General features: G+C 45.8%; 6 non-coding genes and 3 pseudogenes across 6 annotated transcripts; all 9 read left to right on the top strand.

The window, feature by feature from the left end:
• Positions 1-5,902: 5,902 nt before the first annotated feature.
• Positions 5,903-6,052, top strand: LOC122929789 (annotated as a pseudogene).
• A 754-nt stretch (positions 6,053-6,806) lies between these two features.
• On the top strand, positions 6,807-6,879 carry TRNAK-UUU. Its single transcript has one exon. It is a non-coding gene; the product is annotated as a tRNA-Lys (tRNA).
• Positions 6,880-7,631: 752 nt separating this feature from the next.
• Positions 7,632-7,816, top strand: LOC122929790 (annotated as a pseudogene).
• Positions 7,817-37,240: 29,424 nt separating this feature from the next.
• LOC122929792 lies at positions 37,241-37,375 on the top strand. The gene has a single exon (XR_006388013.1). It is a non-coding gene; the product is annotated as a U4 spliceosomal RNA (small nuclear RNA).
• A 756-nt stretch (positions 37,376-38,131) lies between these two features.
• TRNAK-UUU lies at positions 38,132-38,209 on the top strand. Its single transcript has one exon. It is a non-coding gene; the product is annotated as a tRNA-Lys (tRNA).
• A 7,237-nt stretch (positions 38,210-45,446) lies between these two features.
• On the top strand, positions 45,447-45,587 carry LOC122929768. Its single transcript, XR_006387997.1, has one exon. It is a non-coding gene; the product is annotated as a U4 spliceosomal RNA (small nuclear RNA).
• Positions 45,588-47,177: 1,590 nt separating this feature from the next.
• LOC122929775 lies at positions 47,178-47,318 on the top strand. The gene has a single exon (XR_006388003.1). It is a non-coding gene; the product is annotated as a U4 spliceosomal RNA (small nuclear RNA).
• An 11,010-nt stretch (positions 47,319-58,328) lies between these two features.
• On the top strand, positions 58,329-58,401 carry TRNAK-UUU. Its single transcript has one exon. It is a non-coding gene; the product is annotated as a tRNA-Lys (tRNA).
• A 5,458-nt stretch (positions 58,402-63,859) lies between these two features.
• LOC122929791 lies at positions 63,860-63,971 on the top strand (annotated as a pseudogene).
• The last annotated feature ends 8,118 nt before the right edge of the window (positions 63,972-72,089 follow it).

The following is a 72,089-nucleotide window of genomic DNA, read 5'->3' as shown; positions in this document are numbered from 1 at the left end:
CTTGTTGATTGGCTGCTTTGCAGCCTTTCAAAAAGCGCCAAGAAAGCGTCACAAAAGCGCGAAGAAAGCGACGAACACCGAACCCGAACCCGGACTTTTACGAAAATGTCCGGGTTCGGGTCCGTGTCACGGACACCCCAAAATTCGGTACGAACCCGAACTATACAGTTCGAGTTCGCTCATCCCTACTGGTGAGTGGTCCGAAACTGTTCTTATTCCATATCGTATTTTCCAGATGTTACTCAGATTACTCTCATTAGTGAATGCTAAGTCAATCCTAGACATTGCTCTACCTCCCCTGCTAACGCAGGAGTATATTCTCTTTCCTCCGCCAAGATGTTCCCATATATCCACCACTCCAACCTCCAAGCAGAACTGAGACAGCGGGGAGTTACAGAGATTCCTCCCCGATTCTGCATCTAATGTAAATCTATCTTTTTTGGGGTCCATGACCGCATTAAAATCCCCCATCAGAACTAGACGACAATCTGGTCTCTTTTACAAAAAAAGCAATAGCTGGGTTAGTGGATACATTGAGAATGGCCGAGGTATATAGAAGAAAGCAAGGATATAGCTATAACCGTGCAGCTTGCCATACAAAAAAATAAATCTGCCCTGATCATCTATATAAGATTCTATCAGGATAAAGTCTACAGAGTTATGAATCAGAACTGAAACACCCCTAGAAGATCCACTAAAGGTGGAGTGGTAAGCTTGAGAATACCATCCCGTTGTCAGGCGGGACACGGTTTCTTTAGTAAGATGGGTTTCTACTAGACAAATGATTGCTGGAAGATATCTTTTTAATGCATACATAATAGCTTGCCTTTTGGCCCTTTCCCCGAGCCCTCTAACATTCCAAGATACAATTCTAGTAGACATCAATCACAATACAAAAAAAAAAAAAAAAAAAAACCCTGCAAGGTGGACTCCCTCTCCCCGCTCCCTCCCATCCCCCCTCTCCATTGATCCGCCCGAAATAGTCAGCGAACCTCTTACCTCCGGCCGTTCTCCCCTACCCCAACCCCACCTCACCTCCATCCCCTCCATCATAATATTGCACAGTATCATATGCCCACTTACTCCATCCAGTCTACCACTTGTTGTGGTTTTTCAAAAAATTGGGAAGTCCCGTTATAGATCACTCTTAGTTTCGCTGGATACTGTAGAGAGTATTTAAAATCCTTAGACGCCAGGCGTTTCTTTATCTCTATGAAGTTTCTTCTTTTTTCCTGGGTCTGCCGAGCAAAGTCAGGAAAAAAGAGCAGTTTGGTGCCCTGATATTCGATAGGTGTACATTCTCTTGCTCTTCGCAATAGCATGTCTCTGTCAGCGGACAATAGTAATTTCATTAAAATTACACGCGGCGGCCTCCCTGGGATAGGTTTCCCTCCCGGGATTCGATGGGCCCTTTCTATCTGAAACATAGAGGAGAAATAGTCGCTACCAAGGTTGTTTAAGACCACATCTTTAAGTTGTTCCTCTAGATGTCGACCTTCATCTCCTTCTGGGAAACCAATTGACCTGTTTTCAAGATCCTCCATCTTATTTTGTAATAATTGGTTTTCTGAGGCGAGAAGCACAGTTTTAGACTTTAACGTGTTTATATCGGTTTGCAAAGAGTCAACTATTTTTTCGACGTTGAGGACTCGGTCGCGGATCTTTGCCAAATCTTCTCTTATTAAAGTAATATCACTCTGCACTGAGCCTAATTGAGTAGACATCCCTTGAACTAAGATGCCGTTATTTTCCACGGCGCAAAGAATTTTGTTCAAAAGTGCAGGGTCATATTCAACTCTCGATTGAGCGGAGAGGCTTTCCTCTCCTGCCTCCTGACCTGCCTCTGCTGATCCGTCATCAGATAGTTCGTCAGTTTGGGGATTTTTAGCAGGTTTTTTCACATTAGCAGAGAGTTTTGTTTTGACTAAGTTCTTTTCACTTAGAAGGGGCGATTTTAAAAACTTGTCAATTTTGTTCTCTGGAGTCTTGGACCCGTGCTTTATTGCAGAAGAATCCACTGACCGTCGCTTTGGGGCCATTTCCTCACCTTATTTCTTCCCCTTTTTTTTTTTTCTTTTTTTTTTCTTCCTTTCTCTTCCCTTCCTTTCCTCTCTCCTTTTTTTTTTTCTTTTTTTTTTATATATATTTTTTTTTTACTTTTTCCCCTTTCCTTCCTTTCTCCCTTGACCCTTTCCTTTCCTCTCCTGCTCCTTTAGCACCCCTCTATCTCCTCCTCTCCAGATACCACCTGGGGGAAGGGACAGAACCAGAGATTTCACTTCGGTATAGCAGGGAAGTTAGCAAGGTAACAAAAAACAGCAAAAATAGTCACAAATAGCAATATTCTCACGTATCCGGAGCAGCCACGATCCCGGTGTACGTCGCCAGCCAAGCAGGCATTTTCAGAGCCGGCAAAATGGAGGGGCAAATGGTCCTCTCTGGTTGCCCAAACAGAGATAACCCAGATGGTGAATAGTCCAGAGAATCCGGAAAATAGCTATCCAAATGCCCACTTCAAGCCGGGAAGAGGAAAATACAGGTCAGTGGAAAAAGGCAGCAGACATGGAATCCCACGAGTCACCAGCAGAGGGCAGGCTACAAGCAGACCAACAGGGCAGCCAGTTCCACGCGGGCACCACGTACCAGGATCAGGAAGCCGAAGACAGCGGAGGAAGGAGGCAGAGAATCCCCGCGACCGCAAGCAGAGAGGGAGCGCCCAGGTAGCGGCACCCGCCAGAATCAGCGGAACAGCCAGCAGCCGAGAGCCAGAAAAGCCACGCACCCCACACACACAGGGCAACCGGAGGAGATGACCGCAGCGCCGCAGCACCCAGCGCCCAGGACATCAGCTGTTCGGGCGAAGCCAGGTGCATGGAAGGAGAAGGCTAGCGGGGGGAGGTCGGGAGAGCGAGACGCGACCTGTTCACGTCATCACACAGTGCTCTCTGCACTATTATACTGATGTGGGGCTGATGGTGGACACTGAGGAAAAATTCACATATTTTGCAGATAGTGGGCGCTACAAATCTCGTTTAGATTATGTGTTGGTGTCAGAAGGCGTTAAAGCTTCTCGTTGTTCTCTAATGATGACTTCCTTTTCCGATCATAAGATTGTTTGTGCTGAAATCAGTGTCAATGAATCCATCATCTTTGGCAAAGGAAATTGGAAATTAAATGTTGAATTGTTGAAGGAAGAGGACGTATTAATGGGTTTTAAGCAAGTTTTTGATTCCTGTGTGTACTGTCAGCCAGATTTTAAGAGTTTGCTTGTATGGTGGGATTGAGCAAAAGAAGGGTTTGCTAAATATTTTAGGAGGGTTGGTTTTAGGAAGGCACAGGAAAAATAAGGAAGGATGCTGTTCTTGTATCCAAGCTGGAAGCATTATATAAATTTAGACAGATAGGATTAGAAGTGGAACAAGAAATTTTGCAGATTAAAGAAGAAATAAAGGCAAATCTGAAAAACAGAGGGAAGAATATAGTGTATCAGGCAAAAATACAGCATATGGAAGAAAATGAACAGTGATCCTGATATTTTTTTAAAAAGTGTTTTAGACCCAAAGGTTGTTGTAAGTCTGTTTTAACATCAACAGGTGAAGCAACCGGATCTGATATGGTGAATGAGATTACCGGCTTTTATAAAAAATCTTTTTAGTAATGAAAGTAAAGCTAGCAAAAAAGAAATAGATGACAATTGTATGATTTTAGAAAATAATATCCCTGATGAGAAGATTTGTGTTTTAAATAATGAGGTGCAGGAGGAGGAGGTCAAAAGAGCTGTGGAGAAGATGGCAAGAGGGAAAACTCCAGGCTCGGACGGCCTCCCCGCTGAGTTTTATAAGGTGTGCTGGGATTTTATTGGTAAGGAGGTAATTTGGGTTGTACAATATGTTTTTAACACAGGTATTTTATCAAATTCTATGAAGAAAGGTGTTATTACGTTGGTGCATAAGAAGGGGGATAAAAGAGATATCAAAAACTGGCGCCCGATATCCTTGTTAAATAGTGACTACAAAATTGTTACCAAAATCATAGCGGATAGGATGTCAGAAATGATTGGCTTGATGGTAGGGGAGTATCAGATCTGTGCAGTTCCGGGTAGGAGAATTTCTGATAATTTGATGCTTTTAAGGGATATTGTGTATCATACAAATTTTAATAATGGGGTTTTATTGGCTGAATCTATTGATTTTGAGAAGGCATACGACAAGGTTTCTCATAGGTTCATGTTTGCGGTACTTGCACGCTTGGGGATTCCTGAGAAGTTGTTGTTAATTATAAAGGGGCTTTACCAAGGTGTTACCAGTCAGATTTTGATTAATGGTCATGTTGGGGAGAATATTAGGATATTATCTGGTGTGAGGCAGGGATGCCCGCTGTCTCCAATACTTTTTATTTGTATTATGGAAGCTCTACTGAAAAATGTGCAGAGGGACAAGTGTGTGGATGGTTTTCTGATCCCTAGTAATGGAGGAACTGTGAAGTCCCTGGGCTACATGGATGATGTGGTTTTTATTTGTAGTTCACAAGCAGATTTAAATAGGGTTAATTTGCATACAAGAATATTTTGTTGTATAGCAGGGATGTCAATTAATTGGAGTAAAACTCAGCTATGTAATTTTGGTAGGAAGCTGGATGTGGAAGGTGTGATCCAAAAGAATGAACTGAAAGTACTGGGATTGGTTTTAGTAAAGATCTTAAAGGAGAGAGTAGTTACAAAGAGTTGGAGAAAAAAGTGACTATGAAGATAAATTTTTGGAAATTGAGAAATTTGTCGCTGAAAGGGAAGATTTTAATTATAAAGACTGTGATTCTCCCGTTACTACTGTATACAGCAGTGATCTTTCCACCTACACAATTATGGACTAAAAGGATGACAAGAAAGCTTTTTGTGTTTTTTTGGGGATCAAACATTGAGAAAGTGAAGAGGACAATTGTAATGAGCAGTAGCAGAATGGGAGGATATGATTTTCCGAACATTGACTTATTTCTAAAAATGCATTATTTTTTAAATGTTTTCAAGACTTTTAAGCGTTTTTTTACAACGTCTCAAATGTGCAGATATTTAGCAGGATGGCTTTTTATCAAGTGGGGCTGGTGTGAAAAGGATTTGAGGAGACCAGTGTCATTTGTACTGCCTTCCTTCTATGTGGTCCTCAAGTTCTTTAATGATCAGTATGAACTAAGCTCTTTGGGTAACCCTGAGAAAGATAAAATTATGCAACATTTCAAAAGTAAAGAGGTTTTATGGGATGTGCCATTCTGTAATATCGTACAAGCAAGTAAGACGTGGAAACTTTTTAATGTTTTTGGTCTAACAAATAGACAAAGAGACATTGTTTGGTTGTCATTACATGGCCGTCTCCCAACCAGAGCATTGTTAAATGGTAGAGGGATTCCAGTGACAGATAAATGTCCAAGAGTGGGTTGTGGAGGAATTGAGGACATTCAGCGTGTTTTTTGGAGCTGTCCTTTTGCGAGACAATAATTTAAGATGTTAGAAATAATTTTTATAGCGCTTTTAGGTCTTTCCAATTTTTCGTTTGACTGTGTTTTAGTTGGTCAAGATCTAAAAACCCCAAAAGACTCACGTATTGGATTATTTTTTGTATTTTTTAAGAAGTTTTATGGGATATAAGAAATCTTCTAGTTTTTAAGCATTTGTCTCTTTCTCCTGAAGATTGCAGAAGTATTTTTTTATCAAGATTGTTTACAGTTTATCTGGTTGACAAGAAAAGAAATGGAGAAGATAAAGCAGAGGATATTTGGAAGATTACACAATGGAAAAGACTTCTTTGAGGTATCTTGACTAACAGTTTTGGTTTAGGAATTTCCCAATGATGTTTTTTAAGGCCTCGATTATGTGATTCATTTTGCTTGTAATGATGTGTGATTATCGAGAGTCTTTGAACTGAGGAAAAAAACAAAACAAAAAAATCAAACAAAAAATTCCGAGGCGTGATTATTGCTAGTTGAAAACTTTTCCCAATACCCCGCCATGATGACTTGAAATACAGTCAGCACTGGCAATTTTTGATAGTCTCTGAGGAGACTGGATTATGCTGTGAAAACTAGAGAACTTGCTTGAGAAGCCTTACCTAAGTAATTTATGCCTGTCATTGTGTATGATTAATTGATGGTATTTTCGTCCATTTGGGTGTTGAATTTCCCGTTGCATTGTTATAGGCATCCCAACGTCTCTACCAACTATACTATCAGCGCGTTAAATGGTTATAAGGGTGCACTCACAGGTGGCATCTTTAGACTCCGGGTTTTGCCCTCAGATCTGCCATGAACTTGCTGCTGATAGGGTGTCATGGCCAGAGAGGGTGATTACAAGCTCAAAAGTTCACGTAAATCCAGCTTAGTAATTTGCCTTAGAAAGCGACGTCGTCTATATATCGTCTCCGTGACTTCAACAGCAGATTGATACAGGTTTTACTGAGCTATAGTTACCTGCTTTTTACAAAACTTCATAAGATCTGGAAAAAGTGGTGCTGGAGGGCTAGAACCACTATGCTGCCCAACATGTTCTGACAGGTCAGTCACAGTTTGTATATCAAACTGGGGGCAGTGTTCTGTTCTAGATCTCAAACCCCTATTTGTAATTGACATGCTCCTCAGCTGATTTCCTGGTGCTATCACCAGAAAGTCACTGGTAATGTAATCCCCTAATACATATGTGAAAGTTCCCTTTATAATTCTAGGAAGCAGGTACTAGTGCACGGTATGGTAAAAGGTGGAACTATAAAAAGAAGGGAAACGCAGTCGGTCAGAAAGTTATGACTTCAATCACTCTGCAGAGAGCCTGGATAGCTCAGTTGGTAGAGCATCAGACTTTTAATCTGAGGGTCCAGGGTTCAAGTCCCTGTTCGGGCGTTAGCTTTTAGGATAAGAAATCAAACACGTTAAACAAAACTCCAACACGTTATTGCCATGAAAGTTAGGCAACTGAGGCAAAGGATCAAAAGTGATGAGAAAAATGAAGACTGCGAAAGTGACTAGGAAACTAGGTTGCATCGACCCACTCGGAGTACACCACAAAAGCTAATTTAGGAGCTAAATACTTGCCCCTTTGACCATTTTTCTTATGGGATTATTTACAAAGAACCGATTACATCTTACAGATGATATGTACAATGATAACAATGGAGATTAATGTTTTAGATAGATAGAGGGTGGTGGGCCTAACCTGACTTAGGCAGTGGTGTCGCTAGAAGTAGGTACCACTGGCTCCCCAGGGAACGGCGACATTTAACTGTATCCATATCTACACTTTTTAGGGGCCGTTATGTATGTGGCGCTATTACTGTCAGGGGCACTATTTCCTTCTCATAATTAGTTTTGGCCACACTATGTGTGGCACTACCCACCGTGTGGTTCTAGTATTTTCAGGAAGGCTATCTAGGGAAACTACTGACACAGAGCTAAAGTGGACAAAAGAGTCAGTATTTTATGTCAATCTTCAGCTCCCTATAGCCCGGGGCAACAGCCCACCCACAATGTATGCATGAACTATTAGCATATCCATTCCCAGAATTCCCAGCTCTGCATTTACTGACTGCTGGGTGTCTCCACAGGTTTAATCACTACACTGTATTAGCTCTTCTATGCCTCACTAATAGATTCTCAGCTTTGCGCAGTGGCAGTATCATAGCCCATGAGGTTTATCCGAGGCCTGATTATTGCTGATTGAAAAGCTGTTATTTTCTGACTCAGAACTAGTTGAGGAAACTCTACTCGTGCTTGGGTTAGAGAGATCTTACAGGGTTCTCCTTGCGGGGGACCCTGGGGTCTTTGAGTTTGTTTGTGACCTGCAGGATGGCTTAAGGATTGGAAGATACCGTGTGACTTCTTGTTGCGACTGAACATCGGAAGGAGGTTGGTTTGGACCAGATCGTGCATGATGTCTTGAAGAAACTGGATTACCTTAAGGTAGATCAGGTATTGGGGTTACAGGATTTTCCTCGCCAAGGCATTTATGATATTACCTATGTCTCTGCAAGCTTATGTGAACGTGTATTCATGGATCTGAAGAAGATGAAAGAAGAAGAAGAGAATGAAACTTTGAGGAAAGTATCAGTGCAACCGCTTTTTGAGAAGAAAAAAGTGACTGTTATTGTTCATATGTACAACCTCAAGGTACCTGATGAGGTTGTGAGTATGTTCTTGGCAAGATGTTGATCAGCTTTGGAATTTGTGGAGAGATTGAGGAATAAGCATGGTTATCTGAACTGTAAAAGGAAGTACTTGGTTCGTTTGAAACCGGATGTGTCACGGCTGAGGATGGGGAAAACCCTCAGCCGTGCGATGCCAGAAGATGTTATCGGCTGCTCAGCCAGGACGAGAGAATTAGGGAGCAGGTCACCTCCTAACGCATCCCTAATCCGACCCTAACTCCTAGCTGCATGAGCCGACCTTGAAGGTAGGAGGGCCCATGCTCAGAAACCTCGGATCCCTACTCACCCTCTGCCAATCCCTGAACTAGAAATAGGGTAAGACGACCTGTTCCTTCTGGACACGGAGGAACAGGAGTCTCACTGGCCAAACTGCAGGGAAAAAGGGAACACAAACAGTCCTATGGATATGGCAGGTGAACTGCACTAGTTCCAGCCACCTGCCACAGCACTTGCTGACTGGATCCCTGTGCTGGCAAGCTGACGTCCACACAAAACAAAATGAACTCAGCACACACACATCCACACACAGGAACCCAGGAAAACATCAACTGAACATCATATAAACTTATGACCACAAGGGTAGCCCCCACTGGCAGATGGAATACACAGGAGGATGCTCCAGCTAACCATGGCTGAAGTACCCCTCTGAACTGCACTATTCACTGAGGCTTTATAGGCCCAAGTAGTCACGCCCACACAGACACACCGAGTGTACACACACACAGAAAGGAATTAACCCTTCAAACACAAGGCAAGGGAAGACGGCCACTTAAAGGGGCATACACATAAACAAACACACTTCACCTGTTGCCGCGGGCAACGGCATGTGTGGCAATCATGTCCTGGGGATCAGCCATAGGGCTGAGACACTGCCACCACATGCAGTCAACACCACACGTTGCCACGGACAACCAAGTGAAGGAAAGTGTCACACAACATACCATAGGCCGTGACAGGAGGTTAATATGTCACATGGTGTTAAAAGTATACCCAACACATTTTCTATTAAAGGAGAGAGAGGTTTTTGCTTTTACGACGGTCAGATTAGTTTCTGCAGACAATGTAAAGCATATAGGCATATCCAAGCAAATTGTCCTGTAAATGGTCAGTGTTGCAGAAATTGTGGCCAGACTGGGCATGTCGCTAAAGATTGTAAGACTCCTAAGGCATGTGATGTATGTGGGATTGTTGGACATTTAGCAAAACAATGCTTTGTCTGGAAGAAAGCAAAGCAAACATATGCTGATATTGTTGGAGGTTCTAAGGTTGCTGAAGCAGGAAGAGAGCTTCCTAATGAAAGCAATCAGGAAAATAAGAGTAATAAAAAGGTTTCAGGAGTTTCTGTTATTGTCTCTGGTGGGGGTAAAGCAAAAGTGGAGGGAAAAGGTAAGGCGTCGGCTGGTAAAAAGGGGAGCCTTGAAACTGCTAATGAATCTAAAATGGAGACTCAGGTTGTTGCTCAAAATGGTGGACAAAAGGTGGAGACAGGGTTTGTGTCTTTGAAGGAGGCATTTCTAATGAGGCAGCAGGTAAGGAAGATATATGTCTAGACCCTGTTATTGGAGAAGGTGAAAACATGGAGTGTCAGGAGGAAGGAAGTGAGGAGGATGGGATTACGCCAGGGCATTAGGAATTGCAGAGTGAAGAAGAGGTGGGGGAATTGGATAGCAAATAAGAAGAGATTGATATTGATGAAGATGTGGTGATTGGTTCCCAAAGAAAGCGTTATAAGACAGGTGGTAGTTGGTCAGGACGGCAGGAAGATACTGTTGATCCTGGAATTTATCATAGTGACAGGGACTCCTCTGAGGGGTCGCCTGATGTTGAGCACAGCTTGAGTAGAAAGATTGGTGGGTATGACAGCAAATCAGAGTCATGATGGATAGGTTTCAGAAAATAATATTTTTGGTGATGATGAGTATTGTTGTAGCCACACTGAACGTGAGGGGCATCTGCTCCAGTGTCAGGAGGGCAGCAGTATTAGATTTTTTTGGAGGATGTGCAAGCTGATATTATATGTTTGCAGGAATGTGCAATAAGATCATGTCCTCATGAGAGTGAATGGAAGAAAGGACAGTCCTTTTGGTCAACTGGTCTGGATAATAAAAGTGCAGGAGTTGGTATTTTATTTAGAAGTAGTCATGTTGTTGTTTTAGACTGTAAAATTGTTTTATCTGGGCGTTTTATAATTTTAAACTTGGAGTTTTTAGGACAAAGGATCCGTGTTTTCAACATATATGCTCCTGCTGAGAAACAAGCACGGTTGCCTTTTTTTGAGACTCTAAAGTTTTACTTGCCTGGCAGAGATTTTACAGTGGTAGCTGGTGATCTTAATTGCATTAGATCTGTCAAAGATAGAGAAGGCGTTGTTGAAGCTAGGGTGGATGTTACCTCAACTGTGCTAAATGATATAATACAAGATTTGCATTACACTGATGTGGGGCTGATGGTGGACACTGAGGAAAAATTCACATATTTTGCAGATAGTGGGCGCTGCAAATCTCGTTTAGATTATGTGTTGGTGTCAGAAGGTGTTAAAGCTTCTCGTTGTTCTCTAATGATGACTTCCTTTTCCGATCATAAGATTGTTTGTGCTGAAATCAGAGTCAATGAATCCATCATCTTTGGCAAAGGAAATTGGAAATTAAATGTTGAATTGTTGAAGGAAGAGGACGTATTAATGGGTTTTAAGCAAGTTTTTGATTCCTGTGTGTACTGTCAGCCAGATTTTAAGAGTTTGCTTGTATGGTGGGATTGGGCAAAAGAAGAGTTTGCTAAATATTTTAAGAGGGTTGGTTTTAGGAAGGCACAGGAAAAAAAAGGAAGGATGCTGTTCTTGTATCCAAGCTGGAAGCATTATATAAATTTAGACAGATAGGATTAGAAGTGGATCAAGAAATTTAGCAGATTAAGGAAGAAATAAAGGCAAATCTGAAAAACAGAGGGAAGAATATAGTGTATCAGGCAAAAATACAACATATGGAAGAAAATGAACAGTGTTCCCGATATTTAAAAAAAAAGTGTTTTAGACCCAAAGGTTGTTTTAAGTCTGTTTTAACATCAACAGGTGAAGCAACCGTATCTAATATGGTGAATGAGATTACCGGCTTTTATAAAAATCTTTTTAGTAATGAAAGTAAAGCTAGCAAAAAAGAAATAGATGACTATTGTATGATTTTAGAAAATAATATCCCTGATGAGAAGATTGGTGTTTTAAATAATGAGGTGCAGGAGGAGGAGGTCAAAAGAGCTGTGGAGAAGATGGCAAGAGGGAAAACTCCAGGATCGGACGGCCTCCCCGCTGAGTTTTATAAGGTGTGCTGGGATTTTATTGGTAAGGAGGTAATTCGGGTTGTGCAATATGTTTTTAACACAGGTATTTTATCAAATTCTATGAAAAAAGGTGTTATTACGTTGGTGCATAAGAAGGGGGATAAAAGAGATATAAAAAACTGGCGCCCGATATCCTTGTTAAATAGTGACTACAAAATTGTTACCAAAATCATAGCGGATAGGATGTCAGAAATGATTGGCTTGATGGTAGGGGAGTATCAGACCTGTGTAGTACCAGGTAGGAGAATTTCTGATAATTTGATGCTTTTAAGAGATATTGTGTATCATACAAATTTTAATAATGGGGTTTTACTGGCTGAATCTATTGATTTTGAGAAGGCATACAACAAGGTTTCTCATAGGTTCATGTTTGCGGTACTTGCACGCTTAGGGATTCCTCTTAAGTTGTTGTTAATTATAAAGGGGCTTTACCAAGGTGTTACCAGTCAGATTTTAATTAATGGTCATGTTGGGGAGAATATTAGGATATTATCTGGTGTGAGGCAGGGATGCCCGCTGTCTCCAATACTCTTTATTTGCATTATGGAAGCTCTACTGAAAAATGTGCAGAGGGACAAGTGTGTGGATGGTTTTCTGAACCCTGGTAGTAATGGAGGAACTGTGAAGTACCTGGGCTATATGGATGATGTGTTTTTTATTTGTAGTTCACAAGCAGATTTAAATAGGGTTAATTTGAATACAAGAATATTTTGTTGTATAGCAGGGATGTCAATTAATTGGAGTAAAACTCAGCTATGTAATTTTGGTAGGAAGGTGGATCTGGAGGTGGAAGGTGTGATCTAAAAGAATTTACTGTAAGTACTGGGGATTGGTTTTAGAAAAGATCTTATAGGTGAGAGTAGTTACAAACAGTTGGAAAAGAAAGTGGATATGAAGATAAATTTTTGGAAATTGAGAAATTTGTCGCTGAAAGGGAAGATTTTAATTATAAAGACTGTGATTCTCCCGTTACTACTGTATACAGCAGTGATCTTTCCACCTACACAGTTATGGACTAAAAGGATGACAAGAAAGCTTTTTGTGTTTTTTTGGGGATCAACTATTGAGAAAGTGAAGAGGACAGTTGTAATGAGCAGTAGCAGAATGGGAGGATATGATTTTCCGAACATTCTTATTTCTAAAAATGCATTATTTTTAAAATGTTTTCAAGACTTTTAAGCGCTCTTTTAGAACGTTTCAAATGTGCAGATATTTAGCAGGATGGCTTTTTATCAAGTGGGGCTGGTGTGAAAAGGATTTGAGAAGACCAATGTCATTTGTACTGCCTTCCTTCTATGTGGTCCTCAAGTTCTTTAATGATTAGTATGAGCTAAGCTCTTTGGGTAACCCTGAGAAAGATAAAATTATGCAACATTTTAAAAGTAAAGAGGTTTTATGTGATGTGCCATTCTGTTATAATGTACAAGCAAGTAAGACGTGGAAACTTTTTAATGTTTTTGGTCTAACAAATAGACAAAAAGACATTGTTTGGTTGTCATTACATGGCCGTCTCCCAACCAGAGCATTGTTATATGGTAGAGGGATTCCAGTGACAGATAAATGTCCAAGAGTGGGTTGTGGAGGAATTGAGGACATTCAGCATGTTTTTTGGAGCTGTCCTTTTGCCAGACAATGTTTTAAGATGTTAGAAAGGATTTTTATAGCGCTTTTTGGTCTTTGTTGGTCAAGATCTTAAAACCCTAAAAGACTCACGTATTTATTGTATTATTTTTTGTATTTTTAAAGAAGTTTTATGGGATATGAGAAATCTTCTAGTTTTTAAACATTTGTCTCTATCTCCTGAAGATTGCAGAAGGATTTTTTTTATCAAGATTGTTTACAGTTTATCTGGTTGACAAGAAAAGAAATGGAGAAGATAAGGCAGAGGATATTTGGAAGATTACGCAAAGGAAAAGACTTCTTTGAGGTATCTTGACTAACAATTTTGGTTTAGGAATTTCCCAATGATGTTTTTTAAGGCTTCGATTTTGTGATTCATTTTGCTTGAAATGATATGTGATTATCGAGAGTCTTTGAACTGAGGTAAAAAAAAAAATCTGAGGCGTGATTATTGCTGATTGAAAAGCTATTCGTTTATCTGTTGCTATTTTCTGACTCAGGACTAGTTGAGGAGACTCTGCTGGTGCTTGGGTTAGAGAGATCTTACAGGGTCCTCCTTGCGGGGGGGGCCCTGGGGTCTTCGAGTTTGATTGTGGGTTGGCGTGTTTTTGACCTGCAGGATGGCTCAAGGATTGGAAGATACAGTGCGACTTCTTGTTGCGACTGAACATCGGAAGGAGGTTGGTTTGGACCAAATCGTACATGATGTCGAGAAGAAGAAATTGGATTACCTTAAGGTAGATCAGGTATTGGGGTTACAGGTTTTTCCTCACCAAGGCATTTATGATATTACTTTTGTCTCTGCAAGCTTATGTGAACGTGTATTCATGGATCTGAAGAAGATGAAAGAAGGACAGAATGAAACTTTGAGGAAAGTATCAGTGCAGCCACTTTTTGAGAAGAAAAAAGTGACTGTTATTGTTCATATGTACAACCCCAAGGTACCTGATGAGGTTGTGAGTATGTTATTGGCAAGATATTTTGCAGCTTTGGAATTTGTGGAGAGATTGAGGAATAAGCATGGTTATCTGAACTGTAAAAGGAAGTACTTGGTTTGTTTGAAACCGGATGTTAATATGCCACATGGTGTTCAAAGTATACCCAACATGTTTTCTATTGGAGGAGAGAGAGGTTTTTGCTTTTACGATGGTCAGATTAGTTTCTGCAGACAATGTAAAGCATATGGGCATATCCAAGCAAATTGTCCTGTAAATGGTCAGTGTTGCAGAAATTGTGGCCAGACTGGGCATGTCGCTAAAGATTGTAAGACTCCTAAGGCATGTGATGTATGTGGGAGTGGTGGACATTTAGCAAAACAATGTTTTGTCTGGAAGAAAGCGAAGCAAACATATGCTAATATTGTTGGAGGTTCTAAGGTTGAAGAAGCAGGAAGAGAGCTTCCTAATGAAAGCAATCAGGAAAACAAGAGTAATGAAAAGGTTTCAGGAGTTTCTGTTATTGTCTCTGGTGTTGGTAAAGGAAAAGTGGAGGGAAAAGGTAAGGCGTTGGCTGGTAAAAAGGGGAGCCTTGAAACTGCTAATGAATCTAAAATGGAGACTCAGGTTGTTGCTCAAAATGGTGGACAAAAGGTGGATACAGGGTTTGTGTCTTTGTTTGAAGGAGGCATTTCTAGTGAGGCAGCAGGTAAGGAAGATATATGTCTAGACCCTGTTATTAGAGAAGGTGAAAACATGGAGTGTCAGGAGGAAGGAAGTGAGGATGATGGGATTACACCAGGCCAGCATGAATTGCAGAGTGAAGAAGAGGTGGGTGAACTGGATAGCAAAGAAGAAGAGATTGATATTGATGAAGATGTGGTGATTGGTTCCCAAAGAAAGCGTTATAAGACAGGTGGTAGTTGGTCAGGACGGCAGGAAGATACTGTTGATCCTGGAACTTATCATAGTGACAGGGACTCCTCTGAGGGGTCGCCTGATGTTGAGCACAGCTTGAGTAGAAAGATTGGTGGGTATGACAGCAAATCAGAGTCATGATGGATAAGTTTCAGAAATTAATATTTTTTGTGACGATGAGTATTGTTGTATAGAGGTGTCGCGAACATAACATTTTCCGTTCGCGAATGGCGAATGCTAATTTTTTCAAATGTTCGCGAATGGGCGAACCGGGCAAACCGCAATTGACTTCAATAGGCAGGCAAATTTTAAAACCCACAGGGACTCTTTCTAGCCACAGTAGGGATGGAAAAGTTGTTTCAAGGGGACTAACACCTGGACTGTGGCATGCCGGAGGGGGATCCATGGCAAAACTCCCATGGAAAATTACATAGTTGATGCAGAGTTGGGTTTTTATCCATAAAGGGCATAAATGATCTAACAATCCAATTTTTTTTTTTTTTAACAACGTGGTTTAAAACATCCAGTGTGTGTATACAATCAGGTATGATGTTGTATCGATCAGGTAGTGTAAGGGTTACGCCCGCTTTACAGACATTGACAGACCAAACTCCCCTTTTAATGCACCGCAAACAACCGCAAACAGTCCATTTGCCCAACCGCAAACTCCCCATTTGCACAAGGTTGGATACCAAGCTAGCCATGTCCCGTTGATGTCATTGAAGGTTTCTTCCTCCACCCAGCCACTTACAACACCAAGGGTCCTCGAAAGGTGAATTGAATTGATTTTTCGAACGGGGAGATGGTTAAAAAATTGCTGGCTCCCTCCCCTTTGTTTTAATCCACGGTCACTGCGTCTGCGCCGTGCAATTTACTGTCACACCCGATATGAGTGGTATTTTCTGTATTTCTCTTCTCATCAGTTTAATCCCTGTTACGTCCCCAATCTGGGGTCCATTTATTGAATTGATTTTTTGAACGGGGAGATGGTTAAAAAAATGCTGACTCCCTCCCCTTTGTTTTAATCCACGGTCACTGCGTCTGAGCCGTGCAATTTACTGTCACACCCGATATGAGTGGTATTTTCTGTAGTTCTCTTCTCATCAGTTTAATCCCTGTTACGTCCCATATCAAGGATTGCCTTTTGTGAAAAAAAATTTAGGCCGGGTACCTTCGACTGCCTTCACAGTGACAGACCAAACTCTGATACACCAAACTGAACAGATTTTAGGAACCGGGAGATGGAAAAAGCAGCTTGGTCAGTCCTCTAACTCCCAAGTTGGGGCACTGCGCGTGCACGGAGCAATGTGATGTGACACCCTATATGAGTGGTGTCTTAACTAGTACTATTCCTATCAGTTTAATCCCTGTTACATCCCCTATCCGGGGACGTGTGTCGAATTGATTAACCATTGTCGAATTAACGAACCATTACGACATCCTGAAATAATTTAATTCTGAGCTCTGTACTTGCTTTGTATTGGAATTGATGGGGATTTTTTAAACTGTCTGCATTATTTCTAATAAACTATTAAGAGACTTTATTATGATTTTTTTATTTTATGTATTAAAAACCCATACAACTTAAAAAATATATTTTTTTTTCTATGAAAAATTATCCAGCCGATCGCTTTTAGTCTGATCATAATGAAGCAACAGCCTTATCATCTGGGGTGTGGCAACATTGCCAACACACTCAGAGAGGTGATGATCGCTTCATTGTGATACGCAAGCCCCTTCACCACAACAAGGTACTGATCACGAAGGGGAATTGACACATGTATGTGCCTTTTTTTTGTTTTGTTTTTGCAGCCACAGTGCAGCACCAGAGGCCAGAAAAATTAGGCATGTACACATGCCTGAAAAACTAGGTATTGTTGCAGCCGCTGCTGTAGCAGCGGCCGGAAAAATTGATGTTTTCCAGGCAGCTAGGTGACTAAAACATTGCAGCTTGAACCCTAGTTGGTGGCGGAGTATTTACGAAAGTCATACGGTATGCAGACATTAAATATAGCAGCGTGGGGACCATTTTGAGGCCAAGGCATGTCATCAGGCCTTTTATTAGTCAAACATATCCCCCACTGTCAGTCCCTTTGGGATCCATGCCTCATTCATCTTAATGAAGGTGAGGTAATCAACACTTTTTTGACCGAGGCGACTTCTTTTGTCAGTGACAATGCCTCCTGCTGCACTGAAGGTCCTTTCTGACAGGACACTTGAAGCGGGGCAGGCCAGAAGTTCTATCGCAAACTGGGATAGCACAGGCCACAGGTCAAGCCTGCACACCCAGTAGTCAAGGGGTTCATCGCTCCTCAGAGTGTCGATATCTGCAGTTAAGGCGAGGTAGTCTGCTACCTGTCGGTCGAGTCGTTCTCTAAGGCTGGATCCCGAAGGGCTGTGGCGATGTGTAGGACTGAAAAAGCTCCACATGTCCTCCATCAACAACACATCTGTAAAGCATCCTGTCCTTGCCGCCGTGGTTGTGGTAGGAGGAGGATTACTTTCACCTCTTCCCCAGTTAGATTCCCGTTGTGCTGTGACATCCCCCTTATAAGCTGTGTAAAGCATATTTTTTAGTTTGGTTTTGAACTGCTGAATCTTTTCTGACTTTCGGTAATTTGGTAACATTTCCGCCACTTTTTGCTTATACCGGGGGTCTAGTAACGTGGCCACCCAGTACAGGTCGTTCTCCTTCATCCTTTTTATACGAAGGTCCCTCAACAGACATGACAGCATTAAAGACCCCATTTGCACAAGGTTGGATGCTGAGCTACTCATTTCCCATTCCTCGTCCTCACTGATGTCATTGACGGTCTGTTCTTCCCCCCAGCCACGTACAATACCACGGGTCCCAGATAGGCGACAACAACAAGCACCCTGGGATGCATGCTGTGGTTGGTCTTCGTCCTCCTCAAAGCCACATTCCTCCTGTGACTCCTCTTCCTCATACTCCTCTTGCAGCGTTGCCGCAGGTCCGGCAAGCGATGATGACAAGGCTGTTTCTGGTGGTGATGGTGACCACAACTCTTCCTCTTTCTCTTCACGCTCATCTACAGCCTGATCCAGCACTCTTCGCAGGGCACGCTCCACGAAGAAAACAAATGGGATGAGGTCGCTGATGGTGCGTTCGGTGCGACTGACTAGGTTTGTCACCTCCTCAAAAGGACGCATGAGCCTACAGGCATTGCGCATGAGTGTCTAGTAACGTGGCAAAAAAATTCCCAGCTCCGCAGAAGCTGTCCTAGCACCCCGGTCATACAAATACTCGTTAATGGCTTTTTCTTGTTGGAGCAGGCGGTCAAACATTAGTAGTGTTGAATTCCAACGTGTCGGGCTGTCGCAAATCAAGCGCCTCACTGGCATGTTGTTTCGGCACTGAATGTCTGAAAAGTGAGCCATGGCCGTGTAGGAACGCCTGAAATGGCCACACACCTTCCTGGCCTGCTTGAGGACGTCCTGTAAGCCTGGGTACTTAGACACAAAGCGTTGTACGATGAGATTCAACACATGTGCCATGCACGGCACATGTGACAACTTGCCCAAATTCAATGCCACCAACAAATTGCTTCCATTGTCACACACCACTTTGCCGATCTCCAGTTGGTGCGGGGTCAGCCACTGATCCACCTGTGCGTTCAGGGCGGACAGGAGTGCTGGTCTGGCGTGGCTCTCTGCTGTCAGGCAAGTCAACCCCAAGACAGCGTGACACTGTGGTATCCGGGATGTGGAAAACCCCCTGGGGAGCTGGGGGGATATAGTTGATGTGCAGCCAGACGCCGCAGCAGAAGAGGACTTAGCCGAGGAGGTTATCGAAGAGGATGTAGTAGAGGAGGTGGCAGTAGGCCTGCCTGCAAGTCGTGGCGGTGTCACCAACTCCGCTGCAGAGCCACGCATTCCATGCTTGGCAGCCGTCAGCAGGTTGACCAAATGCGCAGTGTAGGTTATATACCTGCCCTGACCGTGCTTTGCAGACCAGGTATCAGTGGTCAGATGGACCCTTGCCCCAACACTGTATGCCAGAAATGCCATGACTTCATTTTCAATAACTGAGTAGAGGTTTGGGATTGCCTTTTTTGAAAAAAAATTTGTCCGGGTACCTTCCACTGTGGTGTCCCAATAGCGACAAATTTTTTGAAGGCCTAAGACTCCACCAGCTGGTATTGTAAAAGCTGGCGGGCTAAGAGTTCCGTCAAGCCAGCTGTCAGACGCCGGGCAAGGGGGTGACTCTGTGACATTTGCTTCTTACGCTAAAAACTTTTCCTTGACAGACACCTGACTGTGGGCAGATGAGATGGAACTGCTGAAGGTGAGAGGCGGAGTGGCGGGTGGTTAAGAGGGGGCAAGGAGGACATCAGTGGTTGACGTGGCTGAAGATGCTGGACCAGGAGGAGGATGGTGGCTTTGAGTTGGTGTGCTGTTTGTACTCATGTGTTGATCCCATTGGCGTTTGTGATGTGAGATCATGTGCCTTCCCAAAGCAGTTGTACCGAGGTGGGTGTTGGACTTCCCACGACTCAGTTTCTTTTGGCACAGGTTGCAAATGGCATTGCTGTTATCAGAGGCAGACACACAAAAAAAATGCCACACTGCTGAGCTTTGCAATGACGGCATTCTGGTGGTGGCAACAGCATGCATTGATTGGCGTGCTGTCTGGCTGACCCCTGGTGCCGATACATGCTGTCTGACTGTGCCACTAGCTCCTTGCGACGACCTCCCCCTGCTTCCAACTCGTCTCCTCCTTCTCTCTGTCTCCCCTTCTGAACTTTCCCCCTCTTCTTCTCTTCGAGCAGGCACCCACGTGGCATCCACGGACACATCGTCATCATCAACCGCTTCACTTGTATCTGACACCTCAGCAAAGGAAGCAGCAGCGGGTACATCATCATCATCATCATCACACTGTACGTCCATGTGTGTAATGCTGCCTGACTGAGACATATCCCTGTTATCTACATCCTCTGGCAATAATGGTTGCGCATCACTAATTTCATCCAAATGATGTGTAAATAGGGGGGCGGGCCTAGCAGCAGAGCCGGATGCACGCACCCGTGTGAGCTCTGCAGAGGATCGCTGGTGTGCAGGCATATTAAAGCCATTTTATAGCCCCAACATGGGTAAATCTTCAAAGGATAAAGCTAAAGAAACTCCTGGGACCGGCAAAACACTGCCATGCCAGGGAGATTTGGACCCATTCGTCAGAAAAGCAGGACAAGATGGCGCCGAGGGCAGAGACGCCGGAGGCTTCAGACTCTGACGACGGAGAAGGCAGTGAAGCGGCTGCTCCTGCTGTTAAAGAGGACTTGCCTGTATCTAGAGCTTTTATGAGACAGCTTCTAGCGGAGGTGCTGGATCCACTGGTCCTGGAACTTAAGGAGATGAAGCAGGATCTTAAGCAGCAAAACGAGCGAGTAGAAGTGCTGGAGAATGCACAAGCGTCCATAGTGGACTTTAGCACTGCCATCTCCCACAATATGGATCAGACACAGGCTCCCCTGAACTCTCTATATAGCTAGCTTGAAGATCAGGACAACCGGGGCAGGCGGAATAACCTCAGACTTAGAGGTTTCCCGGAGTCCATACAAGCGGACGCCATTATGTCCACATTGGCGGACTTTTTCAAAGGCTTACTACAGGGGGGAGAAAACCTGGACTTCACATTAGAGAGAGCCCACAGGTCCCTGCGTCCGCCACCGGGACCATCTGAACCCCCAAGAGATATAGTGTGCAAACTGAATAGCTTCCAGACTAAAGAATGCATACTTAAAGCAGCAAGATCTATGCCGCAGGTCTCTTTTGATGGCTCCACTATCCTGATATATCAGGACCTCTCACCGCTGACCCTGAGAAAGAGGAAGGCACTCAAGCCACTGCTAGATATATTGAGAGAGCGCAAGGTGACTTACCGTTGGCTGTACCCTTTTGGGTTACTGATAAATTTCCCAGATAGGAAGATCACAGTCAGATCGCCAGCAGACCTCAGGAGAATCTATGAGAAGCTGAATATCACAGACTTGCAGATAGAGGACTGGAACCCAGTTCAAGAACTCACCCAGCTCCCAGCACTACCGTTGGTTACCCCCTGGACACCGGTGAGCTCTGGACGACCGCAGCGACAGAGGAGAAGATTTGAGAAGCGTCGTTCCTGCAGTCCATCAATTGGGAAAGACTGAGTATAAAATGCACTAGTCTAAGTTTAATACTTATGTGCCTTATGTTGAATATATAATGCACTTAGGTTAGAATATTGCCTTTTAACCCATTTCCCATACCTGTGTTGCAATAGTTGCCCATTCAGATCCTCTAGGTGGCAGCCTACGCCCACGACTCTCATAACTACTCATGAGAACCACCAGTTGTTCCTGTTAGGAACCTTGTTGTTGCGGTTCTTGTTAGACAAAGTTTGTACCAATATGATACCGATTGCACATATGAAACCCACAAATGTTTATGAGAATGCTGTAACAGTCAGGATTTGTGCAACTTTTCAGATGCCAGTACCTTTTAGTTTTGTTATTAGCGACAGAATTGATTCAGTAATTTATATGCTAGATATGCCTTTTTATTTTTATTTTTATTTTATTAGCGAAAATGGGGACATACTGAGATATGAATGGCGGTAGTAAATGCATGTTCATTTAATGTAAGAGGGATGAACGCACCTACTAAAAGGAGTCAGATTTGTGCCTTAGTGAGGAGGCAGAAAGTTGAGATTCTGCTCCTTCAAGAGACCCATTTCAGAACGAAACATGTGCCCAAATTGAGTCACACGGCCTATAACCAATGGTTTCACAGCACCTCACCAGCTTCTGCCTCCAAGGGGGTCAGTATAGCTTTCCACAGACATGTTCCATTTGAGGTGCGGTCATCCCTTGTTGACTTAGAGGGAAGGTATATTTTTGTCAAAGGAGTAATAGGACAGCAGATCTATACATTTGGAAGTGTTTATGTACCAAATACAGCCCAGGCGGCCTGGTTGAACAGCACTCTGGCACTACTCCAGGGGTTTGCAGAAGGCCCAATGATTTTAGGTGGGGACTTAAATGTGGCTTTTTCTCCAGAAATAGATACTTCCCTCGGGAGATCATCGGTTCCACAAGCTGCGCTAAGATCTATCAGGAGAAATATCACCAACGTAGGACTAGTAGACAGCTGGAGGGCCCTTCATCCAGGACAAAAAGACTACACGTACTATTCACCGCCTCACAAATCCTACCAAAGGTTAGACTATGTTCTAGTGTCCACCTCACTACTGCCTTGCTGCACTAAGGCGTCAATAGGCTCCATTTTATTGTCAGACCATGCACCAGTTTTCATGAGTTTCCAGCTGCCCAATATCCCTAAAAGTGAAATGATCTGGAGACTAAATGAAACCCTCCTGCTGCACACTCCACAAAATGTGGAGCGCATAAGGGAGAAAATTGAAGAGTATTTTGTCCTCAATGATTCCCCAGACATATCACCTGGAACGGTGTGGGAAGCGCATAAGGCAGTGGTGAGAGGTAGAGTTGAGCGGACACCTGGATGTTCGGGTTCGAGAAGTTCAGCCGAACTTCCCGGAAATGTTCGGGTTCGGGATCCGAACCCGATCCGAACTTCGTCCCGAACCCGAACCCCATTGAAGTCAATGGGGACCCGAACTTTTGGGCACTAAAAAGGCTGTAAAACAGCCCAGGAAAAGGCTAGAGGGCTGGAAAAGGCAGCAACATGTAGGTAAATCCCCTGCAAACAAATGTGGATAGGGAAATGAATTAAAATAAAATAAATAAAAATTAACCAATATCAATTGGAGAGAGGTCCCATAGCAGAGAATCTGGCTTCACGTCACCCACCACTGGAACAGTCCATTCTCAGATATTTAGGCCCCGGCACCCAGGCAGAGGAGAGAGGTCCCGTAACAGAGAATCTGGCTTCATGTCAGCAGAGAATCAGTCTGCATGTCATAGCAGAGAATCAGGCTTCACGTCAGCCACCACTGCAACAGTCTATTGTCATATATTTAGGCCCAGCACCCAGGCAGAGGAGAGAGGTCCCGTAACAGAGGATCTGGCTTCATGTCAGCAGAGAATCAGTCTGCATGTCATAGCAGAGAATCAGGCTTCACGTCAGCCACCACTGCAACAGTCCATTGTCATATATTTAGGCCCCGGCACCCAGACAGAGGAGAGGTTCATTCAACTTTGGGTAGCCTCGCAATATAATGGTAAAATGAAAATAAAAATAGGATTGAATGAGGAAGTGCCCTGGAGTACAATAATATATGTTTAAGGGGAGGTAGTTAATGTCTAATCTGCACAAGGGATGGACAGGTCCTGTGGGATCCATGCCTGGTTCATTTTTATGAACGTCAGCTTGTCCACATTGGCTATAGACAGGCGGCTGCGTTTGTCTGTAATGACGCCCCCTGCCATGCTGAATACACGTTCAGACAAAACGCTGGCCGCCGGGCAGGCCAGCACCTCCAAGGCATAAAAGGCTAGCTCTTGCCACGTGGACAATTTAGAGACCCAGAAGTTGAATGGGGCCGAACCATCAGTCAGTACGTGGAGGGGTGTGCACACGTACTGTTCCACCATGTTAGTGAAATGTTGCCTCCTGCTAACACGTTGCGTATCAGGTGGTGGTGCAGTTAGCTGTGGCGTGTTGACAAAACTTTTCCACATCTCTGCCATGCTAACCCTGCCCTCAGAGGAGCTGGCCGTGACACAGCTGCCTTGGCGACCTCTTGCTCCTCCTCTGCCTTGGCCTTGGGCTTCCACTTGTTCCCCTGTGACATTTGGGAATGCTCTCAGTGTAGTGTACGGGAGAGTAATACCCCGTCACTACAGAAGGGTCACTTGGGTACTGTCGTTCCCCCTGTATTTATGGGGAGGTTGGTATGAAACATCTTGTTAATGTAATGCTATGTACTTCCTGTTACTGTGAAATGTGCATGTGCAGGCCGGCTAGGGTGTCATTCCAGCTCTGAGTCACTAGAGGGAGCTAGGGAACCCTAGTTTATATAAGGCCCAGTCAGGAAGTAGTAAGCAGGCAGACAGTGGGAGAAGGAGTCTGAGATAATCCTGTGTCTGAGTCAAGGCCAGGCCATGGGCCTGTGAGAGTAAAGCAGGCCTGAAGCCTGCCGACTAGGAGAGGGTAGTAAAGGCCCTGTAACCGGGTTCCGGATCCAAGGAAAAGGTTCCCCTCCTGAGTCAACAGCCGTTTTAGCTGAAACATCATAAGCAACCAGCCGGGACACAGAATACAACAGAGGCCAATCTGATAAAGCAAGAGGTACTCAAGATAACAGAGGAGGTACTAGATAAAGACAGCTTCAAGGATACGCCAGATATAGGGCATTAGACCTTGGAGAATAAGTCACATGTTTCAGGACCAGTCAGGAATAGAGTGCAAGCCGCCTGTACTGCAACTCCTGTGATTAACACTCTGTAAAGAACATTGCTATAACCGGCCAGTCTGTAGCTTCTAAGAACTACCTGTATTCAAATGCAAACCAACTGTCTTCCATGGAACTGCGCTTCCAACTGCGTCCATGTATGATTCTCACTGACATTCAGTAAAGTTCCAGTTTTGGTTGGCTATCCCGTGGTTGTTCCGTTATTCCACATTACTTTACACGGCGTGTCACCGTTTAATTGACACTGGCGTCACGAACATTAAATACCTGCCTGTTCCAGTATTTGCCCAGATTGAAGACGACAGTGGATCCCAGGTTAGTGGGTTAATCTGCACTACAAAGCCCAGCATACACTACTGACCCCCTGGGACACTGCATCAGTAGCGCGTCTACCAACGTGCGCTTGTACTCGCGCATCTTCCTATCACGCTCCAGTGCAGGAAGTAAGGTGGGCACATTGTCTTTGTATCGTGGATCCAGCAGGGTGGCAACCCAGTAGTCCGCACACGTTAAAATGTGGGCAACTCTGCTGTCGTTGCGCAGGCACTGCAGCATGTAGTCGCTCATGTGTGCCAGGCTGCCCAGGGGTAAGGACAAGCTGTCCTCTGTGGGAGGCGTATCGTCATCGTCCTGCCTTTCCCCCCAGCCACGCACCAGTGATGGGCCCGAGCTGCGTTGGGTGCCACCCCGCTGTGACCATGCTTCATCCTCATCCTCCTCCACCTCCTCATCCTCGTCCTCCTCGTCCTCCAGTAGTGGGCCCTGGCTGGCCACATTTGTACCTGGCCTCTGCTGTTGCAAAAAACCTCCCTCTGAGTCGAAGAGACTGGCCTGAAAGTGCTAAAAATGACCCCTCTTCCTCCTCCTCCTCCTCCTCCTCCTGGGCCACCTCCTCTTCCATCATCGCCCTAAGTGTTTTCTCAAGGAGACATAGAAGTGGTATTGTAACGCTGATAACGGCGTCATAGCCACTGGCCATGTTGGTGGAGTACTCGAAACAGCGCAACAGGGCACACAGGTCTCGCATGGAGGCCCAGTCATTGGTGGTGAAGTGGTGCTGTTCCGTAGTGCGACTGACCCGTGCGTGCTGCAGCTGAAACTCCACTATGGCCTGCTGCTGCTCGCACAGTCTGTCCAGCATGTGCAAGGTGGAGTTCCACCTGGTGGGCACGTCGCATATGAGGTGGTGAGCGGGAAGGCCGAAGTTACGCTGTAGCGCAGACAGGCGAGTAGCGGCAGGATGTGAACTTTATGCAGCAGCTCTGACATGTCGGGGTAGTTGTGAATGAACTTCTGCACCACCAAATTCAGCACATGTGCCAAGCAAGGGATATGCATCAAACCGGCTAGTCCCAGAGCTGCAACGAGATTTCGCCCATTATCGCACACCACCAGGCCGGGCTTGAGGCTCACCGGCAGCAACCACTCGTCGGTCTGTTGTTCTATACCCCGCCACAACTCCTGTGCGGTGTGGGGCCTGTCCCCCAAACATATGAGTTTCAGAATGGCCTGCTGACGTTTACCCCGGGCTGTGCTGAAGTTGGTGGTGAAGGTGTGTGGCTGACTGGATGAGCAGGTGGAAGAAGAGGAGGAGGAAGCCGAGTAGGAGGAGGTGGCAACAGGAGGCAAAGAATGTTGCCCTGCGATCCTTGGCGGCGGAAGGACGTGCGCCAAACAGCTCTCCGCCTGGGGCCCAGCTGCCACTACATTTACCCAGTGTGCAGTTAGGGAGATATAGCGTCCCTGGCCGTGCTTACTGGTCCACGTATCTGTGGTTAGGTGGACCTTGCCACAGATGGCGTTGCGCAGTGCACACTTGATTTTATCGGATACTTGGTTGTGCAGGGAAGGCACGGCTCTCTTGGAGAAGTAGTGCCGGCTGGGAACAACATACTGTGGGACAGCAAGCGACATGAGCTGTTTGAAGCTGTCTGTGTCCACCAGCCTAAATGACAGCATTTCATAGGCCAGTAGTTTAGAAATGCTGGCATTCAGGGCCAGGGATCGAGGGTGGCTAGGTGGGAATTTACGCTTTCTCTCAAATGTTTGTGAGATGGAGAGCTGAACGCTGCCGTGTGACATGGTTGAGATGCTTGGTGACGGAGGTGGTGGTGGTGTTGGTGGTACATCCCCTGTTTGCTGGGCGGCAGGTGCCAACGTTCCTCCAGAGGCGGAGGAAGAGGCCAAGGCGGCAGCAGCAGAAGAGGCCGAGGCAGCAGCAGAAGAGGCCGAGGCGGCAGCAGCAGAAGAGGTAGCAGGGGGAGCCTGAGTGACTTCCTTGTTTTTAAGGTGTTTACTTCACTGCAGTTCATGCTTTGCATGCAGGTGCCTGGTCATGCAGGTTGTGCTAAGGTTCAGAACGTTAATGCCTCGCTTCAGGCTCTGATGGCATAGCGTGCAAACCACTCGGGTCTTGTCGTCAGCACATTGTTTGAAGAAGTGCCATGCCAGGGAACTCCTTGAAGCTGCCTTTGGGGTGCTCGGTCCCAGATGGCGGCGGTCAGTAGCAGGCGGAGTCTCTTGGCGGCGGGTGTTCTGCTTTTGCCCACTGCTCCCTCTTTTGCCATGCTGTTGGCTCGGTCTCACCACTGCCTCTTCCTCCGAACTGTGGAAGTCAGTGGCACGACCTTCATTCCATGTGGGGTCTAGGACCTCATCGTCCCCTGCATCGTCTTCCACCCAGTCTTGATCCCTGACCTCCTGTTCAGTCTGCACACTGCAGAAAGACGCAGCAGTTGGCACCTGTGTTTCGTCATCATCAGAGACATGCTGAGGTGGTATTCCCATGTCCTCATCATCAGGAAACATAAGTGGTTGTGCGTCAGTGCATTCTATGTCTTCCACCGCTGGGGAAGGGCTGGGTGGATGCCCTTGGGAAACCCTGCCAGCGGAGTCTTCAAACAGCATAAGAGACTGCTGCATAACTTGAGGCTCAGAGAGTTTCCCTGGTATGCATGGGGGGGATGTGACAGACTGATGGGCTTGGTTTTCAGGCGCCATCTGTGCGCTTTCTGCAGAAGACTGGGTGGGAGATAATGTGAACGTGCTGGATCCACTGTCGGCCACCCAATTGACTAATGCCTGTACCTGCTCAGGCCTTACCATCCTTAGAACGGCATTGGGCCCCTGTCGCTGTAATATCGCTGTAAATTATGGCGGCTACTGGGACCTGAGGTAGTTGGTACACTAGGACGTGTGGCTGTGGCAGAACGGCCACGTCCTCTCCCAGCACCAGAGGGTCCACTAACACCACCACGACCATGTCCGCGTCCGCGTCCTTTACTAGATGTTTTCCTCATTGTTATCGTTCACCACAACAACAAAAATATTATTTGACCCAATGTATTGAATTCAAATTCAGGCCTTTTTTTAAAGACAACTAACACTATCTGGCTATCTATTTAGGTACCGTATTACACTAATACAGGCACAGCAGTAACCACAGATTTAGCTGACTATAAATTTGAGGCCTATTCTTTAGGCGCTGGGTGACAGGTATAGGTTTACTGACAGAATTTGACTTGGAAATGCACAGTAGCGTGTGTGAAGTTATTCAGAATGACCCTATGTGCACCTTGAATCTGATATACCCTTTTAGGGATAAATTTAAAGTAGGCCTGATACAGCAGAAACCACTAAATTAGGAAATTGCTAAATTGGGAATTGTATTTCAACCCAGAACAAAAACTGTGCTTTGACGGACACTAAATAACTTGACCAGCCACACCAGTAACGACAGATTTAGCTGGATATAAACTTGAGGCCTAGTATTTAGGTGCTGGGTGACAGGTATACGTTTACTGACAGAATTAGACTGGGATATGGCCAAAAAATAACCACACTATTGATGGTTAAATGCACTTGGTGTGACAGCTTGACCAACAACACTACTGAGGGTTAAATGCACTTGGTGACAGGCGCAGCTTGCCCCTGATGTAGTATATGGCCAAAAAATAAACAGACTATTGCTGGTTAAATGCACTTGGTGTGACAGCTTCACCCTGATGTAGGATTTAGCCAAAAAACAACCACACCATTGAGGGTTAAATGCACTTGGTGGCAGCTTGTGCTGGCGCACCACAAGACACAAAGTGGCCGCCGATCACCCCAGAAAAAAAGTGACTGAAAAACGCTCTGGGCAGCCTAAAAACAGTGAGCAATTCAATAGCAGCAGTTCAATCATCCACAGCTGCAGATCGATCTCTGAATGAAGTCTTTTGGAGGAGTTAATCACTGCCTAATCTCGCCCCCTACTGTCGCAGCTGCAACCTCTCCCTACGCTAATCAGAGCAGAGTGACGGGCGGTGCTATGTGACTCCAGCTTAAATAGAGGCTGGGTCACATGCTGCACTGGCCAATCACAGCCATGCCAATAGTAGGCATGGCTGTGACGGCCTCTTGGGGCAAGTAGTATGACGCTTGTTGATTGGCTGCTTTGCAGCCTTTCAAAAAGCGCCAAGAAAGCGACGAACACCAAACCGGAACCCGGACTTTTACGAAAATGTCCTGGTTCGGGTCCGTGTCAGGGACACCCCAAAATTCGTTACGAACCCGAACTATACAGTTCGGGTTCGCTCATCCCTAGTGAGGGGACACTTCATCTCTCTTGGCTCGTATCTCAAAAAACGTAGAGAGGCGGATATAATTGAGTTACAGAGCCAAATATCTAAGACGGAGTCCTTACATAAAAAAAACAGGCACCTGAGATACTAGGAAACCTTGACCTCCTTAGATCGCAAATGAAAAATCTGCTTAACTCTAGATCGGCAAAATTATTTTTGTCAGCCAAGTTTAAGTATTATGCCCATGGTGACAAGGCCTCTAAATTTATGTTATCCCAACTGAAAAAACGTAAAGCCCACTCATACATCCAAAAAATCCAACATTACCCGACACAAATGGTCTACCAAACTGAACAAATAGCGTCATGTTTCACAGACTATTACACTAAACTATATAATTTAAGTAAGGAGAGACATGCTAAACTCTTAGACATGAAGAACTGGTTATCAAAACTTAATCTGCCCAAACTAAAGAAAGAGCAATCACAGACGTTGTCCCGCCCATTTGACATTGTTGAACTAAGGAAAGCTCTTAAAGATTCACCCTTACACAAAAGCCCAGGCCCGGACAGGATTGCCGATGAAATATTATGACTCCTTCCACGCAACCCTCCTACCCAGATTTTTAATGGTGTGTAATTCTCTATGGGAAGGTAAACCCTTGCATCCTCACATGTTAGCAGCCCAAATAACAATTATCCCTAAGGACGGGAAAGATCCCTCATTATGCGCCAGTTATAGACCAATATCCTTACTCAATACGGACCTAAAACTACTAGCTAAGATGCTTGCATCTCGCCTTCAGCCGCTATTACCCCAATTGATCCATATTGAGAAAGTTGGTTTTGTTAGTGGCCGTGAGGGGAGAATGAATATAAGTCGGCTGATTAACATTATCCACCACGCTAACTCTACTTCCACTCCATAAGTTCTTCTCGGCACAGATGCCGAGAAGGCTTTTGATAGAGTGGATTGGTCTTTTATGTGTACTGCACTGAAGACCTTTGCAATACCAGATAGCTTTATAACGGCAGTAATGGCTATGTACGGCAACCCTAGCGCAAGAGTCCTAGTGAATAACACACTTTCCCTCCCTTTCACAATTAGTAATGGCACTAGACAGGGCTGTCCCCTTTCCCCACTCCTTTTCATTCTGTCAGTGGAGCCATTATTACAAGCTGTACGGCAGGATCAAAGGATCCAGGGAGTGACCATAAAAGGGAGAACCCACTCTCTTGCTGCGTTTGCAGATGACCTCCTCCTCATTATCACGAATCCCAGCGAGGCTTTCCCAGCGATCCATACCCTATTGGAGTATTATGGAGATCTATCAAACTTCAAAGTCAACCTCTCCAAATCGCAAGTTTTGAATGTTTCGCTGGACTCACAAGCACAATCCCAGTTAGAACAGAGTACCCCTTATGCCTGGTCTACTAGTAGTATCCCTTTCCTGGGTGTGAATATAACTTCCCGCTATTCAGACTTGTACGAGGAAAATTTTAAAAATATTCCACGAAAGGTTAAGGAACTTATGACATCATGGGACCTGCCGTTCACCTCCTGGTTTGGCCGGAGGACTTTAATCAAATCGATGATTCTGCCGAAGGTGCTCTATTATTTACAAGTACTGCCAATAGGTGTACCTAGAGTTTTCTTCCTGCAGCTAAAGGGGATACTGATGCGCTTCCTCTGGAGTAGTGCCAGACCTAGACTGCCCTACAACCAAGTGATTAAGCACCATAAATTAGGGGGTTTAGGGGTACCAGACTTTCTACTCTATTACAAGTCAATACAGGGCTTGAGAGTTTTAGAATGGATACGTAATCCGCCAGAGAGGCTAGATGTTGGGTTAGAACAGGATTTAACGGGTATCCCATTGCGATCCCTAGCGTTACTTTCGAGCTATAGACAGGAGACCATGAGACAGATAACCAATCCTCTTACACGCAATACCCTCAAAGTTTGGTTCGCAGAAGTGTCAAATAAATTGATATCAGAGCGAACCACGCCTTTACTACAGGTTAGAGATGTCTTGTGGGATTCCACCCCAGAGTTCAGGTCAACATTAGGTGAAGGGCCTAGGACGATTTCCACCCCGATACACGATTTCATTTGTGCCAGGCATGAGGGAGAGAACGCAGACTTAGATTGTATTCAGCTAGGGAATCTATCCCGTTTTCAGTATGCACACATTCTGAAAGCCACCACAGGAACAGTGCCTCAGTGCCAAACTGAACCCACCAGATTTGAACAGATGGCCCTAGGATTGAATGAGCCTAAACAAAAAATCTCCAAAATCTACGCCTCACTACTTGAAACAGCCCAAACAACTACTCCCCCTTTCATTAGGAGTTGGGAGAAAGATCTGAACACTAAGTTCACGTCTGGCGAAATAAAATTATTGCTGTCTCAAACTAATAAAATATCTAGATGTGTACGCCTGCAAGAGAACTATTACAAAATGATTACTAGATGGTACTACACCCCAATGAGATTACATAGGATCTTTCCTTCCTCTCCATCGCAGTGCTGGAGATGCTTGGATGCTGAGGGTTCATTTGTTCACATTTGGTGGGACTGCCACTTACTGGCACCCTTCTGGAGGGTAGTGTGTGACATTATTTCTAAGCTGCAAGGCGAAACTTTTCCACTTTTGCCACAGTATTGTCTTATAGGTCTAAAACCGACGACCTGCCGTTCTCTTTATGCTAATCGTTTACACCAACATCTTTTAGCAGTAGCTAGACTCCTAATAGCCTCAAACTGGAAGTCGACAATAGTGCCCAATATCCCGCACTGGCTGGCCCGTTGTGACCAGGTGTTCCGGATGGAGCAAATAGCCCATTGGGAGATCAACAATACCCCCCTTTTCGAGAGGGTGTGGGGGCCCTGGAAGAAATTCCGTGATTTTACTTAAAATATATAATAAGGATCACAAGCTGTTCTATCAAAATATGCGTCCCGCTGTTCATAGGAGGATGATGGGCGGACCCCCGCTATACTATGGTACTCAGGCAGTTTAAATCTAGAGATATTATGCTTATTTTAGACTTTCATTTAATTTCGCTTTTTGTTGTTTAATTGTGTTTTTACTTGCTGTAAAACTAATGCAAAATTGTCCATGTAAATGTCTGAATCTTGACGTGCAATGTTTGGATAAGACCTGATGTACTTTATATGTCTAAGATGATGACATCTTTCATTCTTTTTCCAATAAAATATTTTACAAACTAAACCAAATGATGTGTAATTAAACTCCTCTGACGGATCAAGTGAAGCGGCTGTGGTGGTAGTGGTGGTGATGGCGGCGGGCGGGAGAGTGGTAACTTGAGAGCAGGTGACCAAAGCTGAGCTGGAGGAGGATGGTGAGCCAAGGTTCTTAGCGGAAGCTGTTGAAGATTGGGTGTCCTGTGTAAGCCAGTCAACTATGTTCTCAGAATTTTTCAGGGTTCAGGGTACGTGGCCTCTGAACACTGGGCATTATTCCAGGGCCAGTGGAAATCACAGCACCAGGACCACGATGGCCCCTGCGGGGTGGCCTGCCTCTGCCTGTCATTTTTTTTGTTGATAAGTGGTACTATGCGTGCAAGGTACTGTGCCACCCTATATAAGTTGTGGGCAGTGGGCACAGTACAGTCTGTGTGGGCCTGACACACACTGGCTTGCAACTGCGATTATATCACATTGAAAAAATAATTTGACTTTTTTTATCTGCAAGGTATTGTGAGTGACACCCTGTAACGGTATGAGTGGTGGTCTGGCCAGTGGGACCCAGTACAGTCTGTGGGCCAGACACTCACTGGCTTGCAACTGCGATTATATCACAGATAAATAATAAATTGACTTTTTTTTATCTGCAAGGTATTGTCTGTGACACCCTGTATGAATGGTGTGCACACAGTATAGTCTGTGGGCCAGACAGTCACTCACTGGCTTGCAACTGCGATTATATCACAGATAAATAATAAATAGATTTTTTTTATCTGCAAGGTATTGGGATTTGAGAGTGACACCCTGTAACGGTATGAGTGGTGGCCTAGCCAGTGGCCACAGCACAGTCTGTGGGCCAGACACTCACTGGCTTACAACTGCGATTATATCACAGATAAATAATAAATTGACTTTTTTTTATCTGCAAGGTATTGTCTGTGACACCCTGTATGAATGGTGTGCACACAGTACTGTCTGTGAGCCTGCAGCCTCTCACACACGGGCAGGCAACTGCAATATATATAAAAATAAAAAAAAGCTGACTGATGTAACAGCCCTAAAAAGGGCTTTTTGGGGTGCTGTCAGGACGCTGTCCTTATAGCAGATGAGTCTGTGGACACAGAAGTTCAGAACACTGCACTAGATAACGCTTTCCCTATTAGATCAGCAGCAGCAGCACTGTCCCTCCTCTCACTAAGAATGCAGCTTCCGAATGAATCTAAAATAGATGCTGCCCAGGAGGTAGGAGGGTCTGGGAGGGAGGGTCTGCTGCTGATTGGCTGGAATGTGTCTGCTGACTGTGAGGTACAGGGTCAAAGCTTGCTCAATGATGATGTAAAGGGGGCGGACTGAACATCGCAAATGTTCGCCCGCCGCGGCAAACAAGCAATGTTCGCCGTGAACTGTTCGCCGGCGAATAGTTCGGGACATCACTATTGTTGTAGCCACACTGAACGTGAGGTGCATCTGCTCCAGTGTCAGGAGGGCAGCAGTATTTGATTTTTTGGAGGATGTGCAAGCTGATATTATGTGTTTACAGGAATGTGCAATAAGATCCTCTCCTCATGAGAGTGAATGGAAGAAAGGACAGTCCTTCTGGTCAACTGGTCTGGATAATAAAAGTGAAGGAGTTGGTATTTTAATTAGAAGTAGTCATGTTGTTGTTTTAGACTGTAAAATTGTTTTACCTGGGCGTTTTATGATTTTAAACTTGGAGTTTTTAGGACAAAGGATCCGTGTTTTCAACATATATGCTCCTGCTGAGAAACAAGCACGGTTGCCTTTTTTTGAGACTCTAAAGTTTTATTTGCCTGTCAGAGATTTTACAGTGGTAGCTGGTGATTTTAATTGCATCAGATCTGTCAAAGATAGAGAAGGCGTTGTTGAAGCTAGGGTAGATGCTTCCTCAACTGTGCTAAATGATATAATACAAGATTAGCATTACACTGATGTGGGGCTGATGGTGGACACTGAGGAAAAATTCACATATTTTGCAGATAGTGGGCGCTGCAAATCTCGTTTAGATTATGTGTTGGTATCAGAAGGTGTTAAAGCTTCTCGTTCTCTAATGATGACTTCCTTTTCCGATCATAAGATTGTTTGTGCTGAAATCAGTATTAATGAATCCATCATCTTTGGCAAAGGAAATTGGAAATTAAATGTTGAATTGTTGAAGGAAGAGGACGTATTAATGGGTTTTAAGCAAGTTTTTGATTCCTGTGTGTACTGTCAGCCAGATTTTAAGAGTTTGCTTGTATGGTGGGATTGGGCAAAAGAAGAGTTTGCTAAATATTTTAGGAGGGTTGGTTTTAGGAAGGCACAGGAAAAAAAAAGAAAGGATGCTGTTCTTGTATCCAAGCTGGAAGCATTATATAAATTTAGACAGATAGGATTAGAAGTGGATCAAGAAATTTTGCAGATTAAAGAAGAAATAAAGGCAAATCTGAAAAACAGAGGGAAGAATATAGTGTATCAGTCAAAAATACAGCATATGGAAGAAAATGAACAGTGTTCCCGATATTTAAAAAAAAAGTGTTTTAGACCCAAAGGTTGTTTTAAGTCTGTTTTAACATCAACAGGTGAAGCATCCGGATCTGATATGGTGAATGAGATTACCGGCTTTTATAAAAATCTTTTTAGTAATGAAAGTAAAGCTAGCAAAAAAGAAATAGATGACTATTGTATGATTTTAGAAAATAATATCCCTGTTGAGAAGATTTGTGTTTTAAATAATGAGGTGCAGGAGGAGGAGGTCAAAAGAGCTGTGGAGAAGATGGCAAGAGGGAAAACTCCAGGCTCGGACGGCCTCCCCGCTGAGTTTTATAAGGTGTGCTGGGATTTTATTGGTAAGGAGGTAATTCGGGTTGTGCAATATGTTTTTAACACAGGTATTTTATCAAATTCTATGAAGAAAGGTGTTATTACGTTGGTGCATAAGAAGGGGGATAAAAGATATCAAAAACTGGCGCCCGATATCCTTGTTAAATAGTGATTACAAAATTGTTACCAAAATCATAGCGGATAGGATGTCAGAAATGATTGGCTTGATGGTAGGGGAGTATCAGACCTGTGCAGTACCGGGTAGGAGGATTTCTGATAATTTGATGCTTTTAAGGGATATTGTGTATCATACAAATGTTAATAATGGGGTTTTATTGGCTGAATCTATTGATTTTGAGAAGGCATACGACAAGGTTTCTCATAGGTTCATGTTTGCGGCACTTGCACGCTTGGGGATTCCTGAGAAGTTGTTGCTAATTATAAAGGGGCTTTACCAAGGTGTTACCAGTCAGATTTTGATTAATGGTCATGTTGGGGAGAATATTAGGATATTATCTGGTGTGAGGCAGGGATGCCCGCTGTCTCCAATACTTTTTATTTGTATTATGGAAGCTCTACTGAAAAATGTGCAGAGGGACAAGTGTGTGGATGGTTTTCTGATCCCTGGCAGCAATGGAGGAACTGTGAAGTACCTGGGCTATATGGATGATGTGTTTTTTATTTGTAGTTCACAAGCAGATTTAAATAGGGTTAATTTGCATACAAGAATATTTTGTTGTATAGCAGGGATGTCAATTAATTGGAATAAAACTCAGCTATGTAATTTTGGTCGGAAGGTGGATTTGGAGGTGGAAGGTGTGATCCAAAAGAATGAACTGAAAGTACTGGGGATTGGTTTTAGAAAAGACTTCAAAGGAGAGAGTAGTTACAAAGAATTGGAAAAGAAAGTGGATATGAAGATAAATTTTTGGAAATTGAGAAATTTGTCGCTGAAAGGGAAGATTTTAATTATAAAGACTGTGATTCTCCCGTTACTACTGTATACAGCAGTAATCTTTCCACCTACACAGTTATGGACTAAAAGGATGACAAGAAAGCTTTTTGTGTTTTTTTGGGGATCAAACATTGAGAAAGTGAAGAGGACAGTTGTAATGAGCAGTAGCAGAATGGGTGGATATGATTTTCCGAACATTGACTTATTTCTAAAAATGCATTATTTTTTAAATGTTTTCAAGACTTTTAAGCGTTCTTTTAGAACGTCTCATATGTGCAGATATTTAGCAGGATGGCTTTTTATCAAGTGGGGCTGGTGTGAAAAGGATTTGAGAAGACCAATGTCATTTGTACTGCCTTCCTTCTATGTGGTCCTCAGGTTATTTAATGATCAGTATGAACTAAGCTCTTTGGGTAACCCTGAGAAAGATAAAATTATGCAACATTTTAAAAGTAAAGATTTTATGTGATGTGCCATTCTGTAATAATGTACAAGCAAGTAAGACGTGGAAACTTTTTAATGTTTTTGGTCTAACAAATAGACAAAAAGACATTGTTTGGTTGTCATTACATGGCCGTCTCTGTTATATGGTAGAGGGATTCCAGTGACAGATAAATGTCCAAGAGTGGGTTGTGGAGGCATTGAGGACATTCAGCATGTTTTTTGGAGCTGTCCTTTTTCCAGACAATGTTTTAAGATGTTAGAAAGAATTTTTATAGCGCTTTTAGGTCTTTCCAATTTTTCTTTTGAATGTGTTTTAGTTGGTCAAGATCTTAAAGCCCCAAAAGACTCACTTTGCTCTTGCTATATATATGCTGTGAACTGTGAATAGTAATGCCTTCGAGTGCAATGTTTTGTTTTTTTCTAGTGTAATGCTTTAGTTTAAATGTCAGTTCTTGTTCCTCTGTCCATGGCATCTAGGATTGCTCCAAACAACATTTCATTGTATTGTACATTGTATTACATTGTATTGTACAGTGACAATAAAGGCATCTTATCTTATGTATTTATTGGATTATTTTTAGTATTTTTAAAGAAGTTTTATGGGATATAAGAAATCTTCTAGTTTTTAAGCATTTATCTCTTTCTCCTGAAGATTGCAGAAGGATTTTTTTTATCAAGATTGTTTACAGTTTATCTGGTTGACAAGAAAAGAAATGGAGAAGATAAGGCAGAGGATATTTGGAAGATTACGCAATGGAAAAGACTTCTTTGAGGTATCTTGACTAACAATTTTAGTTTAGAAATTTCCCGATGATGTTTTTTTAAGGCCTCGATATTGTGATTCATTTTGCTTGAAATGATGTGTGATTGTCTTTGAACTGAGGGAAAAAAATATATAAAAATCCAAGGCGTGATTATTGCTAGTTGAAAACTTTTCCCAGTACCCCGCCATGATGACTTGAAATACAGTCAGCATTGGCAATTTTTGATAGTCTCTGAGGAGACTGGATTATGCTGCAAAAACTAGAGAACTTGCTTGAGAAGCCTACCTAAGTAATTTATGCCTGTCATTGTGTATGACTACTTTATAGTATTTTTGTCCATCTGGGTGTCGAATTTCCTGTTGCATTGTTATAGGCATCCTAACGTCTCTACCAACTATACTATCAGCGCATTAAATGGTTATAAGGGTGCACTCACAGGTGGCATCTTTAGACTCCGGGTTTTGCCCTCAGATCTGCCAAGAGGTAGGGTGTCATGGCCAGAGAGGGTAATTACAAGCTCAAAAGTTCACGTAAATCCAGCTCAATAATTTGCCTTAGAAAGTGACGTCGTCTATATATCGTCTCCGTGACTTCAACAGCAGATTAATACAGGTTTTACTGAGCTATAATTACCTGCTTTTTCAAAACTTTATACAGAGGTTCATATAATATCTGGAAAGAGTGGTGCTGGAGGGCTAGAACCACTATGCTGCCCAACATGTTCTCACAGGTCAGTCACAGTTTGTATATCAAACTGGGGGCAGTGTTCTGTTCTAGATCTCGAACCCCTATTTGTAATTGACATGCTCCTCAGCTGATTTCCTGGTGCTATCACCAGAAAGTTACTGGTAATGTAATCCCCTAATACATATGTGAAAGTTCCCTTTATAATTCTAGGAAGCAGGTACTAGTGCACGGTATGGTAAAAGGTGGAACTATGAAAAGAAGGGAAACGCAGTCGGTCAGAAAGTCATGACTTCAATCACTCTGCAGAGAGCCTGGATAGCTCAGTCGGTAGAGCATCAGACTTTTAATCTGAGGGTCCAGAATTCAAGTCCCTGTTCGGCGTTAGCTTTTAGGATAAGAAATCAAACACGTTAAAAAAAAAACTCCAACACGTTATTGCCATGAAAGTTAGGTATATGAGGCAAAAGATCAAAAGTGATGAGAAAAATGAAGACTGCGAAAGTGACTAGGAAACTAGGTTGCATTGATCCACTCGGAGAACACCACAAAAGCTACCGTATTTTTTGTCCCATAAGATGTTATTTTTTCCCCCAAAAGTGGGGGAAAAGTGCCCCTGCGTCTTATGGGGCGAATGCTGGCAATTTACATTGCAGTCTGCGATGCTGCAGCATCGCAAACTGCGATGTATTAGTGAGGAGGGAGGAGGGTCTGTAGTCGGCGGGGAGAGCGGCGTGCAGTGCAGGCACTATATTCTGGCCCGCTGCTCAGTGTGCACTGTATTATGCCTAGTGTTAATCATAATATCTAAACTGCGCTCCCACTGCCCCCCATCTGTACCGTACTTACCAGTACACATGTCACACTTCGTCTCCTGTAGTAAGCACTAGCAGGCAGGCCGGGCTGCAGGCGGCCGTAACACTCTGAGGTCACGTGCCTGCTCCGCCTACTTTATGAATGAAGCAGGGGGAGCAGGCACGTGACCTCAGTGAGTTACGGCCACCTGCAGCCCGGCCTGCCTGCTAGCGCTTACTACAGGAGACGGAGTGTGACATGTGTATTGGTAAGTACGGTACAGATGGGCAGCAGGGGGAGCGCAGTTTAGATATTATGATTACGGTAACACTAGGTATAATACAGTACATACTGAGCGGTGGGGCTAGAGTACAGTGCCTGCACTGCCCGCCGCTTTCCCCGCCTACTACAGCCCCTCCTTAGGGATCTATGGATGGGATAATGATGGGGTGTCTGTGGATGGCATTATGATGGGGGGATCTGTGGATGGCATTATGATTGGGGGGTCTGTGGATGGGACTGTTATGGGGGGATCTGTGGATGACACATATAGCAGTGTCATCTTTAGATCCACTATCCCATAACAGTGCCATCCACAGATCCCCCCCAACATCATAATGCCATCCACAGATCCCCCAACCATCATAATGCCATCCACAGATCCCCCCCACCATCATAATGCCATCCACAGATCCCCCCACCAACATAATGCCATCAACAGATCCCCCCACCATCATAATGCCATCCACAGATCCCCCACCATCATAATGCCATCCACAGATCCCCCCACCATCATAATGCCATCCACAGATCCCCCCCCATCATAATGCCATCCACAGCTCCCCCATAACAGTGCCATCCACAGATCCCCCACATAACAGTGCCATCCACAAATCCCCCACCCCATAACAGTCCGCCATTAGTTCAAACCCACCAAAAGCACACCTTTTGGTTAAAAATATTTTTTTCTTATTTTCCTCCTCAAAAACCTACGTGCATCTTATGGGCCGGTGCATCTTATAGAACGAAAAATACGGTAATTTAGGAGCTAAATACTTGCCCCTTTGACCATTTTTCTTATGGGAAGATTTACAAAGAACCGATTACATCTTACAGATGATATGTCCTATGTGTACAATGATAACAATGGAGATTAATGTTTTAGATAGATAGAGGGTGGTGGGCCTAACCTGACTTAGGCAGTGGTGTCGCTAGAAGTAGGTACCACTGGCTCCCCAGGGAACGGCGACATTTAACTGTATCCATATCTACACTTTTTAGTGGCCGTTATGTATGTGGCGCTATTACTGTCAGGGGCACTATTTCCTTCTCATAATTAGTTTTGGCCACACTATGTGTGGCACTATCCACCGTGTGGTTCTAGTATTTTCAGGAAGGCTATCTAGGGAAACTACTAACAGAGCTAAAGTGGACAAATAAGTCAGTATTTTATGTCAATCTTCAGCTCCCTATAGCCCAGGGCAACAGCCCACCCACAATGTATGCATGAACTATTAGCATATCCATTCCCAGAATTCCCAGCTCTGCATTTACTGACTGCTGGGTGTCTCCACAGGTTTAATCACTACACTGTGTTAGCTTTTCTATGCCTCACTAGTAAAGTTTAGCGAACACCTGGATGTTCGGGTTCGAGAAGTTCGGCCGATCTTCCCGGAAATGTTCGGGTTCGGGATCCGAACTCGACCCGAACTTCGCCCCGAACCCGAACCCCATTGAAGTCAATGGGGACCCAAACTTTTTGGCACTAAAAAGGCTGTAAAACAGCCCAGGAAAGGGCTAGAGGGCTGCAAAAGGCAGCAAAATGTAGGTAAATCCCCTGCAAACAAATGTAGATAGGGAAATGAATAAAAAAAAAAAAAAATAAGTAAAAATTAACCAATATCAATTGGAGAGAGGTCCCATAGCAGAGAATCAGGCTTCATGTCACCTACCACTGGAACAGGCCACTGTCAGATATTTAGGCCCCGGCACCCAGACAGAGGAGAGGTTCATTCAACTTTGGGTTGCCCCGCAATATAATGGTAAAATTAAAAAAAGAGGATTGAATGAAGTGCCCTGGAGTACAAGAATATATTGTTAAGGGGAGGTAGTTATAAATGTCTAATCTGCACAAGGGATGGACAGGTCCTGTGGGATCCATGCCTGGTTCATTTTTATGAACGTCAGCTTGTCCACATTGGCTGTGGATAGGCGGCTGCGTTTGTCTGTAATGACGCCCCCTGCCATGCTGAATACACGTTCAGACAAAAGGCTGGCCGCCGGGCAGGTCAGCACCTTCAAGGCATGAAAGGCTAGCTCTGGCCACGTGGACAATTTGGAGACCCAGAAGTTGAATGGGTCCGAACCATCAGACTTAGACTTGGAGATGCACGGTAGCGTGTGAAGTTATTAAGGATGACCCTATCAGCACCTTCAATCTAATATACCCTTTTATGGATAGATTTAAACTTGGCCTGCTACAGCAGAAACCACTGATTTAGGGAATTGCTAAGTTGGGAATTGTATTTCAACCCAGAAAAAATATATCCTTTGCCAGACAGCAGACAGTATTACAATTGGCTAGCCACAGCTGAAACACCAGATTTAGGGTACTGCTATTTTGGCAATTGTATTTCACCCCTCAATAAAATAGCAAGCACAGCCAAGCCCCTGATGTAGGATATAGCAAAAAAAAAAAACACTATTGATGGTTAAATGTACTTGGTGGCAGCTTGTGCCGCCGATAACCCCAGAAAAAAGTGACTGAAAAATGCTCTGGGCAGCCTAAAAACAATGAGCAATTAAATAGCAGAGGTTGACTGATTCACAGCTGTAGATCGATCACTTCATTAAATGTTTTTGAAGAGTAAATCACTGCCTAATCTGGCCCTAACAGCAGCAGCTGCATCCTATCCCTACACTGATCAGAGCAGAGTGACGTGCGGCGCTATGTGACTCCAGCTTAAATAGAGGCTGGGTCACATGATGCACTGGCCAATCACAGCCATGCCAATAGTAGGTATGGCTGTGATGGCCTCTTAGGGCAAGTAGTTTGACGCTTGTTGATTGGCTGCTTTGCAGCCTTTCAAAAAGCGCCAAGAAAGCGCCGAACACTGAACCCGAATCCGGACTTTTGCAGCATGTAGTCGCTCATGTGTGCCAGGCTGCCCAGAGGTAAGGACAAGCTGTCCTCTGTGGGAGGCGTATCGTCATCGTCCTCCGTTTCCCCCCAGCCACGCACCAGTGATGGGCCCGAGCTGCGTTGGGTGCCACCCCGCTGTGAACATGCTTCATCCTCATCCTCCTCCACCTCCTCCTCATTCTTGTCCTCCTCGTCCTCCAGTAGTGGGCCCTGTCTGGCCACATTTGTACCTGGCTTCTGCTGTTGCAAAAAACCTCCCTCCGAGTCACTTCTAAGAGACTGGCCTGAAAGTGCTAAAAATGACCCCTCTTCCTCCTCCTCCTCCTGGGCCACCTCCTCTTCCATCATCGCCCTAAGTGTTTTCTCAAGGAGACATAGAAGTGGTATTGTAACGCTGATAACGGCATCATCGCCACTGGCCATGTTGGTGGAGTACTCGAAACAGCGCAACAGGGCACACAGGTATCGCATGGAGGCCCAGTCATTAGTGGTGAAGTGGTGCTGTTCCGCAGTGCGGCTGACCCGTGCGTGCTGCAGCTGAAACTCCACTCTGGCCTGCTGCTGCTCGCACAGTCTGTCCAGCACGTGCAAGGTGGAGTTCCACCTGGTGGGCATGTCGCATATGAGGCGGTGAGCGAGAAGGCCGAAGTTACACTGTAGTGCAGACAGGCGAGCAGCGGCAGGATGTGAACGCCGGAAGCGTTGTCAGGGTAGTTGTGAATGAACTTCTGCACCACCAAATTCAGCACATGCGCCAGGCAAGGCATGTGCGTCAAACCGGCTAGTCCCAGAGCTGCAACGAGATTTCGCCCATTATCGCACACCACCAGGCCGGGCTTGAGGCTCACCGGCAGCAACCACTCGTCGGTCTGTTGTTCAATACCCCGCCACAACTCCTGCGCGGTGGGGCCAAACATATGAGTTTCAGAATGGCCTGCTGACGTTTACCCCGGGCTGTGGTGAAGTTGGTGGTGAAGGTGTGTGGCTGACTGGATGAGCAGGTGGAAGAAGAGGAGGAGGAAGCCGAGTAGGAGGAGGAGGCTACAGGAGGCAAAGAATGTTGCCCTGCGATCGTTGGCGGCGGAAGGACGTGCGCCAAACAGCTCTCCGCCTGGGGCCCAGCCGCCACTACATTTACCCAGTGTGCAGTTAGGGAGATATAGCATCCCTGGCCGTGCTTACTAGTCCACTTATCTGTGGTTAGGTGGACCTTGCCACAGATGGCGTTGCGCAGTGCACACTTGATTTTATCGGATACTTGGTTGTGCAGGGAAGGCACGGCTCTCTTGGAGAAGTAGTGGCGACTGGGAACAACATACTGTGGGACAGCAAGCGACATGAGCTGTTTGAAGCTGTCTGTGTCCACCAGCCTGAATGACAGCATTTCATAGGCCAGTAGTTTAGAAATGTTGGCATTCAGGGCCAGGGATCGAGAGTGGCTCGGTGGGAATTTACGCTTTCTCTCAAATGTTTGTGAGATGGAGAGCTGAACGCTGCCGTGTGACATGGTGGAGATGCTTGGTGACGGAGGTGGTGGTGTTGGTGATACATCCCCTGTTTGTTGGGCGGCAGGTGCCAACGTTCCTCCAGAGGCGGAGGAAGAGGCCGAGGCAGCAGCAGAAGAGGTAGCAGGGGGAGCCTGAGTGAGTTTCCTTGTTTTTAAGGTGTTTACTCCACTGCAGTTCATGCTTTGCATGCAGGTGCCTGGTAAGGTTCAGAGCGTTAATGCCTCGCTTCAGGCTCTGATGGCACAGCGTGCAAACCACTCGGGTCTTGTCGTCAGCACATTGTTTGAAGAACTGCCACGCCAGGGAACTCCTTGAAGCTGCCTTTGGGGTGCTCGGTCCCAGATAGCGGTGGCTAGTAGCAGGCGGACTCTCTTGGCGGCGGGTATTCTGCTTTTGCCCACTGCTCCCTCTTTTGCTACGCTGTTGGCTCGGTCTCACCACTGCCTCTTCCTCCGAACTCTGAAAGTCAGTGGCACGACCTTCATTCCATGTGGGGTCTAGGACCTCATCGTTCCCTGCATCGTCTTCCACCCAGTCTTCCTCCCTGATCTCCTGTTCAGTCTGCACACTGCAGAAAGACGCAGCAGTTGGCACCTGTGTTTCAACATCAGAGACATGCTGAGGTGGTATTCCCATGTCCTCATCATCAGGAAACATAAGTGGTTGTGCGTTAGTGCATTCTATGTCTTCCACCGCTGGGGAAGGTCTAGGTGGATACCCTTGGGAAACCATGCCAGCAGAGTCTTCAAACAGCATAAGAGACTGCTGCATAAGTCAAGGCTCAGACAGTTTCCCTGATATGCATGGGGGTGATGTGACAGACTAATGGGCTTAGTTTTCAGGCGCCATCTGTGCGCTTTCTGCAGAAGACTGGGTGGGAGATAATGTGAACGTGCTGGATCCACTGTCGGCCACCCAATTGACTAATGCCTGTACCTGCTCAGGCCTTACCATCCTTAGAACGGCAGTGGTCCCCACCAAATATCGCTGTAAATTCTGGCGTCTACTGGGACCTGAGGTAGTTGGTACACTAGGACTTGTGGCTGTCGCAGAACGGCCACGTCCTCTCCCAGCACCAGAGGGTCCACTAACACCACCACAACCATGTCCGCGTCCCTTACTAGATGTTTTCCTCAGTTACCGTTCACCACAATAAGAAAAAAATTATTTGGCCCAATGTATTGAATTCAAATTCATGCCTTTTTTTACAGGCACCTAACACTATCTGGCTATCTATTTAGGTACCGTATTACACTAATACAGGCACAGCAGTAACGACAGATTTAGCTGAATATAAATTGTAGACCTAGTATTTAGGCGCTGGATGACAGGTATACGTTTACGGACAGAATTAGACTTGGAGATGCACGGTAGCGTGTGAAGTTATTGAGGATGACCCTATCAGCACCTTCAATCTAATATACCCTTTTATGGATAGATTTAAACTTGGCCTGCTACAGCAGAAACCACTGATTTAGGGAATTGCTAAGTTGGGAATTGTATTTCAACCCAGAAAAAATATATCCTTTGCCAGACAGCAGACAGTATTACAATTGGCTAGCCACAGCTGAAACACCAGATTTAGGGTACTGCTATTTTGGCAATTGTATTTCACCCCTCAATAAAATAGCAAGCACAGCCAAGCCCCTGATGTAGGATATAGCAAAAAAAAAAACACTATTGATGGTTAAATGTACTTGGTGGCAGCTTGTGCCGCCGATAACCCCAGAAAAAAGTGACTGAAAAATGCTCTGGGCAGCCTAAAAACAATGAGCAATTAAATAGCAGAGGTTGAATGATTCACAGCTGTAGATCGATCACTTCATTAAATGTTTTTGAAGAGTAAATCACTGCCTAATCTGGCCCTAACAGCAGCAGCTGCATCCTATCCCTACACTGATCAGAGCAGAGTGACGTGCGGCGCTATGTGACTCCAGCTTAAATAGAGGCTGGGTCACATGATGCACTGGCCAATCACAGCCATGCCAATAGTAGGCATGGCTGTGATGGCCTCTTGGGGCAAGTAGTTTGACGCTTGTTGATTGGCTGCTTTGCAGCCTTTCAAAAAGCGCCAAGAAAGCGCCGAACACTGAACCCGAATCCGGACTTTTACGAAAATGTTTGGGTTCGGGTCCATGTATACAGTTCGGGTTCGCTCATCCCTACTCACTAGTAGAATCTCAGCTTTGCGCAGTGGCAGTATCATAGCCCATGAGGTTTATCCGAGGCGTGATTATTGCTAGTTGAAAACTTTTCCCAATACCCCGCCATGATGACTTGAAATACAGTCAGCATTGGCAATTTTTGATAGTCTCTGAGGAGACTGGATTATGCTGTGAAAACTAGAGAACTTGCTTGAGAAGCCTACCTATGTAATTTATCCCTGTCATTATGTATGACTACTTTATGGTATTTTTGTCCATTTGGGTGTTGAATTTCCCGTTGCATTGTTATAGGCATCCCAACGTCTCTACCAACTATACTATCAGCGCGTTAAATGGTTATAAGGGTGCACTCACAGGTGGCATCTTTAGACTCCGGGTTTTGCCCTCAGATCTGCCAAGAACTTGCTGCTGATAGGGTGTCATGGCCAGAGAGGGTGATTACAAGCTCAAAAGTTCACGTAAATCCAGCTCAATAATTTGCCTTAGAAAGCGACGTCGTCTATATATCATCTCCGTGACTTCAACAGCAGATTGATACAGGTTTTACTGAGCTATAATTACCTGCTTTTTACAAAACTTCATACAGAGGTTCATATAAGATCTGGAAAAAGTGGTGCTGGAGGGCTAGAACCACTATGCTGCCCAACATGTTCTGACAGGTCAGTCACAGTTTGTATATCAAACTGGGGGCAGTGTTCTGTTCTAGATCTCGAACCCCTATTATTAATTGACATGCTCCTCAGCTGATTTCCTGGTGCTATCACCAGAAAGTCACTGGTAATGTAATCCCCTAATATATATGTGAAAGTTCCCTTTATAATTCTAGGAAGCAGGTACTAGTGCACGGTATGGTAAAAGGTGAAGCTATAAAAAGAAGGGAAACGCAGTCGGTCAGAAAGTCATGACTTCAATCACTCTGCAGAAAGCCTGGATAGCTCAGTCGGTAGGCTTTTAATCTGAGGGTCCAGGGTTCAAGTCCCTGTTCGGGCGTTAGCTTTTAGGATAAGAAATCAAACACGTTAAAAAAAAAAAAAACTCCAATACGATATTGCCATGAAAGTTAGGTATATGACGCAAAGGATCAAAAGTGAAGAGAAAAATGAAGACTGCAAAAGTGACTAGGAAACTAGGTTGCCTCGACCCACTCGGAGTACACCACAAAAGATCATTTAGGAGCTAAATACTTGCCCCTTTGACCATTTTTCTTATGGGATTATTTACAAAGAACCGATTACATCTTACAGATGATATGTACAATGATAACAATAGAGATGAATTTTTTAGATAGATAGAGGGTGGTGGGCCTAACCTGACTTAGGCAGTGGTGTCGCTAGAAGTAGGTACCACTGGCTCCCCAGGGAATGGCGACATTTAACTGTATCCATATCTACACTGTTTAGGGGCCGTTATGTATGTGGCGCTATTACTGTCAGGGGCACTATTTCCTTCTCATAATTAGTTTTGGCCACACTATGTGTGGCACTACCCACCGTGTGGTTCTAGTATTTTCAGGAAGGCTATCTAGGGAAACTACTGACACAGAGCTAAAGTGGACAAAAGAGTCAGTATTTTATGTCAATCTTCAGCTCCCTATAGCCCGGGGCAACAGCCCACCCACAATGTATGCATGGACTATTAGCATATCCATTCCCAGAATTCCCAGCTCTGCATTTACTGACTGCTGGGTGTCTCCACAGGTTTAATCACTACACTGTGTTAGCTCTTCTATGCCTCACTAGTAGAATCTCAGCTTTGCGCAGTGGCAGTATCATAGCCCATGAGGTTTATCCGAGGCGTGATTATTGCTAGTTGAAAACTTTTCCCAATACCCCGCCATGATGACTTGAAATACAGTTAGCATTGACAATTTTTGATAGTCTCTGAGGAGACTGGATTATGCTGCAAAAACTAGAGAACTTGCTTGAGAAGCCTACCTAAGTAATTTATGCCTGTCATTGTGTATGACTACTTTATGGTATTTTTGTCCATTTGGGTGTCGAATTTCCTGTTGCATTGTTATAGGCATCCTAACGTCTCTACCAACTATACTATCAGCGAGTTAAATGGTTATAAGGGTGCACTCACAGGTGGCATCTTTAGACTCTGGGTTTTGCCCTCAGATCTGCCAAGAACTTGCTGCTGATAGGGTGTCATGGCCAGAGAGGGTGATTACAAGCTCAAAAGTTCAAGTAAATCCATCTCAATAATTTGCCTTAGAAAGCGACGTCTTCTATACAGTATATCGTCTCCGTGACTTCAACAGTAGAGACGTCGCGAACACAAAATTTTCCGTTCGCGGACAGCGAACGCAAATTTTCGCAAATGTTCGCGAACGGGTGAACCGGGCGAACCGCCATTGACTTCAATGGGCAGGCGAATTTTAAAACCCACAGGGACTCTTTCTGGCCACAATAGTGATGGAAAAGTTGTTTCAAGGGGACTAACACCTGGACTGTGGCATGCCGGAGGGGGATCCATGGCAATACTCCCATGGAAAATTACATAGTTGACGCAGAGTTGGATTTTAATCCATAAAGGGCATAAATCACCTAACAATCCTAATTTTTTTTGAACAACGTGGTTTAAAACATCCAGTGTGTGTATACGATCAGGTATGATGTTGTATCGATCAGGTAGTGTAAGGTTTACGCCCGCTTCACAGACATTGACAGACCAAACTCCCCTTTTAATGCACCGCAAACAACCGCAAACAGTCCATTTGCCCAACCGCAAACTTTCCATTTAAAAAAACGCTGGCTCCCTCCCCTTTGTTTGAATCCACACCACGGTCACTGCGTCTGCGCCGTGCAATTTACTGTCACACCCGATATGGGTGGTATTTTCTGTAGTACTATTCTCATCAGTTTAATCCCTGTTACGTGACGTCCCCAATCTGGGGTCTATTTATTAAATAGATTTTTCGAACAGGGAGATGGTTAAAAAAACGCTGGCTCCCTCCCCTTTGTTTGAATCCACGCCACGGTCACTGCGTCTGCGTCGTGCAATTTACTATCACACCCGATATGAGTGGTATTTTCTGTAGTACTATTCTCATCAGTTTAATCCCTGTTACGTCCCATTTCAGGGATTGCCTTTTGTGAAAAAAAATTTAGGCCGGGTACCTTCGACTGCCTTCACAGTGACAGACCAAACTCTGATACACCAAACTGAATTGATTTTAGGAACCGGGAGATGGAAAAAGCAGCTTGGTCGGTCCTCTTACTCCCAAGTTGGGGCACTGCGCGTGCACGGAGCAATGTGCTGTGACACCCTATATGAGTGGTGTCTTAACTAGTACTATTCCTAACAGTTTAATCCCTGTTACGTCCCCTATCCGGGGATGTGTGTCGAATTGATTAATCATTGTCGAATAAACGACATCCTGAAATAATTTTGTTCTGAGCTCTGTACTTGCTTTGTATTGGAATTGAAGGGGATTTTTTAAATTGTCTGCATTATTTCTAATAAACTATTAAGAGACTTTATTATGATTTTTTTATTTTATGTATTAAAAACCCATACAAATAAAAAAAAAAGTCTGATCATAATGAAGCAACGGCCTTATCTGGGGTGTGGCAACACTGCCAACACACTCATAGAGGTGATGATCGCTTCATTGTGATACGCAAGCCCCTTCACCACAACAAGGTACCGATCACGAAGGGGAATTGACACATGTATGTGCGTTTTTTTTGTTTTTTCAGCCACAGTGCAGCACTAGAGGCCAGAAAAATTAGGCATGTACACATGCCTGAAAAATTAGGTATTGTTGCAGCCGCTGCTACAGAAAATTGATGTTTTCCAGGCAGAAAGGTGACTAAAACATTGCGGCTTGAACCCTAGTTGGTGGCGGAGAATTCACGAAAGTCATCCGGTATGCAGACATTAAATATAGCAGCGTGGGGACGATTTTGAGGCTAAGGCATGTCATCAGGCGTTTTGTTAGTCAAACGTATCCCCCACTGTCAGTCCCTTTGGGATCCATGCCTCATTCATCTTAATGAAGGTGAGGTAATCAACACTTTTTTGACCGAGGCGACTTCTTTTGTCAGTGACAATGCCTCCTGCTGCACTGAAGGTCCTTTCTGACAGGACACTTGAAGCGGGGCAGGCCAGAAGTTCTATCGCAAACTGGGATAGTTCAGGCCACAGGTCAAGCCTGCACACCCAGTAGTCAAGGGGTTCATCGCTCCTCAGAGTGTTGATATCTGCAGTTAAGGCGAGGTAGTCTGCTACCTGTTGGTCGAGTCGTTCTCTAAGGCTGGATCCTGAAGGGCTGTGGCGATGTGTAGGACTGAAAAAGCTCTGCATGTCCTCCATCAACAACACATCTGTAAAGCGTCCTGTCCTTGCCGCCGTGGTCATGGTAGGAGGAGGATTACTTTCCCCTCTTCTCCTGTTAGATTCCCGTTGTGCTGTGACATCCCCTTTATAAGCTGTGTAAAGCATATGTTTTAGCTTGGTTTTGAACTGCAGCATCCTTTCTGACTTCCGGTAATTTGGTAACATTTCTGCCACTTTTTGCTTATACCGGGGGTCTAGTAGCGTGGCCACCCAGTACAGGTCGTTCTCCTTAATCCTTTTTATACGAGGGTCCCTCAACAGACATGACAGCATGAAAGACCCCATTTGCACAAGGTTGGATGCCGAGCTACTCATTTCCCGTTCCTCCTCCTCACTGATGTCATTGACGGTCTGTTCTTCCCCCCAGCCACGTACAACACCACGGGTCCCAGATAGGTGACAACAACGAGCACCCTAGGATGCCTGCTGTGGTTGATCTTCCTCCTCCTCAAAGCCACATTCCTCCTCTGACTCCTCTTCCTCATACTCCTCTTGCAGCGTTGCCGCAGGTCCGGCAAGCGATGATGACATGGCTGTTTCTGGTGGTGATGGTGACCACAACTCTTCCTCTTCATGCTCATCTACAGCCTGATCCAGCACTCTTCGCAGGGCACGCTCCAGGAAGAAAACAAATGGGATGAGGTCGCTGATGTTGCCTTCAGTGCGACTGACTAGGTTTGTTCAAAAGGACGCATGAGCCTACAGGCATTGCGCATGAGCGTCCAGTAACGTGGCAAAAAAATTCCCAGCTCCGCAGAGGCTGTCCTAGCCCCCCAGTCATACAAATACCCGTTGATGGCTTTTTCTTGTTGGAGCAGGCGGTCAAATATTAGGAGTGTTGAATTCCAACGTGTCGGGCTGTCGCAAATCAAGCGCCTCACTGGCATGTTGTTTCAGCGCTGAATGTCTGAAAAGTGAGCCATGGCCGTGTAGGAACGCCTGAAATGGCCACACACCTTCCTGGCCTGCTTGAGGACGTCCTGTATGCCTGGGTACTTAGACACAAAGCGTTGTACGATGAGATTCAACACATGTGCCATGCACGGCACATGTGACAACTTGCCCAAATTCAATGCCGCCAACAAATTGCTTCCATTGTCACACACCACTTTGCCGATCTCCAGTTGGTGCGGGGTCAGCCACTGATCCACCTGTGCGTTCAGGGCGGACAGGAGTGCTGGTCCGGTGTGGCTCTCTGCTTTCAGGCAAGTCAACCCCAAGACAGCGTGACACTGTCGTATCCGGGATGTGGAATAGCCCCTGGGGAGCTGGGGGTATTCAGTTGATGTGCAGCCAGACGCCGCAGCAGAAGAGGACTCAGCCGAGGAGGTTATGGAAGTGGATGGAGTAGGAGGAGTAGAGGAGGTGGCAGTAGGCCTGCCTGCAAGTCGTGGCGGTGTCACCAGCTCCGCTGCAGAGCCACGCATTCCATGCAGCCGTCAGCAGGTTGACCCAATGCGCAGTGTAGGTGATATACCTGCCCAGACCAGGTATCAGTGGTCAGATGGACCCTTGCCCCAACACTGTATGCCAGAGATGCCATGACTACCTTTTTAATCACTGAGTAGAGGTTTGGGATTGCCTTATTTGAAAAAAAAATTGTCCGGGTACCTTCCACTGTGGTGTCCCAATAGCGACAATTTTTTTGAAGGCCTCAGACTCCACCAGCTGGTATGGTAAAAGCTGGCGGGCTAAGAGTTCCGTCAAGCCAGCTGTCAGACGTCGGGTAAGGGGGTGACTCTGTGACATTGGCTTCTTATGCTCAAACATTTCCTTTACAGACACCTGACTTTGGGCAGATGAGATGGAACTGCTGAAGGTGAGAGGTGGAGTGGCGGGTGGTTGAGAGGGGGCAAGGAGAACAGCAGTGGTTGACGTGGCTGAAGGTTCTGGACCAGGAGGAGGATGATGGCTTTGAGCTTGTGTGCTGTTTCTACTCGTCATTATGTGTTGATCCCATAGGCGTTTGTGATGTGCGATCATGTGCCTTCGCAAAGCAGTTGTACCTAGGTGGGTGTTGGATTTCCCACGACTCAGTTTCTTTTGGCACAGGTTGCAAATGGCATCACTGTTGTCAGAGGCAGACACACAAAAAAAATGCCACACTGCTGAGCTTTGCAATGATGGCATTCTGGTGGTGGCAACAGCATGCGTTGATTGGCGTGCTGTCTGGCTGACCCCGGGTGCCGATACATGCTGTCTGACTGTGCCACTAGCTCCTTGCGACGACCTCCCCCTGCTTCCAACTCGTCTCTTTCCTTCTCTCTGTCTCCCCTTCTGAACTTCCCCCTCTTCTTCTTCTCTTCGAGCAGGCACCCACGTGGCATCCACGGACACATCGTCATCATCAACCACTTCACTTGTATCTGACACCTCAGCAAAGGAAGCAGCAGCGGGTACAACATCATCATCACACTGTATGTCCATGTGTGTAATGCTGCCTGACTGAGACATATCCCTGTTATCTACATCCCCTGGCAATAATGGTTGCGCATCACTAATTTCATCCAACTGATGTGTAAATAACTCCTCTGAGGGATCAAGTGAATCGGCTGTGGTGGCTGTGGTGGTAGTGGTGGTGGTGGCGGCGGGCGGGAGAGTAGTGACCAAAGCTGAACTGGAGGAGGATGGTGCGTCAAGGTTCTTAGCGGAAGCTGTTGAAGATTGGGTGTCCTGTGTAAGCCAGTCAACTATTTTCTCAGAATTTTTTGGGTTCAGGGTATGTGGCCTCTGAACACTGGGCATTATTCCAGGGCTAGTGTAAATAACAGCACCACGACCACGACGGCCCCTGCGGGGTGGCCTGCCTCTGCCTGACATATTTTTTTTAGATAAGTGGTTTATGCGTGCAAGGTACTGTACCACCCTATATAAGTTGTGGGCAGTTAGCACAGTACAGTCTGTGTGGGTCTGACACACACGGGCTTGCAATTTGCAAATGTGATTATATCACAGAAAAATTTTTAATATAATTTTTTTATCTGAAAGGTATTTGAGTGAATTACACCCTGTAATGGTATGAGTGGAGGCCTAGCCACTAGCCAGTGGCCACAATGCAGTCTGTGTTGGCCTGACACACACAGGTTTGCAAATGTGATTATATCACAGAATTTTTTTTAATATAATTTTTTTTATCTGCAAGGTATTTGAGTGAATGACACCCTGTAACGGTATGAGTGAAGGCCTAGCCAGTGGCCACAATACAGTCTGTGTTGGCCTGACACTCACAAGTTTGCAAATGTGATTATTTCACCGAAATTTTTTTAATAGATTTTTTTTTTATCTGCAAGGTATTTGAGTGAATGACACCGTGTAATAGTATGAGTGGAGGCCTAGCCAGTGGCCACAATACAGTCTGTGTGGGCCTAACACACACGGGCTTGCAATTTGCAAATGTGATTATATCACAGAAAAAAAAATCGAGATTTTTTTTTATCTGCAAGGTATTTGAGTGAATGACACCCTGTAACGGTATGAGTGGAGGCTTAGCCACTGGCCACAATACAGTCTGTGTGGGCCTGACACACACGGGTTTGCAAATGTGATTATATCACAGAAAAAATTTTAATATATTTTTTTTTATCTGCAAGGTATTTGAGCGAATGACACCCTGTAACGGTATGAGTGAAGGCCTAGCCAGTGGCCAAAATACAGACTGTGTTGGCCTGACACACACAGGTTTGCAAATGTGATTATTTCACAGAATTTTTTTAAATATAATTTTTTTTTTATCTGCAAGGTATTTGAGTGAATGACACCGTGTAATAGTATGAGTGGAGGCCTAGCCCGTGGCCACAATACAGTCTGTGTGGGCCTGACACACACAGGTTTGCAAATGTAATTTTATCACAGAATTTTTTTTAATAGAATTTTTTTTATCTGCAAGGTATTTGAGTGAATAACACCCTGTAACGGTATGAGTGGAGTCCTAGCCACTAGCCAGTGCCCACAATACAGTCTGTGTGGGTCTGACACACACAGGCTTGCAATTTGCAAATGTGATTATATCACAGAATTTTTTTTTATAGAATTTTTTTTATCTGCAAGGTATTTGAGTGAATAACACCCTGTAACGGTATAAGTGGAGGCCTAGCCACTAGCCAGTGGCCACAATACAGTCTGTGTGGGTCTGACACACACGGGCTTGCAATTTGCAAATGTGATTATATCACAGAAAATGTTTTAATATAATTTTTTTTATCTGAAAGGTATTTGAGTGAATTACACCCTGTAACGGTATGAGTGGAGGCCTAGCCAGTGGCCACAATACAGTCTGTGTTGGCCTGACACACACGGCCTTGCAATTTGCAAATGTGATTATATCCCAGATTTTTTTTTTTATAGAATTGTTTTTTATCTGCAAGGTATTTGAGTTAATGACACCCTGTAACGGTATGAGTGGAGGCCTAGCCACTAGCCAGTGGCCACAAAACAGTCTGTGTGGGTCTGACACCCACAGGCTTGCAATTAGCAAATGTGATTATATCACAGATTTTTTTTAATATAATTTATTTTATCTGCAAGGTATTTGTGTGAATGACACCCAGTAATAGTGTGAGTGGAGGCCTAGCCAGTGGCCACAATACAGTCTGTGTGGGCCTGACACACACGTGCTTGCAATTTGCAAATGTGATTATATCACAGAATTCTTTTTTAATATAATTTTTTTTTATCTGAAAGGTATTTGAGTGAATGACACCCTGTAACGGTATGAGTGGAGGCCTAGCCAGTGGCCACAATACAGTCGGTGTGGGTCTGACACACATGGGCTTGCAATTTTCAAATGTGATTATATCACAGAAAGTTTTTTAATATAATTTTTTTATCTGCAAGGTATTTGAGTGAATGACACCCTGTAACGGTATAAGTGGAGGCCTAGCCACTAGCCAGTGGCCACAATACAATCTGTGTGGGTCTGACACACACGGGCTTGCAATTTGCAAATGTAATTATATCACAGAAAGTTTTTTAATATAATTTTTTTATCTGCAAGGTATTTGAGTGAATGACACCCTGTAACGGTATGAGTGGAGGCCTAGCCACTAGCCAGTGGTCACAATACAGTCTGTGTGGGTCTGACAAACACGGGCTTGCAATTTGCAAATGTGATTATATTACAGAAAATGTTTTAATATAATTTATTTTTATCTGAAAGGTATTTGAGTGAATGACACCCTGTAACGGTATGAGTGGAGGCCTAGCCAGTGGCCACAATACAGTCTGTGTTGGCCTAACACACACGGCCTTGCAATTTGCAAATGTGATTATATCCCCGAATTTTTTTTAATAGAAGTTTTTTTATCTGCAATGTATTTGATTGAATAACACCCTGTAACGGTATGAGTGGAGGCCTAGCCACTAGCCAGTGGCCACAATACAGTCTGTGTGGGTCTGACAAACACGGGCTTGCAATTTGCAAATGTGATTATATTACAGGAAAAAAATTAATATAATTTTTTTTATCTGCAAGGTATTTGAGTGAATGACACCATGTAATAGTATGAGTGAAGGCCTAGCCAGTGGCCACAATACAGTCTGTGTTGGCCTGAAACACACGGGTTTGCAAATGTGATTGTATCACAGAATTTTTTTTTATAGAATTTTTTTTATCTGAAAGGTATTTGAGTGAATGACACCCTGTAACGGTATGAGTGGAGGCCTAGCCAGTGGCCAAAATACAGTCTGTGTTGGCCTGACACACACGGCCTTGCAATTTGCAAATGTGATTGTATCACAGATTTTTTTTTTATCTGCAAGGTATTTGAGTGAATGACACCCTGTAATGGTATGAGTGGAGAACTAGCCAGTGGCCACAATACAGTCTGTGTGGGTCTGACACACACGGGCTTGCAATTTGCAAATGTGATTATATCACAGAAAAAATTTTTATATAATTTTTTTTATCTGCAAGGTATTTGAGTAAATGACACCCTGTAATGGTATGAGTGGAGAACTAGCCAGTGGCCACAATACAGTCTGTGTGGGTCTGACACACACGGGCTTGCAATTTGCAAATGTGATTATATCACAGAAAAATTTTTAATATAATTTTTTTAATCTGAAAGGTATTTTAGTGAATGACACCCTGTAATGGTATGAGTGGAGGCCTAGCCAGTGGCCACAATACAGTCTGTGTTGGCCTGACACACACGGCCTTGCAATTTGCAAATGTGATTATATCACAGATTTTTTTTTAATAGAAGTTTTTTTTATCTGCAAGGTATTTGAGTGAATAACACCCTGTAACGGTATGAGTGGAGGCCTAGCCACTATCCAGTGGCCACAATACAGTCTGTGTGGGTCTGACACACACGGGCTTGCAATTTGCAAATGTGATTATATCACAGAAAGTTTTTTAATAGAATTATTTTTATCTGCAAGGTATTTGAGTGAATAACACCCTGTAACGGTACGAGTGGAGGCCTAGCCACTAGCCAGTGGCCACAATACAGTCTGTGTGGGTCTGACACACACGGGCTTGCAATTTGCAAATGTGATTATATCACAGAAAAAAATTTTATATAATTTTTTTTATCTGCAAGGTATTTGAGTAAATGACACCCTGTAATGGTATGAGTGGAGAACTAGCCAGTGGCCACAATACAGTCTGTGTGGGTCTGACACACACGGGCTTGCAATTTGCAAATGTGATTATATCACAGAAAATGTTTTAATATAATTTTTTTTATCTGAAAGGTATTTGAGTGAATTACACCCTGTAACGGTATGAGTGGAGTCCTAGCCAGTGGCCACAATACAGTCTGTGTTGGCCTGACACACACGGCCTTGCAATTTGCAAATGTGATTATATCCCAGATTTTTTTTTTAATAGAAGTTTTTTTTATCTGCAAGGTATTTGAGTGAATAACACCCTGTAACGGTATGAGTGGAGGCCTAGCCACTAGCCAGTGGCCACAATACAATCTGTGTGGGTCTGACACACACGGGCTTGCAATTTTCAAATGTGATTATATCACAGACATTTTTTTAATAGATTGTTTTTTTATCTGAAAGGTATTTGAGTGAATGACACCCTGTAACGGTATGAGTGGAGAACTAGCCTCTAGCCAGTGGCCACAATACAGTCTGTGTGGGTCTGACACACACGGGCTTGCAATTTGCAAATGTGATTATATCACAGAAAGTTTTTTAATACAATTTTTTTTATCTGAAAGTTATTTGAGTGAATGACACCCTGTAATGGTATGAGTTGAGGCCTAGCCAGTGGTCACAATACAGTCTGTGTTGGCCTGACACACACGGCCTTGCAATTTGCAAATGTGATTATATCACAGAATTTTTTTTAATAGAAGTTTTTTTTATCTGCAAGATATTTGAGTGAATAAAACCCTGTAACGGTATGAGTGGAGGCCTAGCCACTACCCAGTGGCCACAATACAGTCTGTGTGGGTCTGACACACACGAGCTTGCAATTTGCAAATGTAATTATATTACAGAAAAATTTTAATATAATTTTTTTTTTATCTGCAAGGTATTTGAGTGAATGACACCCTGTAATAGTATGAGTGGAGGCCTAGCCAGTGGCCACAATACAGTCTGTGTGGGCCTGACACACACGGGCTTGCAAATGTGATTATGTCACAGAAAAATATTAAATAGATTAATTTTTTTATCTGCGAGGTATTTTCTGTCATACCCTGTATGAATTGTGTGCACGTGCTGTCTGTGACTGAGCCTGCAACCTCTCACACACGGGCAGCCAGGCAACTGCAATATATATATATATATATATATATATATATAAAGAAAGAAAAAAAAGCAGACTGATGTACCAGCCCTGAAAAGGGCTATTTGGGGTGCTGTCAGGACGCTGTCCTTACAGCAGATGAGTCTGTGGACACAGAACAATGCCCTACCTAATGCTTTCCCTATTGAATCAGCAGCAGCAGCACTCTTCCTCCTCTCACTGTGAATGCAGCTTCCGAATGAATCTAAAATGGATGCTGTCCAGGAGGTGGGAGGGTCTGGGAGGGAGGGTCTGCTGCTGATTGGCTAGAATGTGTCTGCTGACTGTGAGATACAGGGTCAAAGTTTACTCAATGATGATGTATAGGGGGCGGACCGAACATCGCATATGTTCGCCCGCCGCGGCGAACTATTCGCCGGCGAACTATTCGGGAAATCACTATTCAACAGCAGATTGATACAGGTTTTACTGAGCTATAATTACCTGCTTTTTACAAAACTTCATACAGAGGTTCATATAAGATCTGGAAAAAGTGGTGCTGGAGGGCTAGAACCACTATGCTGCCCAACATGTTCTGACAGGTCAGTCACAGTTTGTATATCAAACTGGGGGCAGTGTTCTGTTCTAGATCTCGAACCCCTATTTGTAATTGACATGCTCCTCAGCTGATTTCCTGGTGCTATCACCAGAAAGTCACTGGTAATGTAATCCCCTAATACATATGTGAAAGTTCCCTTTATAATTCTAGGAAGCAGGTACTAGTGCACGGTATGGTAAAAGGTGGAACTATAAAAAGAAGGGAAACGCAGTCGGTCAGAAAGTTATGACTTCAATCACTCTGCAGAGAGCCTGGATAGCTCAGTCGGTAGAGCATCAGACTTTTAATCTGAGGGTCCAGGGTTCAAGTCCCTGTTCGGGCGTTAGCTTTTAGGATAAGAAATCAAACACGTTAAACAAAACTCCAACACGTTATTGCCATGAAAGTTAGGCAACTGAGGCAAAGGATCAAAAGTGATGAGAAAAATGAAGACTGCGAAAGTGACTAGGAAACTAGGTTGCATCGACCCACTCGGAGTACACCACAAAAGCTAATTTAGGAGCTAAATACTTGCCCCTTTGTCCATTTTTCTTATGGGATTATTTACAAAGAACCGATTACATCTCACAGATGATATGTACAATGATAACAATGGAGATTAATGTTTTAGATAGATAGAGGGTGGTGGGCCAAACCTGACTTAGGCAGTGGTGTCGCTAGAAGTAGGTACCACTGGCTCCCCAGGGAACGGCGACATTTAACTGTATCCATATCTACACTTTTTAGGGGCCGTTATGTATGTGGCGCTATTACTGTCAGGGGCACTATTTCCTTCTCATAATTTATGGTCAGGGCTAGGACAACGTCGGCGCACGCAGAGACACCTGCCCTGAACATAGTGGCTGAATTGTGCCGGGAGCCACGGCGCGGGTACACCAGTGAAAAAAGGGGGCATACCTGAAGGGAGTTTAGAGAAAAAGGGCGGGAGGGAGGGGCGTGAGGCTCGGGCGCCTGGCTGAGCGGCAGGTAGGGGGGATAAATAGCCAGACGCCCCTCCCACAAATGCAGGCTGTTAACAGCCTTATTATTTATGGTCAGGGCTAGGACAACGTCGGCGCACGCAGAGACACCTGCCCTGAACATAGTGGCTGAATTGTGCCGGGAGCCACGGCGCGGGTACACCAGTGAAAAAAGGGGGCAAAAAACATCAGTTAGGTACAACACTTTTTGCAAACTACAAAGCCAGTGATCGAAAGGCGCGAGAAATCTCTACTCGAGGATTGGGAATATACTTAGTGAAGCAGGAGGGCCGCCACCGCCCCATGGACCGGATGACATGAGCTGGCACCTGATGCCGAGTAACAGCGGAGTCTGCCCCTAGCGACATGAGTGGCCCGAATTTACCCTGGGGTCATAGCCTAGACCCTGGGCGAGGGCACGGATGAAAGATATAAATCGAGGGTGCTGAGAAGCTTGCCTGCGTGTGGCAGGAGCGGGCTATCTGGTGATGAACCTTGGATGAGGCCTAGCAGTTGATGCAGCACCTGAACCGGGCACCAATCGTTCAACGTGGGATAGAATTTACCTCGGAAGGGGGTCCCGTCTGAATGGTTTTTGGTGGAAGGTAGCAGGGGAGTGTAATGGCCCTGGCCCCGTAACAGATGCTGCTTCAGAGGATGGTTATGGCGATTTGAACCCGCCAGAACCTCACCGGGCCGGAGGAATCCATAAAAGGTGAGATACATGGCCGCTTTCAAAATCAGGTTAGTGAAGGGCCCAAAAAGGATTACCATCCAATGACGAAAAAAGATCCCTGAACAATTCACCGGACACAGGTTGCCTATGGCTCACGGACCCCTTCCCCTCCTTTTGAATACCCCGAAGGGTGGCTTTTAGAAAACGAAGACAGAACCTGGGTGATCCAGGAATGCTGACCACCTGGGCGATCCGGGAACGCTGACAACATGAGCGATCCGGGAACGCTGACAACCCGAGCGATCCGGGAACGCTGACAACCCGAGCGATCCGGGAACGCTGACAACCCGAGCGATCCGGGAACGCTGACAACCCGAGCGATCCGGGAACGCTGACAACCCGAGCGATCCGGGAACGCTGACAACCCGAGCGATCCGGGAACGCTGACAACCCGAGCGATCCGGGAACGCTGACAACCTGGGCGAAGCGGGAACGCTGACCACCTGGGCGAAGCGGGAACGCTGACCACCTGGGCGATCCAGGGACGCTGACCACCTGGGCGATCCAGGGACGCTGACATTTAAACGAAGACAGAACCTGGGCGATCCAGGGACGCTGACCACCTGGGCGATCCAGGGACGCTGACCACCTGGGCGATCCAGGGACGCTGACCACCTGGGCGATCCAGGGACGCTGACCACCTGGGCGATCCAGGGACGCTGACCACCTGGGCGATCCAGGGACGCTGACCACCTGGGCGATCCAGGGACGCTGACCACCTGGGCGATCCAGGGACACTGACCACCTGGGCGATCCAGGGACACTGACAACCTGGGCGATCCAGAGACACTGACATTAAAACGTAGACAGAACCTGGGCGATCCAGGGACGCTGACCACCTGGGCGATCCAGGGACACTGACAACCTGGGCGATCCAGAGACACTGACATTTAAACGAAGACAGAACCTGGGCGATCCAGGGACGCTGACCACCTGGGCGATCCAGGGACACTGACAACCTGGGCGATCCAGGGACACTGACAACCTGGGCGATCCAAGGACCCTGACAACCTGGGCGATCCAGGGACACTGACAACCTGGGCGATCCAGGGACGCTGACAACCTGGGCGATCCAGGGACGCTGACAACCTGGGCGATCCAGGGACGCTGACAACCTGGGCGATCCAGGGATACTGACAACCTGGGCGATCCAGGGACCCTGACAACCTGGGCGATCCAAGGACCCTGACAACCTGGGCGATCCAGGGACACTGACAACCTGGGCGATCCAGGGACACTGACAACCTGGGCGATCCAGGGATACTGACAACCTGGGCGATCCAGGGACACTGACAACCTGGGCGATCCAGAGACACTGACATTTAAACGAAGACAGAACCTGGGCGATCCAGGAACGCTGACCACCTGGGCGATCCAGGGACCCTGACCACCTGGGAGATCCAGGGACCCTGACCACCTGGGAGATCCAGGGACCCTGACAACCTGGGCGATCCAGGGACCCTGACAACCTGGGCGATCCAGGGACCCTGACAACCTGGGCGATCCAGGGACCCTGACAACCTGGGCGATCCAGGGACCCTGACAACCTGGGCGATCCAGGGACACTGACAACCTGGGCAATCCAGGGACACTGACAACCTGGGCGATCCAGGGACACTGACAACCTGGGCGATCCAGGGATACTGACAACCTGGGCGATCCAGGGACACTGACAACCTGGGCGATCCAGGGACACTGACATTCAAACGAAGACAGAACCTGGGCGATCCAGGAACGCTGACCACCTGGGCGATCCAGGGACCCTGACCACCTGGGCGATCCAGGGACCCTGACCACCTGGGCGATCCAGGGACCCTGACCACCCGGGAGATCCAGGGACCCTGACAACCCGGGAGATCCAGGGACCCTGACAACCTGGGCGATCCAGGGACCCTGACAACCCGGGCGATCCAGGGACCCTGACAACCTGGGCGATCCAGGGACACTGACAACCTGGGCGGTCCATGAACACTGACAACCTGGGCGATCCAGGGACACTGACAACCTGGGCGATCCAGGGACACTGACAACCTGGGCGATCCAGGGACACTGACAACCTGGGCGATCCAGGGACACTGACAACCTGGGCGATCCAGGGACACTGACAACCTGGGCGATCCAGGGATACTGACAACCTGGGCGATCCAGGGACACTGACAACCTGGGCGATCCAGAGACACTGACATTTAAACGAAGACAGAACCTGGGCGATCCAGGAACGCTGACCACCTGGGCGATCCAGGGACCCTGACCACCCGGGCGATCCAGGGACCCTGACCACCTGGGAGATCCAGGGACCCTGACAACCCGGGAGATCCAGGGACCCTGACAACCCGGGCGATCCAGGGACCCTGACAACCCGGGCGATCCAGGGACACTGACAACCTGGGCGATCCAGGGACACTGACAACCTGGGCGATCCAGGGACACTGACAACCTGGGCGATCCAGGGACACTGACAACCTGGGCGATCCAGGGACCCTGACAACCTGGGCGATCCAAGGACCCTGACAACCTGGGCGATCCAGGGACACTGACAACCTGGGCGATCCAGGGACCCTGACAACCTGGGCGATCCAAGGACCCTGACAACCTGGGCGATCCAGGGACACAGACATTTAAACGAAGACAGAACCTGAGCGATCCAGGGGCGCTGGCCACCTGGGCGATCCAGGGACGCTGAAACAACTGCCCAATCTAAAAGAAGGAACAACCGACATCAGAATAGGTGTAAAACCCTAGAAAAAGGGGACAACACCTGGGCGGTCCATGAACACTGACAACCTGGGCGATCCAGGGACACTGACAACCTGGGCGATCCAGGGACACTGACAACCTGGGCGATCCAGGGACACTGACAACCCGGGCGCACCAGAGACAAGTGATGGAGACGGAAGCAACGTGAAATAAAATTACTAAATTGAACAGTAAAGTAACACCAACTTCACGGCGCCAACTCTGGCAATGTGATGCTGATGCAGAGACGAAGGCGGAGTGTTTTTTTTTTTTTTTTTTTTTCGGAAAAACATAGCTCATTTCTTTCCCAGGAACATTACAACTTGGCCGATCCAGGAGGCACGGGACCCCGGATGATCCGACAGAACACAGAAACCGCTGGTGAAGCCATAAAGTGAAATCTCCAACTACACATAAACCGCACATTCTGGTATTGTGATGCAAATGGCAGGGCTAGGCAGGCTTTCATCCTCTTTTTTTTTTTTTTTTTGACCGGTGTCTTAACGCAAGGAACAGCGCCCCCCTAAAAACAGGAGCACTACCTGCATCACAGGACCAGAACTTGCCAATACCCCCTGTGCAGCAAAACCTTGGAGTGAATAATGAGATAACCGGTAAGTTCCTGAATGGTGCAAGTGAAGCGCGACTGCCAACCTAAATAAGACTCAATTATGATTCCCCAATCGTGTCGGCGTGTGACCGGCAGAACAGTTCAAACCAGATGCCGCTTCCCCTGACATGCGTGCGGATCATGCTGGGGAAGAGCAGCCCCTAACTCGAACCACCAGGGGCCAGAGGCCAGGCGTGAGGCACAGCTAGAGCGGAGCCAGCTGTGCCCCTGATACCTGATAGCCTGGCGAGCGGCAGTCCGGACGTCGGCGGTGCGTGCGCACGGGATAGTGCGTGCGCACGGGATACCGGAAGCAAGGACTCGGGTCGGAAGTAGAAGTATACTGCAGGTATGCGTGAGGCTCGGGCGCCTGGCTGAGCGGCAGGTAGGGGGGATAAATAGCCAGACGCCCCTCCCACAAATGCAGGCTGTTAACAGCCTTATTATTAGTTTTGGGCACACTATGTGTGGCACTACCCACCGTGTGGTTCTAGTATTTTCAGGAAGGCTATCTAGGGAAACTACTGACACAGAGCTAAAGTGGACAAAAGAGTCAGTATTTTAAGTCAATCTTCAGCTCCCTATAGCCTGGGGCAACAGCCCACCCACAATGTATGCATGGACTATTAGCATATCCATTCCCAGAATTCCCAGCTCTGCATTTACTGACTGCTGGGTGTCTCCACAGGTTTAATCACTACACTGTGTTAGCTCTTCTATGCCTCACTAGTAGAATCTCAGCTTTGCGCAGTGGTAGTATCATAGCCCATGAGGTTTATCTGAGGTGTGATTATTGCTGATTGAAAAGCTATTTGTTTATTTGTTGTAATTTTCTGACTCAGGACTAGTTGAAGAGACTCTACTGGTGCTCGGGTTAGAGAGTTCTTACAGGGTCCTCGTTGCGGGCAACCCTGGGGTCTTCGAGTTTGATTGTGGGTTGGCGTGTTTTTGACCTGCAGGATGGCTCAAGGATTGGAAGATACAGTGCGACTTCTTGTTGCGACTGAACATTGGAAGGAGGTTAGTTTGGACCAGATCGTGCATGATGTCTTGAAGAAACTGGATTACCTTAAGGTAGATCAGGTATTGGGGTTACAGGATTTTCCTCGCCAAGGCATTTATGATATTACCTTTGTTTCTGCAAGCTTATGTGAATGTGTATTCATGGATCTGAAGAAGATGAAAGAAGAAGGACAGAATAAAACTTTGAGGAAAGTATCAGTGCAACCGCTTTTTGAGAAGAAAAAAGTGACTGTTATTGTTCATATGTACAACCCCAAGGTACCTGATGAGGTTATGAGTATGTTCTTGGCAAGATATTGTAAAAGGAAGTACTTGGTTAGTTTGAAACCAGATGTTAATATGCCACATGGCGTTAAAAGTATACCCAACACATTTTCTATTGGAGGAGAGAGAGGTTTTTGCTTTTACGACGGTCAGATTAGTTTCTGCAGACAATGTAAAGCATATGGGCATATCCAAGCAAATTGTCCTGTAAATGGTCAGTGTTGCAGAAATTGTGGCCAGACTGGGCATGTCGCTAAAGATTGTAAGATTCCTAAGGCATGTGATGTATGTGGGAGTGGTGGACATTTAGCAAAACAATGCTTTGTCTGGAAGAAAGCAAAGCAAACATATGCTGATATTGTTGGAGGTTCTAAGGTTGAAGAAGCAGGAAGAGAGCTTCCTAATGAAAGCAATCAGGAAAATAAGAGTAATGGAAAGGTTTCAGAAGTTTCTGTTATTGTCTCTGGTGGGGGTAAAGGAAAAGTGGAAGGAAAATTTAAGGCGTCGGCTGGTAAAAAGGGGAGCCTTGAAACTGTTAATGAATCTAAAATGGAGACTCAGCTTCTTGCTCAAAATGGTGGACAAAAGGTGGAGACAGGGTTTGTGTCTTTGTTTGATGGAGGCATTTCTAGTGAGGCAGCAGGTAAGGAAGATATATGTCTAGACCCTGTTATTGGAGAAGGTGAAAACATGGAGTGTCAGGAGGAAGGAAGTGAGGAGGATGGGATTACACCAGGCCAGCAGGAATTGCAGAGTGAAGAAGAGGTGGGTTAACTGGATAGCAAAGAAGAAGAGATTGATATTGATGAAGATGTGGTGATTGGTTCCCAAAGAAAGCGTTATAAGACAGGTGGTAGTTGGTCAGGACGGCAGGAAGATACTGTTGATCCTGGAATTTATCATAGTGACAGGGACTCCGCTGAGGGGTCGCCTGATGTTGAGCACAGCTTGAGTAGAAAGATTGGTGGGTATGACAGCAAATCAGAGTCATGATGGATAAGTTTCAGAAAATAATATTTTTTGTGATGATGAGTATTGTTGTAGCCACACTGAACGTGAGGGGCATCTGCTCCAGTGTCAGGAGGGCAGCAGTATTTGATTTTTTGGAGGATGTGCAAGCTGATATTATATGTTTACAGGAATGTGCAATAAGATCATGTCCTCATGAGAGTGAATGGAAGAAAGGACAGTCCTTCTGGTCAACTGGTCTGGATAATAAAAGTGAAGGAGTTGGTATTTTAATTAGAAGTAGTCATGTTGTTGTTTTAGACTGTAAAATTGTTTTACCTGGGCGTTTTATGATTTTAAACTTGGAGTTTTTAGGACAAAGGATCCGTGTTTTCAACATATATGCTCCTGCTGAGAAACAAGCACGGTTGCCTTTTTTTGAGACTCTAAAGTTTTATTTGCCTGGCAGAGATTTTACAGTGGTAGCTGGTGATTAGAGTTGAGCGAACACCTGGATGTTCGGGTTCGAGAAGTTCGGCCGAACTTCCCGGAAATGTTCGGGTTCGGGATCCGAACCCGATCCGAACTTCGTCCCGAACCCGAACCCCATTGAAGTCAATGGGGACCCGAACTTTTCGGCACTAAAAAGGCTGTAAAACAGCACAGGAAAGGGCTAGAGGGCTGCAAAAGGCAGCAACATGTAGGTAAATCCCCTGCAAACAAATGTGGATAGGGAAATGAATTAAAATAAAAATTAAATAAAAAAAAATTAACCAAAATCAATTGGAGAGAGGTCCCATAGCAGAGAATCTGGCTTCCCGTCACCCACCACTGGAACAGTCCATTCTCAGATATTTAGGCCCCGGAACCCAGACAGAGGAGAGAGGTCCCGTAACAGAGAATCTGGCTTCATGTCAGCAGAGAATTAGTCTGCATGTCATAGCAGAGAATGAGGCTTCACGTCAGCCACCACTGCAACAGTCCATTGGCATATATTTAGGCCCAGCACACAGGCAGAGGAGAGAGGTCCCGTAACAGACAATCTGGCTTCATGTCAGCAGAGAATCAGTCTGCATGTCATAGCAGAGAATCAGGCTTCACGTCACCCACCACTGCAACAGTCCATTGTCATAAATTTAGGCCCAGCACCCAGGCAGAGGAGAGAGGTCCCCTAACAGACAATCTGGCTTCATGTCAGCAGAGAATCAGTCTGCATGTCATAGCAGAGAATCAGGCTTCACGTCACCCAACATTGGAACAGTCCATTGGCATATATTTAGGCCCCGGCACCCAGACAGAGGAGAGGTTCATTCAACTTTGGGTAGCCTCGCAATATAATGGTAAAATGAAAATAAAAATAGGATTGAATGAGGAAGTGCCCTGGAGTCCAATAATATATGGTTAAGGGGAGGTAGTTAATGTCTAATCTGGACAAGGGACGGACAGATCCTGTGGGATCCATGCCTGGTTCATTTTTATGAACGTCAGCTTGTCCACATTGGCTGTAGACAGGCGGCTGCGTTTGTCTGTAATGACGCCCCCTGCCGTGCTGAATACACGTTCAGACAAAACGCTGGCCGCCGGGCAGGCCAGCACCTCCAAGGCATAAAAGGCTAGCTCTGGCCACGTGGACAATTTAGAGACCCAGAAGTTGAATGGGGCCGAACCGTCAGTACGTGGAGGGGTGTGCACATGTACTGTTCCACCATGTTAGTGAAATGTTGCCTCCTGCTAACACGTTGCGTATCAGGTGGTGGTGCAGTTAGCTGTGGCGTGTTCACAAAAGTTTTCCACATCTCTGCCATGCTAACCCTGCCCTCAAAGGAGCTGGCATTGACACAGCTGCCTTGGCGACCTCTTGTTCCTCCTCTGCCTTGGCCTTGGGCTTCCACTTGTTCCCCTGTGACATTTGGGAATGCTCTCAGTAGCGCGTCTACCAACGTGCGCTTGTACTCGCGCATCTTCCTATCACGCTCCAGTGCAGGAAGTAAGGTGGGCACATTGTCTTTGTAGCGTGGATCCAGCAGGGTGGCAACCCAGTAGTCCGCACAGGTTAAAATGTGGGCAACTCTGCTGTCGTTGCGCAGGCACTGCAGCATGTAGTCGCTCATGTGTGCCAGGCTGCCCAGGGGTAAGGACAAGCTGTCCTCTGTGGGAGGCGTATCGTCATCGTCCTGCCTTTCCCCCCAGCCACGCACCAGTGATGGACCCGAGCTGCGTTGGGTGCTACCCCGCTGTGACCATGCTTCATCCTCATCCTCCTCCACCTCCTCCTCATCCTCGTCCTCCTCGTCCTCCAGTAGTGGGCCCTGTCTGGCCACATTTGTACCTGGCCTCTGCTGTTGCCAAAAACCTCCCTCTGAGTCACTTCAAAGAGACTGGCCTGAAAGTGCTAAAAATGACCCCTCTTCCTCCTCCTCCTCCTCCTCCTCCTGGGCCACCTCCTCTTGCATCATCGCCCTAAGTGTTTTCTCAAGGAGACATAGAAGTGGTATTGTAACGCTGATAACGGCGTCATCGCCACTGGCCATGTTGGTGGAGTACTCGAAACAGCGCAACAGGGCACACAGGTCTCGCATGGAGGCCCAGTCATTGGTGGTGAAGTGGTGCTGTTCTGTAGTGCGACTGACCCGTGCGTGCTGCAGCTGAAACTCCACTATGGCCTGCTGCTGCTCGCACAGTCTGTCCAGCATGTGCAAGGTGGAGTTCCACCTGGTGGGCACGTCGCATATGAGGCGGTGAGCGGGAAGGCCGAAGTTACGCTGTAGCGCAGACAGGCGAGCAGCAGCAGGATGTGAACGCCGGAAGCGCGAACAGACGGCCCGCACTTTATGCAGCAGCTCTGACATGTCGGGGTAGTTGTGTATGAACTTCTGCACCACCAAATTCAGCACATGCGCCAAGCAAGGGATGTGCGTCAAATTGGCTAGTCCCAGAGCTGCAACGAGATTTCGCCCATTATCACACACCACCAGGCCGGGCTTGAGGCTCACCGGCAGCAACCACTCGTCGGTCTGTTGTTCTATACCCCGCCACAACTCCTGTGTGGTGTGGGGCCTGTCCCCCAAACATATGAGTTTCAGAATGGCCTGCTGACGTTTACCCCGGGCTGTGCTGAAGTTGGTGGTGAAGGTGTGTGGCTGACTGGATGAGCAGGTGGAAGAAGAGGAGGAGGAAGCCGAGAAGGAGGAGGTGGCAACAGGAGGCAAAGAATGTTGCCCTGCGATCCTTGGCGGCGGAAGGACATGCGCCAAACAGCTCTCCGCCTGGGGCCCAGCTGCCACTACATTTACCCAGTGTGCAGTTAGGGAGATATAGCGTCCCTGGCCGTGCTTACTGGTCCACGTATCTGTGGTTAGGTGGACCTTGCTACAGATGGCGTTGCGCAGTGCACACTTGATTTTATCGGATACTTGGTTGTGCAGGGAAGGCACGGCTCTCTTGGAGAAGTAGTGGCGGCTGGGAACAACATACTGTGGGACAGCAAGCGACATGAGCTGTTTGAAGCTGTCTGTGTCCACCAGCCTAAATGACAGCATTTCATAGGCCAGTAGGTGGCTAGGTGGGAATTTACGCTTTCTCTCAAATGTTTGTGAGATGGAGAGCTGAACGCTGCCGTGTGACATGGTTGAGACGCTTGGTGACGGAGGTGGTGGTGGTGGTGTTGGTGGTACATCCCCTGTTTGCTGGGCGGCAGGTGCCAACGTTCCTCCAGAGGCGGAGGAAGAGGCCGAGGCGGCAGCAGCAGAAGAGGCCGAGGCGGCAGCAGCAGAAGAGGTAGCAGGGGGAGCCTGAGTGACTTCCTTGGTTTTAAGGTGTTTACTCCACTGCAGTTCATGCTTTGCATGCAGGTGCCTGGTCATGCAGGTTGTGCTCAGGTTCAGAACGTTAATGCCTCGCTTCAGGCTCTGATGGCACAGCGTGCAAACCACTCGGGTCTTGTCGTCAGCACATTGTTTGAAGAAGTGCCATGCCAGGGAACTCCTTGAAGCTGCCTTTGGGGTGCTCGGTCACAGATGGCGGCGGTCAGTAGCAGGCGGAGTCTCTTGGCGGCGGGTGTTCTGCTTTTGCCCACTGCTCCCTCTTTTGCTACGCTGTTGGCTCGGTCTCACCACTGCCTCTTCCTCCGAACTGTGAAAGTCAGTGGCACGACCTTCATTCCATGTGGGGTCTAGGACCTCATCGTCCCCTGCATCGTCTTCCACCCAGTCTTGATCCCTGACCTCCTGTTCAGTCTGCACACTGCAGAAAGACGCAGCAGTTGGCACCTGTGTTTCGTCATCATCAGAGACGTGCTGAGGTGGTATTCCCATGTCCTCATCATCAGGAAACATAAGTGGTTGTGCGTCAGTGCATTCTATGTCTTTCACCGCTGGGGAAGGGCTAGGTGGATGCCCTTGGGAAACCCTGCCAGCGGAGTCTTCAAACAGCATAAGAGACTGCTGCATAACTTGAGGCTGAGACAGTTTCCCTGGTATGCATGGGGGTGATGTGACAGACTGATGGGGTTGGTTTTCAGGCACCATCTGTGCGCTTTCTGCAGAAGACTGGGTGGGAGATAATGTGAACGTGCTGGATCCACTGTCGGCCACCCAATTGACTAATGCCTGTACCTGCTCAGGCCTTACCATCCTTAGAACGGCATTGGGCCCCACCATATATCGCTGTAATTTCTGGCGGCTACTGGGACCTGAGGTAGTTGGTACACTAGGACGTGTGGATGTGGCAGAACGTCCTCTCCCAGCACCAGAGGGTCCACTAACACCACCACGACCATGTCCACGTCCGCGTCCCTTACTAGATGTTTTCCTCATTGTTATGGTTCACCACAACAACAAAAATATTATTTGGCCCAATGTATTGTATTCAAATTCAGCGGGCTATAAATTTGAGGCCTAGTATTTAGGCGCTGGGTGACCGGTATGGATTTACTGACAGAATTAGACTTGGAAATGCACAGTAGCGTGTGTGTGAAGTTATTCTGAATGACCCTATGTGCACCTTGAATATTATATACCTTTTAGGGATAGATTTCAAATAGCTCTGATATAGCAGAAACCACTAAATTATGAAATTGCTAAATTGGGAATTGTATTTCAACCCAGAACAAAAAATGTGCTTTGACAGACACTAAATAACTTTCCCAGCCACAACAGGACAGCGGTAACGAGAGATTTAGCGGGATATAAATTTGAGGCCTAGTATTTAGGCGCTGGGTGACCGGTATGGATTTACTAACAGAATTGGACTTGGAAATGCACAGTAGCGTGTGTGTGAAGTTATTCTGAATGACCCTATGTGCACCTTGAATATTATATACCCTTTTAGGGATAGATTTGAAATAGCTCTGATATAGCAGAAACCACTAAATTATGAAATTGCTAAATTGGGAATTGTATTTCAACCCAGAACAAAAAATGTGCTTTGACGGACACTAAATAACTTTCCCAGCCACAACAGGACAGCTGTAACGAGAGATTTAGCGGGATATAAATTTGAGGCCTAGTATTTAGGCGCTGGGTGACCGGTATAGATTTACTGACAGAATTAGACTGGGATATGCACAGTAGCGGGTGTGTGAAGTTATTCTGAATGACCCTATGTGCACCTTCAATATGATCTACCATTTTAGGGATAGATTTCAAATAGCTCTGATACAGCAGAAACCACTAAATCTTTAAAATTGCTAAATTGGGAATTGTATTTCAACCCAGAACAAAAAATGTGCTTTGACGGACACTAAATAACTTTCCCAGCCACAACAGGACAGCAGTAACGAGAGATTTAGCGGGATATAAATTTGAGGCCTAGTATTTAGGCGCTGGGTGACCGGTATGGATTTACTAACAGAATTGGACTTGGAAATGCACAGTAGCGTGTGTGTGAAGTTATTCTGAATGACCCTATGTGCACCTTGAATATTATATACCCTTTTAGGGATAGATTTCAAATAGCTCTGATACAGCAGAAACCACTCAATTTTTAAATTGCTAAATTGGGAATTGTATTTCAACCCAGAACAAAAAATGTGCTTTGACGGACACTAAATAACTTTCCCAGCCACAACAGGACAGCGGTAACGAGAGATTTAGCGGGATATAAATTTGAGGCCTAGTATTTAGGCGCTGGGTGACCGGTATGGATTTACTGACAGAATTAGACTGGGATATGGCCAAAAAACAACCACACTATTGCTGGTTAAATGCACTTGGTGACGGGCGCAGCTTGCCCCTGATGTAGTATATGGCCAAAAAATGAACAGACTATTGCTGGTTAAATGCACTTGGTGTCACAGCTTGACCAACCACACTACTGAGGGTTAAATGCACTTGGTGACGGGCGCAGCTTGCCCCTGATGTAGTATATGGCCAAAAAATGAACAGACTATTGCTGGTTAAATGCACTTGGTGTGATAGCTTGACCAACCACACTACTGAGGGTTAAATGCACTTGGTGACGGGCGCAGCTTGCCCCTGATGTAGTATATGGCCAAAAAATGAACAGACTATTGCTGGTTAAATGCACTTGGTGACGGGCACAGCTTGCCCCTGATTTAGTATATGGCCAAAAAATGAACAGACTATTGCTGGTTAAATGCACTTGGTGTGATAGCTTGACCAACCATACTACTGAGGGTTAAATGCACTTGGTGACGGGCGCAGCTTGCCCCTGATGTAGTATATGGCCAAAAAATGAACAGACTATTGCTGGTTAAATGCACTTGGTGTGACAGC

The sequence above is a fragment of the Bufo gargarizans genome, chromosome 2, assembly GCF_014858855.1.
Source record: "Bufo gargarizans isolate SCDJY-AF-19 chromosome 2, ASM1485885v1, whole genome shotgun sequence".
Taxonomy (NCBI): Eukaryota; Metazoa; Chordata; class Amphibia; order Anura; family Bufonidae; genus Bufo; species Bufo gargarizans.
This window is presented reverse-complemented; position numbering and strand designations above follow the sequence as displayed.